Here is a 67,490-nt window from a genome sequence, read left to right on the forward strand (position 1 = left end):
CATAAAAATAAATCTGACAAAACCATTGAGATGTTTGATTGTACTTCTAGGAAACCCAAACAAAGCTACGATGAAATACTACTTTGGGGCGCCTGGGTGGGTGTCAGTTAAGTGTCCGACTTCAGCTCAGGTCATATCTCACAGTCCGTGGGTTCCAGCCCCAGGTCGGGCTCTGTGCTGACAGCTCAGGGCCTGAAACCTGCTTCGGATCCTGTGTCTCCCTCTCTCCTCTGCCCCTCCCCCACTCACATTCTGTCTTGCTCTATCAAAAAAAAATAAATAAATGTAAAAAAATAAAAATAAAAAAATACTATTTTACGCCTACCAGATCTGCAAAATCAAGCATCAGGTGCAGGACCCTAGGCCCCTCCTTTGGTGGTGGGAGGCAATTTGGTATGACCTGTTGAGAGATCACACAGGCATTTAGAGACCTACGAAAAGCCCTTTGACCTAGCACTCCTGCACTAAAGAATTTAGCCTACAAAAACATTCCTACTTGGGTACAAAGACTTTTGTATAAGGATAATCGGTCTAGCATTGCTTATTACAAAAAGCCTAGAAAGAACCTAAATTTCTACCCAATTATAGGACTAACACAATATGGTGCTTCAATGCAAACAAACGACCTAGATCTCTACGTCAGAACACAAACAGTGCTCTCCAAGCTATGCTGAGTAACAGGATCCCATGTACAGTGGGCAGAGTTTTGTATAAATACACTGGATGTACAAACATAGATTTTCTGTGTTAACATATAAGAAACTGCCCCAGGAAAGGGGAGCCAGGTCTTGGAGGTCAGGGGCCGGAAGGATGCCAAGTTTTCACCCAACACTGTTACAAACTCCAAATTTTTTACTCTGTGTATCTGAAAACATTTTTGTTCCAATTCTAAGCAAATTGCTTTCAACTTGATGCATTTGTGGATCCCGGACTCTCAGGGAGTTTGCATTCTGATGGGATCAAAAGACAACATGCTCTGTGACAAGTGCAGCACCTCGGGGTGGGGGTGGGGGTGGGGGAAGCACGAGGGGACGGATGCACTTTGGGGAAGAAATACTGTAGCAAGAAACATTAGCCATGCTGGGGTCATCCGCACGAAGCCGGGACGCAGTGAGGGCATATCAGTCACAAAGACCAACCCGAGCAAAGGCCCTGTGGTGGGAAGGGCGGAGGAGAGCTGGGCCCCGAGACTACTCCAGCGAGTACACATCTCACGTCCAGTTTTGCTTGTAGGCGTCCCTTCTTATCACAAATGACACTAGACTCCCAGCAAGAGGGCCGGGCCTGGGCTCCACCGGCAGGGTGGGCCCCGAGAGTAGCCTGAAGGGGGTGGGGGGGACCCCTCGCGCCGTCGGCGGCCGGTCACCCCGCCACGGTGGCAGCAGCCTGCGCGCTCTGAGCACCCCGAGCCCCGAGTCCCACAGGCGCGCGGCCCCGCTCGGCGTCCATTCCGCTGGCCCCGGACACGCCCGCTCCGCGCGTGGGGAAGACGAGGCCCGCAGGAGGACGCGGGAGCCGGGCGGGCTGCCGGGGTCCGAGCCGCCGCCACTTACCACCGACGCCGCCACCTCCTCCGGGATCCGGCCGCCGCCGCCGCCGCCGCCGCCGCCGAGCGCGCGAAAGCCGCCTCTTCCGTTTCCGCCCTAGCCACACCCCTCTCGGCGTCGCCCCGCCCCTGGACCGAAGTACCTCCCCCCCCCCCCCCCCCCCTTAAAGGGGCCGCGAAACCCACGAAGCCCCGGACTAAGGCAATGTGGAAGCAGCTCTGGGTCCTGGCCTCGCCACCGCCTGGTGCCGCAACACACGCTGAGCTGCCAGGAATGACAGGCCTTCCCGCTCTAGGGTGGCGCAGAGGGCACTCCAGGAGCTGGTGGTGAGTGGGCCTCTAGCTGAGGTCCAGGGAGACCCTGGCTCAGCCCTGCATTCAATGACACCCCAGGAGGACATAGCTCGGATGGCCCCAGCCCTAGCCCCGTTTCCTGGAGAGCCCCTACTGGGGCTCTCTGTGGGGGTCCGGGAACGGGGAATGGGGGGGGGGGGTTATAGGGGACACCTAGGATGGGCGGGACAATTAGGGCAGCCCTGAGGTTGCACTGTATCTCCCAGACCTCAACATCCTCTTCTACTACATGGGAACGGGTGACCTTACCGGGGCCCCAGAACAGGCTGACCTCACACCCACTGTTGCCACCCCTGGTATGCTGGGAGCCCACCACCCTCCCAGGAGGCGCACCGGAGAAGGCAGGCACGGGTCCCGGGTTCAAATGCTGCCTTACCCCTCCATCACCACCCAAGCAACCAGGAGCCTCAAGGGGTGCCTCGGCTGGGCCTCAAAGCCCAACCCCTCTTCCACAGTGGCAGTGGCTTGACCTCTGCATTTGTGCCGAAATGTCCTGGAAGTTTAGGGGCGAAGCCCAGCTCCCTCTTCCAACTCGCTGGGCCCTGGGAGAGCGCGCACGAACCACGGAAGGGAGAGGAATCCTAAAATTTTAAATCTTTAATTTGTGTTCACGTTTTTCCTTCTTTTTGCTTCCAAAAGGAAAGGAGAGCGTAGCTCCGCGCCTGTACATCGTCCACGGCCCCTGGGCTGGGGCAGGTCCCGGCCCCCTAACCCTCCAGCTGCCTCGGAGGACCGGGGTGCCCGAGGGTTCACATGCAGCCCCTGGGCCGGGGCGGGGGCAAGGTCCAGGCGCCGCCTTATTGCTGAAGTCCCGGTGCGGCTCCCGGCTAGGCTAGGCGGCTCCCGGCTAGGCTAGGCGGCTCCCGGCTAGGCTAGGCGCGCTGGCTGGGCAGCTCCTGGGAGATGAAGCGGCGCAGGCGCTCCAAGTACTGGCTGTAGAGCTCGATGTCGTTGTGCCCGGCGCCCTCCACCCACAGCGGCTCCACGGCCTTGGGGCAGCGCTCATAGAGCGCCAGCCCGTGGGAGAAGTCGATTACTTCGTCCTCCGTGCCATGGATGATGAGCACCGGTGACGTGATCTTGGACACCTTCTCGATGCTGTAGGGCAGGGCGCGTCAAGTCTGGGAGCAGCGCCCGCCCCGCCGAAGCCCCGCCCCCGGGCTCCCGCCCCGCCCCCCCACCCTCCCCGCTCTCACTTGGGGAACGCATCGAAGCAGTAGGTCTTCTTGGTGTCGGGGAAGGCAACGCGCATGCCTGAGGTGAGCGGCGAGTGCAGCACCACTGCAGCGCACTCGTAGCGAGAGGCCAGGTCCACGGTGGGCACCGTGCCGATGCTCTGCCCGTACAGGACGATGCTGTCCGGGCTGATGCCGTACCTGGCAGTGGGGCAGGGTCAGCCGCGGCCAGCAGCAGCCTGGGCGAGTGAGCTGCATGCGCGCGCACACCCCCACCCCCCCACCACCTGCCCTCCTGGGGCAGTCCCCCCTCCAACCTTCCTGCACAGCCTCCAAGCAGTAGGGTTGGGCCCAGTGACAAGCCCCCTACCCCCACCCCTGTCCCCATTAATGAACAAGTCTGCTCAGTAGGAAAGTAGGGCCTGGGTAGGTGTACAGACAGGTGGCCCTAACCCTGCCTCACCAACAGTACCAATTTGGACCACACATGCCGAGTGCCCTTGGTGAGGGCCCCAAGGCCACGCCTGGGCTCCTGGGGGCAGGGCAGGCCCTGAGGCCGCTCCTGCTCTCCACCCTCCAACACCTACCCCCCCACAAACACACTTGCCCAGGGACACACCCAGTTCCCAGTAGCACATAGGGAACAGGTCCCTCCTGGCATTCCTCGCCCATCCCTTAGCCACGGGAAATCATGGCAGTCGTGTCCCCTGACTTATCGGCCCGTTTGCAGCCCCTTGGTTGCAGCCCCTTGGTGTCGGCACGTCCACCTTATCACAACACCGGCAGAGCAAGAAGAGTGTCTCCTGCAGGCTGGTGGGCACCACCTCCTTCTCGGGGCACCTTCCCTACAGCGTGGCCGGGTCCCGAGCCTCCTCAGCACCAGCTCCCACGTCCAGGCCCCAGCCTCTTCCCCCACCCTGCCACCACCCCCAAGAGTCTCACCCTCCACCCCCAGCACAGCTGATCCAGCCCCAAGACAACTCCACAGCCTGCAAATGCCCGTTCCCATCTGCCTGGGGACCCACTAGCCACCCTCCCCAGGCACGAGGCCTCCACAGACCTGGACCCCGACATACCAAGGGGACACCCCTCTGGTACATCTCACCTGTGCAGCCCACCCAGGCAGCAAGAGTCCACCTCCCTGTCCACCCAGGGGCCATCCACACCTGTCTCTGTCCCGGCGGCCTTCCAGGTTAACAATCGCCTGGCCCTGAGCTTCAGGAATGCCACGTGGCCTTCTGCCTGCCACCCCGCCGCTCCTCCTCAGCCTGCTCCCCGGACACGGAAGCTACCACTGCACTGAGCACCAGCCGGTCCAGCCCTAACACTCGGACACACGAGAGGCAGACGGAGAAGCAAATCTTCCCCAGGCCTCCCCAGCCCCTGGTCACCAGTGGGGCCCAAGCTTCCTGCCCTCCTACTGATTCTCTCTTTGCGGGATCAGGTCTCTGGAGGACAGTGCTGGCCGCAGGACAGATGGGCTGGATGGACAGAGCTCAGATCCCTCACACCACAGTGCAGTGTGGTTCTGCCAGCCACCAGCAGCCAGCAGGAGCAGCACAAGGGATTGAGGACCAACACCGCCAGCAGGAGCAGCACAAGGGACTGAGGACCAGCACCACCAGCAGAAGCAGCACAAGGGACTGAGGACCAGCACCAGCAGCAGGAGCAGCACAAGGGACTGAGGACCAGTACCGCCAGCAGGAGCAGCACAAGGGACTGAGGACCAGCACCACCAGCAGGAGCAGCACAAGGGACTGAGGACCAACACCGCCAGCAGGAGCAGCACAAGGGACTGAGGACCAGCACCAGCAGCAGGAGCAGCACAAGGGACTGAGGACCAGCACCACCAGCAGGAGCAGCACAAGGGACTGAGGACCAGTACCGCCAGCAGGAGCAGCACAAGGGACTGAGGACCAGCACCACCAGCAGGAGCAGCACAAGGGACTGAGGACCAACACCGCCAGCAGGAGCAGCACAAGGGACTGAGGACCAGCACCAGCAGCAGGAGCAGCACAAGGGACTGAGGACCAGCACCAGCAGCAGGAGCAGCACAAGGGACTTAGGACCAACACCACCAGCAGGAACAGCACAAGGGACCGAGGACCAGCACCACCAGCAGGAGCAGCACAAGGGACTGAGGACCAACACCGCCAGCAGGAGCAGCACAAGGGACTGAGGACCAGCACCAGCAGCAGGAACAGCACAAGGGACCGAGGACCAGCACCAGCAGCAGGAGCAGCACAAGGGACTGAGGACCAACACCGCCAGCAGGAGCAGCACAAGGGACCGAGGACCAGCACCAGCAGCAGGAGCAGCACAAGGGACTGAGGACCAGCACCGGCAGCAGGAGCAGCACAAGGGACTGAGGACCAGCACCGCCAGCAGGAGCAGCACAAGGGACTGAGGAAGCCGAGGACAGCACGTACCTGCACCACGCTGCCCACGCTTGGTCCCCAGTGCCAGGGCTGTGCCAGGGGACCCCACTCCTGGGGCCTGCAGCAGGAACTGCCTGGTGCATCACTTGGGCAACCAGGGTCCCCACCTCCCCAGGCCAAGCTGACTTTGGTCCCTGCAGGAATGGGGGGGGGGGAGGGGGAGTGGCAGGTCGGGTAGGCAGGGCTGAGATGGGGCAGCCCCAAGAAGGCAGCGGACAGGGCCCCGTGTCTGGGAGGGCCAGAGTCAGGGTGGCCTCCTTCCAGAGGAATCTCTGGGCTCAGAGACCAAGCAAATGAGCTTCAGTGAGAGAGGAAGGGGGCTGTCTGGGATCTAAATAAACAGGATTGGGGGGGGGGGGTCCAGGGAAGGGGGCTTGGCCGAGGCCCTGGTGGCCCTCAGTCAAGCACAGAGGTATGTGCCTCTGCTTGCTAGCCTCCCACCGGCCCCCGGATGCTGTGCCGGACACCAAACTGCCTGACAGAACCTTCTGGAACTCTTCAGAACCCTCTAGGCCCAGAGGAGCCCTGCCCCGAGGAGGAGGCCATCGTCAGTGGCCATGCATGCCTCACGGGTCAGCCCTGAGAACCATGACAGAGCAGCCCTACGCCTCCCTGAACCCCAAATGCTCCCTGGCCCCAGGACTCTGAGTATTTTCTCAGAGCCCACACAGCCCACCTCCTGGGCCCAGGTCCTCTATCCACCCCGTGCAGGCAGAGCCCCCACTCCCCTAGGTACAGCCCATCTATACCCCTGCCGGACAAGGGGTTCCCGGGAGGGGAGGGCAGATCTGAAGACTGCCCGCCCCACCTCCCCGCACACCAGCATGCCTGTCGCCTCACCAAGGGGACACACGTCAGACCTCACCCTGCTGCCCAGTGTGGCCGCTGATGGCCCTCTCCTGAGGACCACCCCCCAGGGCCTCCCCAGGGAGGCCGGCCTGAGGCCCTGAGTGCTCACCCGCTACGCCCAACACACAGCTCACCTGGTGCGCAGCGCCTGCCAGGCGGCGTCGATGTCGGCGTACAGGTTCTTCTCGGAGGGCTTGCCCGAGCTCACCCCGTAGCCCGAGTAGTCGTAGGAGAAGATGTTGCAGTTGATGCGCGAGCCCAGGCCGATGTAGAAGCTGCTCATCTGGCCCAGGTCCACCGCGTTGCCGTGCGAGAAGAGAACCGTGTACCTGGGGGGTCGGGGCGGGGCGGGGGGGGAGGTCAGAGGGCAAGGGAGGCTCCCAGCCGCCCCGTGGACGAGAGCACTAATGCGGGAGAGAGGCCGCCTCTGCCACAAAGTGGCCTGGCTCCTCTGGCCATGAGGGCTTCCCCTCCGTGAAAGGGGACTGCTGGCCATGGCCTCAGCACAGGGTGGACCCACAGCTCAGCAAGTCAGCGACTGCTGCACCTCTATTGCCTGGGGACAGCAGCTCTCTCCTCTGGAATCACTCCTTTTAGAGGGACTCTGACAGCCCAAGGATGGCAGGCACGTGTGCCCGCTGCCTGGAACCTTCCAGAGAATGAGACAGCGGCCGCTCCTCTCGACAGCTGGCCCCCACCCTTGCCCCCACAAACGAACGAACCAGATCAATCCCTGTTCACACCATCTCTTCCCCTCCTACAGAACATGACCCCAAAACTCATTTCCGCCCTGCAGTGCTGCTGGCCATCAGGACCTGCCCCAGGTCACCCCGACAGGCTGGATCCTGGCCAACGCACTCCTACAGTCTTCTTCCTCCAGCACCCCTGGGCCCCAGCCTAGCTAAAAGGTAAAAGCTTGCCCTTTGAGCTCAGATCTGGACTCAGACCCCGCCCGGTCTAAAGGCAGAGACACCTGAAGGGCCCCACCTCTTTCCCGCTGTCATACTCAAGGAAGAGCCATGCCTCCGGGCTTCAAGGACACTAAACGAGGAGGCAGAGTTGGCCTGAGCCACCTGCCAGGCCTCAAGTGCCCTGGCCCTGAAGCAGATGCCAAGTCCTCACTGAGCACCAAGCACCCAGGAGCCCTTCCCTGGGCAGGTGAGCACGGAGACCCTGAAGCAGGCGGCTCCTTGTCAGGCAGGTGCGACAAGGCCACCCAGGACCCCCCCCCCCCACACCAGCCCCAGGGTACTCCTCCGTGACGGGGCTGTAAGGGCCCAGGCAGTCCCACGTGGCCCTGCTCTTGGTGGATACCATTTGCCACCCCTTTGGCAACAAGAATCCCCAGGGCACCTGCGCCGCCTGACGGGCTTTCGCCCCGGCTCCGGCCCGCGGGGAACGGCCTCCGGCAGGACACCAGGGGCCCGAGGACGGGACACATTCTGCTTCTGCACCGGGAACCTCTCGGGCCTCCCTCCGGGCACTGTCCGGACCCCGTGCCGTCCTCCCGTGACGCTCACCTGGCGCCGGGCGCACAGCGCACGTACATGCAGGAGACGCGGTTGCCCCGGCTGCTCTTGGTCAGGAAGACCTCGATGGTGTCCAGCTCGCGCTGGCTGTACTGGAAATCAGCACGCTCCATCAGGTGGAGCTTCCAGCGCCCCGGGCTGCCGGCGGAGGCCCGCAGGGTCCCCGAGGGGGCGGCCCCAGCTCCACCGGGCCCCGGCTCGGGCTCGGGCACCAGCGAGTAGGTAGGCTCCGGCGGCAGGAAGGCGAGCTTGGCAGCAATGCGGCCGGGGCAGGGCGGGCAGCAGAAAAGGCAGCAGAGCTCGCTCACTGACAGGCCGTTCATGGCGGGCGCCGGGCCCCAGGGCGGGCCTCGCTTGGCAGAGGAGGGGTGGGGGTGCTCTGAGACGTGGGCAGGGCGGAGGGCAGCCCCCAGCCACTGCCCCAGACGAGAGCCCCCTTAGGAGGCTGCAGCCCAGCCCCATCGTGGTCCAAGCCGAGCCCTCGGGAGCCTTGCAGCCTTGCGTCTCCACGTCCTGCAGAGGGAAACCCTGGGGGGGGGGGGGGGAGGAAGCGAGAAACGGGGTTCCCTCGGGGTTCCGCTGGGACATGGTGACCCGATCTTGTCTGTACCGAGCCTCTCGGCCTTCCCCGCAGCCCAGTCCACCCTCTCCCACTCAAACTGGTCCACTCTCGGCCCCATGGGCCTGGGGGCCCAGCTGGTCATCCACAGGGACCACGTACCCCCCATATGCCCTTTGTGGGACCCAAAGCTAACCGGACCACCACCTGCTGCACCCTTTCCCAGCATGCAGTCACCAACTCTTGCCAGGTAAGCCCCCCCAGTCGGCCCAGCCTCGGCCAGCAGGCTGTACTGGGCAATGAGACCCCTGGCTCACACCAGCTCTCCCCCACACAGCCCCTGCTCTGGGCGCAGAGAGACCCCGGTGCTCTCCCTACGCCTCTGTTCACACAGCCGGCCCAGACTCCCCCACCCCCCCAGCCCATCTCCAGGCCATCCTTCAAGGATTCATCTGCCACCAACCCCAGGTGACACACCGCAGCCAAGGCAAGGACAGACTGCCAACTGAAGGGACTCGGACCCAAGAGCATGCTCACAGGGGCCGGGCCTCGAGGGGCAGGACTGCAACGTCCAGAGACAGTGGAGCCCAGGCAGAGGAAATACAAGAAACAAAGGCTCTGGTAACAAAAGCAGGATACATCTAGAGGCTGGGAAGGCCTACTGAGCTCAGACAATGGCTGGGCCCTGTGCTGGGGCCAGGCTGCGGGGGAGGGGGGCACTGGAGCCCGAATGGCTTCCTTCTCCAGCTCAACGGAGGGCTCTGTGACCTTGGGCAAGGCTCCTTCCTTCCCTGGGCCTCAGTTTCCTCACCTACTGGGGAAGACAACACTGCCTCCCACGGGGACTTAGCGAGAAGTAGGTGGTGGACGGGGGGGCGTGGCTCAGAGGCGGCACAGTAAGTCACAGACTACAGCCAAATCACTAACAGTCCCACGGGGAGTTGCCAACAGAGACTAAGAAATACAAAGCCTTGAGAAAATAACCATTTACTAGGCTTTTCCTTACAGACTGGAACGCTCACAACTCACTTTCAGCAGCACAGCACCTTGGCACACGCAGTTTTGGGGCCGTGGCATTTGAAAACCACCGGGCCGGGGACACACAGATTCAGAGCGGACCAGAGCAGGCTGAGGCCCAGAGACACACGTGCTCCCTCTGGGCCTGTGATCTGGTGCCAAGGTCAGGAGAGAGCCACAGCCACAGCCTGAGTTTGCCCAGAGTCTGGGCACACAGGAGGGAGTGGGAGGGCCCAGGTGGGGATACCAGGAGGGGACACCAGGCAGCTTCCAGGGTCCCTGAACTCGCAGGCGGGACGCACACTTTACGTGCAAGCATCCTTTGGAGGAGAGTCTATCGTACCTGTTCCCAGGTAAGAGTTTGTCCCCAGGACACCTGCCAACTCCTGGGGACACTTTGGGTTGTGACAAGTGGGGAAGGGTGTTCCCATTCCTGAGTGGGTGGGGGCCAGAGATGCTGATGGATGCTCTCCAGAGCACAGGATGTCCTCCCCCATTACCCCAAGGGAGTTATCCGTCCCCAAGTGTCAACCGGTCAACCAAGCCCAGGCGGCTTCAATGTCTTCTCAGATCCAGGGCCAAACAGCAACACTGCCCTGGTGCTGGGGAAGCTTAGAGGGTCTGGAGTTGGGGCAGCACAGCAAAGACTGCTTTTGAGAGAAGGCCTGGCTGAGAGTCCGTGGGCAGGCAGGAGCCCCCCGCAACCCGGGAAATGAAGGGGCACACCAAGGTGGAGAAGCCCCACTGCCCAAGCCAGAGACACAGCATGGCATCCTTCGCTCCCCCTCTGCCGGGGCCTGATGGGTCTCCATCCAACCAACGCCCGGTCCACGCAGCCACCACCTTGCACCTGGACGGCTGTGCGGTCCTGTTCATTGCCCGCCCGCACTCTCCCCCAGCAGCCACAGAATCCCTCTCCCGGCACAAACCTGAGATAAGAAAGCACACCTTTTCTCTGGACGCCCTCTGGCCTCCTGCCACTTCCAGGTGGAAACTGAAGCCTTGCCACAGCCTGCCAGGGCCCACCTCTGCGGCCTCACTCCCCTTCGATCTCCCCAGACAAGCCAGAGCCCAGGCAGTTGCCCAGCCAGGGACCCCCTCCCCCGATCTCCACTGGCCAGCCCTTGCCCCCTGTCCTGCCCACCCTTCAGATCAACCTTCTAGCGCCCCTGGAGAGGCCTTCCAAACCATGGGGAGATGCCACAAGCTCTCCTGGTTCCAGTCTGTCCCCACAGCACCTGCCACAGCTTGTATTTACCTGTCTGACCACCCCCGACAGCAATCAAAGAGAAACCCCACGAGGGCAGGACAGCTATCTGTTCTTATCCAGTGAACCCTGGCTGAACAAGAGAGCAAGTGACAAGAGGTAAAGAGAAAAGAGGGAAGCTACAGTCTGCCGGCTTTGACAGGGAAGGAGGACAGTCTTTTCTTAGGCCATGAACCCCTGGGGCCTCCCGTGCGACATTTATGAGTGTCCCTAGGCATGCCCTGGGAGCGGGGCAATTCGGTCCACGAGCGCGGACTGGGCACTCTGCCGCCAGGCCCCGTAAGGGCTGCTGGTGTTCTGAGCACCAACGAGGAAACAAACAACCGCGATACTCGAGGATGACCTAAATACGCTCGGCCTGGCGGCACCTCACCCAGCCAGTCAGGGTGGGAAAGCTGCCTGGAGTAAGGTGCAGTCTGAGAGGTGCACAGAAAGTGACCGAGTGGCAAGGAACAGCGCACTGCAAAACCCCAGAAGTGACGGCGAGTTCCAGGAACTGCAGATCTCCCTGTCGAGCGGACGCTGGGAGGAAGAGGTGAGCAGAGGGGTCCCAGAGGGAGCCAGGGCTGGGTCAGGCTGGGTCAGGCCGCGCCCGTGAGCCCTGCTGCAGAGTTTGGACTTCATCCTGGAGGAAACGGGGAGCCCTGGAGTCCTGGGCGGAGCATGGACGGGCACCACGGGTTAGGGGCTGCGGTACGTCCCCAGGCTGCAACCTGGAGATCAAACTGGAGCGAAGACCGGGAAGCCTACCCCGGTGTCCCAGGCGGCCAGAGGACGCCCGCGAAGGGGTACAGGCGTCCGGGAGACGTTTAGGAAGGAGGACTCCGCTAAGGGATGCTGCGGCGGGCCCGGGTGTCGGGCTGGGGCGGGAAACTAGGTAGAGTCCGCGACTCGGACGGCCCCGGCCCGGAGGCGGGGGCCGCGTCACCAGAGGGGTGGGCGCTCACCCCACATCCGAGACCTCAAAGGACCGGGGGACAGGGCTCTGCCGGGGTCGCCACGTTGGCCCGCGGTCCCGGTCCCCGGTCGGCGGGTCCTACAGCCGGCACCGCGGCCTCCCCAGCAGTGAGGGGTCTCGGGGGCGTCCCACCCGGCTGTCCCGGCCTCGCGGGCAGGCCCAGCTCCCCAAACGGCCGCGGGCGGCACCGAGGTCTCCCCCGCGCCGCCGCGCTCGCCCCTGTTCGGCACTCACCGCCGCGGCCCGCGCCCCCCGGCCCCGGGGCCGCGCTCCATGGCTCCCGGCCGCCGCCCGTGCGTCCGTCGGTCCCTCGGCACCCCGGCCCGGCCTCCTGCGCCGCCGCCGCCGCCGCACCCCCACAGGCGGAAATGAGCCTCGATCCCGCCACCGCCCCGGAAGTGACGCAAGGTACGCGCGGGGGCCGAGGGGCTGCGGACAGGCGCTGGCGCTGCAGGCGTCGGGGGACCGGGGGGCGGGCTTGGAGGCGGGGGCGAGCGTGGAGTAGGCGGGGCCTAGTTATGGTTGGTGGATGTGGGCTTGGGGGCGGGCCTGGCTCGCTGGTGGGGCGGGGCATGGTGGGGTGGGCGGGTTCGGCTGCCGTAGGCGGGCGTGGCAGGGCGCGCGGGGCGGAGTTAAGGGTTGCAGCCCAGGTTTTCCGCAGAGACACGGCCATTCATTCGTTCTTTCACTCATTCCGGGGCCAGGAGTAGAGTGAGGCGAGTGAGGCACTCGCTTCGGAACGAAATTTACAGAGGCGCCAGAAAACTCTGTAATCAAGATAAAAATAGTAATGGACTATCAAAAAATAAAATTTTACTAGAGCCAGGGCCCTGACAGGGTGAGGACGGCGAGGCAAGGTCATGCTAGTGCAGGGTCTGGTCCTACCTTTTTAAAAATCTTAATATTTTGTCCATCGTGGATTATTTTGCATTCGTTTCAGCTTTTTATTTTTTTATTTTTATACTGTTTTAAGTGTATTTATTTATTTTGAAAGAGAGAGAGAGTGAGCACAAGCAGGGGAGGGACACACAGAGAGAGAGAGAATCCCAAGCAGGCTCTGCACTGTCAGCACGGAGCCCGACTAGGGGCCTGAACCCACGAACCGTGAGATCGTGACCCGAGCCCAAGTCGTTCGCTCAACCGACTGAGCCACCCAGGTGCCCCTAGTTTCAGCTTTTAAAATATTGGATTAAAATACTATGTGGGTGGCAGTCAGTTAAGCATCTGACTTCAGTTCAGGTCATGATCTCACGGTTTGTGGGTTCTTTGAGCCCCGTGTCAGGCTCAGTGCTGACAGCTCAGAGCCTGGAACCTGCTTCGGATTCTGTGTCTCCCTCCCTCCCTGCCCTTCCCCGCTCACACTCTCTCCCTTTCTGTCCAAAAATAAATAAATGTTTAAAATTTTTTTAAAAATACTATGAACCTTGGGGTGCCTGGCTGCCTCAGTGAGCGGGGTATTTGACTCTCAATCTCAGGGTCTTGAGTTCAAGCCCCACGTTGCGCATCAAGCCTACTCTAAAGAAAGAAATGCACAAGCTTTGAGTCTTCTTAGCTGAGCTTTTTCTTTGTGTCCCTTAAACTTTGTGCCTTCAGGGAGTGCTTCCTGCCCCGGCCCTAGTCCAGTCTCAGCTCCCGCTGCAGGGAGGGAGCAGAACATTAAACAAGGAAGGAACAGAAGCTGAATAAGGATGAGAGTTGGGAGCCAAATGGGGAACGTGGCGGAAGTTTACTGATGAGCCTCTGTTGAGAGGGTGATCAGGCCCAGCCTTCAGAAGAGGTGACAGGGACAGAGGCAGAGTCTGCAGAAGCCAACAGAGCCCAGCCTGGAGGCAGGATTGTGAATTAGCTGGACAGCCCTGCCCTTCCAGGCCTCCACTCTGCCCCCTCTGCCTGCATGCAGGGCTCTTCCAGCTCAAAAATGCTCCCACCGCAAGCCCCAGCTCCCTCTTCTCCCCAGGGACTCTAATCTTCAGTTTTGTTTACAGAGATAAGCCTGCAGCTCTGGGCTTCCCAGCCAGCCCTCCCCCAGGGCCCCAGATCTCCGGACAGGGGCCAGAAGAGGACCTGGGCTCGGGGGTCCAGGCTGCCCAGGGTGGCTTCCTGTGATTTCCTCTGGCCACCTTCCCCAGCTGTGTGTCAGGGGGCTGTCCAGAGGGGCCCCACAGTGCCCCTGCCCAGCTGCCTCCGTCAAGCTCAAGTTCCTCTGAACTCCAAAGGTCACAACTATGCCAGGTTCCTTGATGTCCTCGTGACTTCTCCGAGCAGGAAGAGGCTTGTCCACAGCCTCCTTCTCCAGCCCTCCTGCCTCTCCTGCCCCTCTCCCTGTGGGCTGCACCAATATGCCTCAAGGGGAATGCTGGCGGTTACCAGTGAAAAGGGGGGAGGGCCCAGGAGGTGGGGATGAGGCTCCATTCCCACCCAGATGAGATCTGCTGAGCTCGGTGAGCTTCCCCAACTGACCAGAGCAAACTCTGCAAAGACACAAGCACTGCTGTAAACCTCCCAATGTTTCAGGACAGTCACCTCCATTTTCCTCCCTTCCCAAGGGTCCTGGGTGGTCCAGACGCCAGCCCATTTTTTCCTACCCCTTCAGCCCCAGCCATGCTGGCCTTCCCAAGTTTGTTCCTGCCTCAGGGCCTTTGCACCAGCAGCACCTACTGCTTGCGGTGCCCTGTCCCCAGATAGCCCCGCGGCCAACATCTTCTCATTTCAGGCCTCAGGCCTCGCTCACACATCACCTCCTCAGAGAGCCCACCCTGACCACCCCCAGCCAGAGTCCTTACCACATGCACCGCCATCCCGTGGCCTCATTTATTTCCATCATAGAACTTACCATTTGTGATCTTTTATTTACATTTATTTATTTTAAGAGAGAAAGAGAGAGAGTCAGAGAGAGAGAATCCCAAGCAGGCTTTGTACTGTCAGCACAGAGCCCAATGTGAGGCTCAATCCCACGAACAGTGGGCTCATGACCTGAGCCGGACCCACAACTGACTGAGCCACCCAGGCACCCCGATCTCTGGTCATTCTGGGGGGTTGTTTCCTTGATTATCCCGTCTTCCCCACATGCCATGAGCTCCTTAGGGCAGCGACCCAGGCTCTCGTTCACCATGTCCCCAACTGTCCCCCATGATGTCTGACAAATGTGTGGATGCATGACACTTGGGATGAGGATAATCCGACAGCTTTTGTGAGCATCTGAGCGGTACCCAGCATAGATCTCAAGCGGTCTTGACCCTGGACTTCTCCTCTACTGACCTGAGACACAGCCTGGGTCACAGGAGTCAATGGTCTTAAAAATGCTCCCACCCTGGAGCCCTGAATTCCAACCAAGTGCCATCCAATAAGGACCGTATTAGCCCCATGTGGCTATTTAAATTTAAATGAATTGATTAAAAGTAGGGGTGCCTGGGTGGCTCAGTCGGTTGAGCCTCGGACTTCAGCTCAGGTCATGATCTCACGGTCTGTGAGTTCGAGCCCGTGTCGGGCTCTGTGCTGACAGCTCGGAGCCTGGAGCCTGCTTCTGATTCTGTGTCTCCCTCTCTCTGCCCCTTTCCCGCTCATGCTCTGTCTCTCTCTGTCTCTCAAAGATGAATAAGCGTTAAAAAAAAAAAAGTTTTAATGAATTGATTAGAAGTAAATAAAATTTGGGCTGCCTGGGTGGCTCAGTTGGTTAAGCCTCTGACTCTTGATTTTGGCTCAGGTCATGATCTTGTGGTTCCTGGGATCGAGCCCTGCATTGGGCTCTGGCAGTCTGCTTGGGATTCTCTGTCTCCCTCTCTCTCTGCCCCTCCCCTGCTCACGTGCCTGAGTGCACACACTCTCTTTCTCTGTCTCTCAAAAATAAAAAATAAACACTAAAAAAGTAAATAAAATTTAAAATTCAGTTCTTCAGTTGCAAGGACCCATTTCAAGTGTTCAAGAGCCACAGGGCAGCTGGTAGCTCCCAGATGATACAGATAGAGAATGTGTCCATCGCCCAGAAAGTTCAAGAAGCATCGACCTAGCCAGTGAGCTCCAAGAGGAAAGGTATCTGTGTCTGTTTTGTTCCTGGTTGTATTTCCAGTGCCTGAGTCAGGCTTTAACATTCAGTAAGTGCTCAATAAATGCTGATGGAAGGAGAGAAGGGAGGGTGGGAGGGGAGGAAAAGAATTCTCCTTCTCAGGATCTAAGCAAATAACACAGAAAGAGGGCGGCTAATTCTGCCCATAGCTGTCCATCCCTGCATTAGTTACAACGGTGAAGCACATAACAACATCCTCAAAACGTAGCAGGCGACAGAATAAAAAAAATCGTGGTCTACTCTTGATTTCAAAATTTAAAAAAACAGGGGGCGCCTGGGTGGCGCAGTCGGTTAAGCGTCCGACTTCAGCCAGGTCACGATCTCGAGGTCCGTGAGTTCGAGCCCCGCGTCGGGCTCTGGGCTGATGGCTTGGAGCCTGGAGCCTGTTTCCGATTCTGTGTCTCCCTCTCTCTCTGCCCCTCCCCCGTTCATGCTCTGTCTCTCTCTGTCCCAAAAATAAATAAACGTTGAAAAAAAAAATTAAAAAAAAAAAAAACTCTTAAACACGCATAGTAGCCTTCAGCCAACCCTGCACGGGTGGTCACTTCTGCCTTGGCCCAGCCGCCACCTTCTCGGGCAACCCCCAGGCTGGTCCACCGCTTGGGGACTCCCATCCCCTCCTGATGAACATGCGTGTTGTTTCTGGTGTGGCATTTCACACTCGTGGGCGGGGACCAGCCGGGAAGATCCCTGGAGGCAGAGGATTCCAGGGAGAAGGTCGAAGGTCCGGGAAATGAAGAACCCACAGGTCCCCCTCTGAGAAAAACACGCCGCCATGAGAACGGCCAGCAGTGCAGGGAGATGAGATTTCTGGTGGCCGTTTTATGTTCTTTGCACTTTGGTGTGGCTTTTGAGTTTGTTTGGGTCTTGCTTGGCAGAGGATAGGTTTGACTGTTATGATCAGGCGGAGGCTGAAATAAAATGAAATGGCTTAAAGAAGACTGGCCGTTAAAAAAATTAGAGTTGGGGGGGCGCCTGGGTGGCTCAGTCGGTTGAGCACCCGACTGCGGCTCAGGTCATGATCTCACAGCTCGCGAGTTCGAGCCCCGCGTCGGGCTCTGTGCTGACAGCTCGGAGCCTGGGGCCTGCTTCCGATTCTGTGTCTCCCTCTCCCTCTGCCCCTAACCCACTCACATTCTGTCTCTGTCTCTCTCAAAAATAAATAAACATTAAAAAAATTTTTTAAAAATTAATGTTGGGGCCCCCGGGTGGCTCAGTTGGTTAAGTGTCTGACTTCAGCTCAGGTCACGATCTCGCGGTTTGTGAGTTCAAGTCCCGTGTCAGGCTCTGCGCTGACAGCTTGCTCGGGGCCTGGAGGCTGCCCTTGGAGGCTACTTCTCTCTGCCCCTCCCCTGCTCACACTCTCTCTGTCTCTCTCAAAAATGAATAAACATTACAATTTTTTTTTAAATTAATGTTTAGACTTCTTGGCATCTGCCCAAGAGTGAGAGCAGGGACTTGAACTGGGGAACACACCTGCCACAAAAGTTAGGACGTCCTGCCACCTGCCACCACGTGGAGGGACCCGGAGGACACTGTGTGCAGTGACAGGAGCCAGACAGAGAAGGACACGTCCCGCGTGACCCCACGCACAGGGGGTCCCCAGAGGAGTCCCGTCCACAGAGACAGAAAGCGGATGGTGGGAGCCAGGGGTGGGGCAGGGGGCGGGGAGTCCGTGCTTCATGGGGACAGGGTCTCGGTCTGGGGAGATGGAAAGTTCTGGAGATGGATGGTGGGGGCGGCTGCACCACAGTGTGAGTGCACCTGATGCTGCTGAGCTGTGTGCTTGGAAAGGGTTCAGATGGTGAATTTGATGTTATGTGTATTTAACCACAATAAAGTAGATAAATACAAGTTTATGGAGCCACGAGGTGTGGGGAGAGCCCCAGATGTTCAGGGCGGCACCAGCTTCGGGGGGCTGGGACCTGTGCAGTCGCCCAGAGCCTCAGGCTCCGAAGGGTCCCACTCGTGGTTTATTGCTCTGTGGCTGCTGTCTTGAAATCCCTACTGATTTTTGAGCAAAAAAATTGCATTTTGAAATTTTCAAAATTTTCATTTTGGACTGCGATCTGCAAATTACGTGGCCGCTGCAAATTTGTGGAATGGACAGGGAAGCCCAAATTCCGGGTCTGGGGCCCTAGAAACACCCCAACTTGCAAGTCTGTCTTTACCCGACCCTGAGAGGACAGAACGAGCGAGACTCAGTCAGGAAGTGGGCTCCTGACAGGGGTGAGGAAGGAAGTGGGGGGTGACTTAAAATAGCACCACTCACCCAGCTGCCTAGGGGTGGGGTGGGGAGGGGGGGCTACACAGGAGGGGGCACCGGGAGGCCAGGGACTTCCCAGGAAGCCTCTCCCGGAAATCCAGCCCTCTCCTTCTCTCAAGTTGGCCAGACTCCTCACCCCTGCCCCACCCATGCCTCCTGTCCCTCCTGGGCCTCCTGTCCCTCCTGCCGCCCCTCCTGTCCTCTGTCCCTCCTGTCTGTCCCACTGCAGGAGTAGGGCTTGGAAGCAGAGAAGGAGGTGCTGGGAGGAGCCCCTGGGAGCTTGTATTAGTCAGGGTTCTCCAGAGAAACAGAACCACAGGACATATAAGAATATGAGAATGCAGCGGGCGCCTGGGTGGCTCAGTTGGTTAAACGTCCAACTTCAGCTCAGGTCATGGTCTCATGGCTCGTGGGTTTGAGCCGCGTCGGGCTCTGTCCTGACAGCTCAGAGTCTGGAGCCTGTTTCAGATTCTGTGTCTCCCTCTCTCTCTGCCCCTCCCCCGTTCTTGTTCACATTCTCTCTCTCTCAAAAAAAAAAAAAAAAAAAACATGAGAACGGCTCTACGGACAGGGACTTACTATGAGGAATTGGACCGTGCAGTTATGGAGGCTGGAAGTCCCATGATCTGTCATCCACAGGCTGGGGACCCGGGAGGGGCTGGTGGTGTGGGTCCCAGGCCGGGGCTCAGCCCCAGTGCCCAGGCAGAAGACACAAATTCTCCCTCCCTTCACATTCTTTCGAGTTCAGGTCCGTGACCGACTGGAGGATGCCCACTCAGGAGGGGGTGGTGCCTCTGCTCTGCTGAGGCCACCAACACGCGTCATAATCTCATCCAGAAACATCCTCGTAGACACACCTGGAAATAACATTTAGACAATGAAGATATGCCTTAGAAAGTAGCGTGCATGTATCTCACCTGCATAGCTTAGTCAAAGTACACACGCACAGGCCGAGCTAGGCAGGCAGCACGAAGGGGTGGGGTTGCCGGGGCCTGGGGAGGGTGGGCACGGGTGGGGCACAGGGCAATTTTAGGGAGTGAAACAACTCTCTGGTGCGGACGTGTCTATAACACGGGTGGGGGAGCTGGTCACACCCCCTGTCTCCTAGAGCTGGGGGGTCTGAGATCAGGGTGTCTGCCGTTTTCTCCTGAGGTCGCTCTCCTCGGTGTATGGATGCTGTCTTCTCCCAGTGTCCCCACCAGGGTCGTCCCTCTGTGTGCCTCTGTGTCCCCGTCTCCTCTTGTTATGAGAACACCGGTCACACTGGATCAGGGCCGCCCTTGTGACCTCGTTTTAATGTAATCACCTCTTTAAAGATTCCATGTTTAAACAGTCACATTCTGAGCTCTTGGCAGGTTCAAGGTATAAATGGGGGGTGGGGCGCAGTTAGGTCCATAACAGGTGCTTATCTATCCAGGAGTTGATTTGTGTGGTCAGAGAATATGCATGAATACAGCTTTAACGGAAACTGCCGAAGGGTTTTGCAAAGTGCCGGCACTCTCTGGCTCTCTTGGCTTCTCCTCAGTGAACCTCTGAGTTCACCAAACTCCAACCTGCAGGATCTTGTCCCTGCTTTGACTATGCTGAGCCAGGCTCCGCCTCAGGACCTTTGCACTGGCTGTTCCCCATGCATGGAATGCTCTCCCACAGAAAACATTGCATTGTTTGGGGCTCTGGGAAGGTGTCACCTCCATAGAGATGTCTTCCCTGACCACTTCATGTACCTTAGCCTTTCAGTCCCTGTGAAGGCCACACCTGCCTCCAGCCCTCCGCAGAATACTCACCCCAACGGCACGACCTCTCCCTTCTTTTGTCCTCCTTGACTGTCATCTGTCCCCTTCCATTGCTCAGGAGCTCTGCTGGGCAAGGATCAAGTCTGTTTTCCAGAGCCCTGTGTCTAGAGCCCAGGAAAGGAGCTGGTGCATAGTAGGTGTTCAATAATCATTGTCACCTCCACATCTTGAGTCATCAGGGAAATGCAAACCCAAAGCATACTGAGATGATTCTTCACACCTGCTAGGACAGCTACCTTCAAAAAAGACAGGCCATCGGGGTGCCTGGGTGGCTCAGTCGGTTGGGCGTCCGACTTCGGCTCAGGTCATGATCTCGCGGTTCGTGAGTTCAAGCCCTGCATCGGGATCTGTGCTGACGGCTCAGAGCCTGGAGCCTGCTTCGGATTCTGTGTCTCCCTCTCTCTCTGACCCTCCCCCGTTCATGCTCTGTCTCTGTCTCAAAAATAAATAAACGTTAAAAAAACAAAAAAAAAAGACAGGCCGTAACAAGTGCTGGTGAGGGTATGGACACGTCAGAACACTCGCACACAGACAGGTGGAGGCACGAAACAGTGTAGCCGCTGCGGAAAACAGGCCGGCCGCTCCTCCGAGGGTTAAACACGGAGTTGCCATCTGATCCAGCGAATGAAAGCACATGTCCGCACACAAACTTGTGCACACGTGTTCCCAGAAGCACTACTTGCAATGGCCAAGAAGTGGACGCAGCCCAAATGTTCACCCTTTGATGAACGGAATGTGGTCCAGCGCGTTGGAATAGTATGCAGCTGTAAAATGGAGTGGCATGCTGGCACACAGAGGGGGTGAGCCCTGAGAACATCGCACTCAGTGAAAGGAGACACAAAGGGACAGATGCTGTGTGTCCCACTCACACGAAATGTCCAGAAGGAGCAAATCCGTAGAGTCAGGGGAATTGGTGGGTGCCAGGGGTCTGGTGTGGAGGGTGACTGCTGATGCAGTCTTTTCGGAGAGATGAAAATGTTCTGAAATACATTATGGTCACGGATGCACAGCTCTGCGAATGTACTAAAAATCACTGAACTGTACACACTTTAAATTTTTTTTAACGTTTATTTATTTTTGAGATAGAGAGAGACAGAGCATGAACGGGGGAGGAGCAGAGAGAGAGAGAGGGAGACACAGAATCCGAAACGGGCTCCAGGCTCGGAGCCGTCAGCACAGAGCCCGACGCGGGGCTCGAACTCACGGACCGCGAGATCGTGACCTGAGCTGAAGTCGGACGCTCAACCGACTGAGCCCCCCAGGCGCCCCTGAACTGTACACTTTAAATGGGTGAATTTTTTGGTAAGTTTTTATTTATTTAAGTAATCTCTACACCCAGCATGGGGCAGGAGCTCACCACCGAGATCAAGAGCCGCACGCTCCACTGACAGAGAAGCCCGGGGCCCCTAAATGGGTGAATTGTATGGTATGTGAATTCTATCTTATACAGATGTTGCAGAAATTGATAATTGTGTCTAATTACTTAATTTTTTAAGTTTATTTATACATTCTGGGAGAGAGAGAGAGAGAGAGAGAGAGAGAGCAAGCGAGCAGGGAAGAGGCAGAGAGAGGGCAAGAGAGCGAATCCAAAGCAGGACACAGGGCTCAAGCCCACCAACCGTGAGACCATGACCTGATCCAATATGAAGAGTCACGTGCTTAACTGACTGGGTCACCCAGGTGCCTCTAATTACTCAGTTTTTGAATATAAGGCCAGAGGAGCCAGGTCCCCTCCCTCTCCATCCCCTGAAGGTCAGTAATGACTCTGACCCCAGCATCAGAGTTCCCCAAATGTGGATCCACTGAACTCACTTGCCTATGACCCTTTCTGTAGAGCTGGGACCTGGGTCAAGAGAGCAAGAAGCTCAAGTTGGGCCCCAAATTTACAAGACGCAAAAACAAAAACAAAACAGTCATGGAGGTAAATACTATTTTTTTTTTTTTGAGACAGAGAGAGACAGAGCATGAACGGGGGAGGGGCAGAGAGAGAGGGAGACACAGAATCGGAAGCAGGCTCCAGGCTCTGAGCCATCAGCCCAGAGACCGACGCGGGGCTCGAACTCCCGGACCGCGAGATCGTGACCTGAGCTGAAGTCGGCCGCTTAACCGACTGAGCCACCCAGGCGCCCCTGTAAATACTATTTTATTGGAATATATTTAAAAACCAAAGGTAATGCAAAAACAACAACAACAACACCCCACAGTGTTGAAGATAACATTAAAAAAAAATTTTTTACATTTATCATTCATTTTTGAGAGACAGGCTCTGAGCTGTCAGCACAGAGTCCGACGCGGGGCTCGAACCCCAAAAGGACAAGATCACGACCTGAGCGGAAATCGGAGGCAGAGATAACATGTTAAATAAAAGCGGGTAGCAGGGACCGAGTTGCTTCTTCTGAGAAAGGAAAAGTGGTGGCGGCTGAGGACCCGCAGACTCACCTCCAGGCAGGCCCGTCCGGCGGTGGGCGGGGTGCTCTGCAAGCCCCGCCCCCACCATAGCCGCAGCCCCGCCCCTGTCCCCACCCAGCCGGCGCCGAGCCAGGGCTTGCCTGCAGGCGCAGATCCCGAGCAGCGCCCTGGAGGCCCCGCCCCAGCCCGTCCATCACTCGCCGCTACACGCCTCTCGGCCAATAGGACCTGGCTACGCTGCCTGATGGCCAATAGAAATTGCTCTTCCAGGGCGGGGGCGGGATGTGGCGCAAGTCCCTCCCCGTAGCTTCGGGGCCACGCGGGCTCCACGTTGGGACGTAGAGGACCGAGCTGTGGGGGGGTACAGGGGCAAGGGGATTCTTCCAACCTCTGACGCGGGGCACTGCCTTCTCCTGAGGAAGGGCCCCTATTGCCCCAAGTAGATATCGCCAAGTCGGAGAAGAGCCTCCGTTTTACGGGGCGGGGTCTGCCGCCGAATAGACCCTCCCGCCCCCCACCCCAGACCCGGGGTTTGGGTCTCTCCTTGGCCTGGCTTGTCCCTGTCTTTGCAACAGCCGAAGGCGAATGGGTGCTGTCATCATTCCAAATTACAGGTGGGGAAACTGAGGCTCGGAGCCCCAGGACCCTAGTCCAGGGTCCCTCACCATGGTTAGTACATCGTGGGCTCTGGGGCAGGATTTCTTAACTTTGGCACTATTGGCACTTGGGGTGGATGATTCTTGCTTATGTGGGATTCAGCAGCATCCCTGGCTCCCACCCACTCTATGCCAAGAACACCCCTAGTCGTGAGGACCACGGACATCTCCAGACATTGCAAACGTGGGGGAGCAAAGTTATTGATTCTCGGGGCCTGGTTCTCAAAGTCAAGAGCACTGGAACCCCCCGGGGGGGGGGGGCAACCCAGAATTCTGATTCGGCGGGTCTGGGTCAGGGCCCAAGAGGCTGCATTTCTAAAGGAGTTCAGGTTGTACCTGGTGTCGCTGAGAGGCCCGCTACCAACAAGCCACCCCTGCTTCGCTGAGTGACCTGGAGGAGGCAAGGCCCCTCAGATGGGGGGGGGGGGGAGGGGGGGCGAGGCTGTGGGTGCGGATGCTTTAGGGAGCCCTCAAATAACTGCACAGCTTATCAGGATTGAGGCCAGGGATGCAGACATGCTGCCTTTAGTAGGTGAGTGAGACGGTGCCCACGCGATTCTTAGCGGTTGGGGAGGCTACACGGGGCTCTTAAGGGGATGTGTGAGCGATCCCGTCTGTCTTGTTTTGTTTCTTTTCAAAACTATTTATTTATTTTTGGGAGAACACAAGCGGAAGAGGAGCAGAGAGAGGGGGACAGGGGATCTGAAGTGGGCTCTGAGCTGACAGCACGGACCCCCCCAATGTGGGGCTTGAACTCACAAACCGAGAGATCATGATCTGAGCTGAAGTCAGACATTCAACCGACTGAGCCACCCAGATGCCTCTACTTTTTAAAATTTTTTTAAAGATGGATTAATGATTTTGAGGCCTTTTAAAAAAGTTTAGTTATTTATTTTGAGACAGAGAGCAAACAAAAGGGCAGAGAGAGAGAGAGAGAGAGAGGGAGGGAGAGAAAGAATCCCAAGCAGGCCCCAAGCTGTCAGCACAGAGCCCAATGTTGGGCTCAATCTCACCAACTGTGAGATCATGACCTGAGCCGAAACCAAGAGTTGGATGCTAACCAACTGAATCACCAGGTGCTTCTGTTTTCTCTTTATTTATTTTATTTATTTTTATTTTTTTATTTAAAAAAAAATTTTTTTTCAACGTTCATTTATTTTTGGGACAGAGAGAGACAGAGCATGAACGGGGGAGGGGCAGAGAGAGAGAGAGGGAGACACAGAATCGGAAACAGGCTCCAGGCTCTGAGCCATCAGCCCAGAGCCCGACGCGGGGCTCGAACTCCCGGACTGCGAGATCATGACCTGGCTGAAGTCGGCCGCTTAACCGACTGCGCCACCCAGGCGCCCCTCTTTATTTATTTTTAATATTAAAAAAAATTTATTTTGGGGGTACCTGGGTGGCTCAGTCGGTTAAGTGTCTTGACTTCTGCTCAGGTCATGGTCTCACGGTGCATGAGCTCGAGCCCCGCGTCGGGCCCCAAGCTGACAGTTCACAGCCTGCTTGGGATCCTCTCCCTCTCTCTCTGCCCCTCCTCCAATCATGCTCTCTCTCTCTCTCTTTCTCCCTCAAAAATAAACATTAAAATTTTTTCTAAAAAAATGTAAAATAAAAATTTAAAGTAAAAATGTATTTATTTAAAATAATTTTAGTTGATTCATCTTAAATACATAATTTTAATTAATTAATTAATTTTATTAATTTAATTGATGAATTTATTTTTGAGAGCCCCCCTCTTGGGCTCAGCGCTACCCTTAGCATGCAGACTCTGTGCTGACTTTTGTGAGAAGGATTTGGGCGGGCGGGGAGAGGTCTCCTTTGGTTTTTCCCACTCAGACTGGAGTTTTTTGTGTTGATGCAGGGATGCGTTTTACAGGCCACGTGTCTGCAACAGCCTGACCGCAGTATCCCCTGAGGGAGGGGGCCTCGCACCGCAGACAGGTGGTTTGGGCGAGAGGATTTCAGAGAAGCTGCCCATTCCTGTCCTGGAAGGCGCTGGAGGTGGCACGGAGACAGGACGTAGGAAGGCAAAGATGACTTCTTTTTACCCTGTATGTCTTTCTTTGTTTTGCCTTTGGAGGTGAATTTCACATAAGATAAAGTTAGCTGTTGGGGCGCCTGGGTGGCACAGTCGGTTAAGCGTCCGACTTCAGCTCAGGTCACGATCTCGCGGTCCGGGAGTTCGAGCCCCGCGTCGGGCTCTGGGCTGACGGCTCGGAGCCTGGAGCCTGCTTCCGATGCTGTGTCTCCCTCTCTCTCTGCCCCTCCCCTGTTCATGCTCTGTCTCTCTCTGTCTCAAAAATAAATAAAACGTTAAAAAAAAAAATTTAAAATAAAAAAAAGTTAGCTGTTTTAGAGGGTCCCGTTCAGTGGTGCAGAGAGCACATGCATGCACACTGTTGCACACGCATCAACTCTTATCCTGTCATAGAACATTTTTATGTATTTATTTATGTATTTAATGTTTATTGATGGGGGGGGTGCAGTGACAGAGGGAGACACAGAATCCGAAGCAGGCTCCAGGCTCTGAGCTGTCAGCACAGAGCTTGATGCGGGGCTCGAACTCACGGACCGCGAGATCATGACCTGAGCTGAACTCGGTTGCTTAACCGACTGAGCGCCCCATAAATTGTTTTAAATAATAAAAAAATAGGCAGAAAAATACATTGAGGAGTTTCATTTGGTACATGCAGAAAATCTAGTCTTTGCTTTTAATATGCCTATCAAACACCATGAAAATTTTTTTAAAAATCAGCAAAAGGGGCTCTACATGAGTCTGAGGGACACCTCCAGGGGTGGAGAGATCTGTGTAACAAAAAACATGGAGCACCTGCGTGGCTCAGTCAGTTAAGCTTCTGACTTCAACTCAGGCCGTGAGCTCACCATTCATAGATTCTAGAGCCCCGTGTCAGGCTCTGTGCTGACAGTCAGAGCCTGGAGCGTGCTTCTGATTCTGTGTCTCCCTCTCTCTCTGCTCACACTCTTGTTTGTCTCTCTCTCAAAAATGAATAAACGTTAAAAAAAAAAAAAAAAGCCCGAACACTAAAGGACATATTAATCTGAGTTTTTATTTGTAAGAGAAAAAGGAAAGTGACCAGCTGTGAGCAGCATTGTTTCCTGGGATGTTGTTTTCACCAGGAATAAACGCGGACATCACGATGCTTTGCAAACTAAGAAAAACACCTGTGGATTGATTCTCAGGGCCCCGCAGGGTTGAGGGACATGGTGGCAGCTAGGGTTCTGCCCTGCAGCCACCCCCTCCGTGGATAGACATCTGACAGATGGGGGGGGGGGGGCGGTCCTTGGTTCTTGCAGGAAGTAAGCATACAGAAAATGGAATTCCAATACTCCCCCCTCCCCCGCCCAGGGTGCTTTTAGAGTTGTATTTTTCTTTTTACTCAGCAACGGGGTTAAACCAGGGTCGTCCAACCTCTGCTCTGTGGACATTTGGGGTTGCTTGTGTTGCGGGCGTCCTGTGCACCGCAGGGTGTGGAGGGACATCCCTGGCCTCCTGGGTTTGATGCCATTTGATGGTAAGCGCACCCCCAGTTGTAACAACCACAAATGTCCCCAGACATTGGCCAATGTCGCATTGCCCCTGGTTGAGAACCGCTGGGTTAAATCTGTTTAACTAGAATGAATAAGTGGAGTTGCTCGTAAGTTAGGACGTTTTGCCTAAAAGAGTCAAGAGGTCCCCTTCATCTACTGTACAGATGGGAAAACTGAGGCCAAGCATCGCCCAGTCCTAGACCCTTATGGGAACCTGACCCATCCATCTGGGTCTCTGGGGACAGCCCTTTTAGGAGCCACGTGGCAGCAGCAACCTGGGCTGGGGGAGCGTCACAGCGGGGGTCGTGTGCCCCTCTGCCTCAGTCCCCCTACTCTGACTCCCTAAACGGCAGCCAAGGTTTTCTTTTTCTGGCCGCCCGCAGGAGGTCTTGAACCCTCAACTCCGCGCTCACCCGCACTCGAGAGAAGGGCGGCGCTCGGCGGCCGGCGCGCAGCCTTGTGGGGATTGTAGTCCGGACCCCGCCCCAGTCCCGCGCCGACCCCGCCCCTGGAACTACGCTCCCGTCGTGCCGCGCGGCGCAGGCGGAGGCGGGGCAGCGGTCGGTTGCTAAGACTTGTGAGGCGCAGTGCTCGCGTGCGGTTCTTCAGGTAAGCGCGCGGACCCGGGGGTTCGGTTCTCGCGGCCCCGGCTCCCACGGGCGGCGAGCCGGGGCTGTCAAGGAGAGCCTCGGCTGGCGTGGGGGCGCCGGCCGCGCGGGGCGCGAGGAGGCAGTCGGGGGCATCCGCTCGTGTGCGCGTGCGCGCGTGCGCGCGGGGCGCCCGGGCCGCGGGCCGCCGCTCCCCGCGCCCGTCGACCTTTTGCGCGTGCGCGCGCCCCTGCGGCCGGGGGTGGAGGCCCCGTACAGCCAGCTGCCCCTCTCCTCCCATCGCCTTCCCCTTCCCCTTCCCTTTCCCCTTCCCTTTCCCCTTCCCTTTCCCCTTCCCCTTCCCCTTCCCCTTCCCCTTCCCCTTCCCCTTCCCCTGTGCGCGTGCTTGGGGTCATCGCGGCCAGCCCTCTGCCTCCGGTCCTCCCTTTCACTAGCTTCCCGCCAGCTGCTGGCGTCTTAAACGTTGGTAAACGTGGCAAACATTAAACTTTCCTGATACTGCAAGAGTGGGTTTTCGAGGCCTTCTCGTACCCTGGCTCCGCGGATAAGGGGTCTCCTACCACACCCCACATGCCCAGTGTTCGCGAACTGTCACACACAGAGGGGCCGTTTGCAGGGTGGCCAGGTTGGGCAGGTGAAGCGCAGGACGCGCCGGGAGGTTACAATTCCGTGTACACGACCAGCGATGTCCATGTTCGCGTCAAGCCCCAGAGCTTGCAAGGGACCCCACCGCGCTCGCAAATTCTGCGCATGTCCAGAATTTGAATTTAGCGGCCCCACTCCAATGGGGAGTTTGTTAGGGATGCAGGTGGCAGCCAAGCCCTGGAAACTGTATTGGAATCCAGCAGCTACCGCCCTGTGGGCGTGTGTGAGGCTCTGGCCGTCTGTTCCTTCTGCTCAGGACTCCCCACCCTGCTTCCCCTGCCTTCCGGGTCCAGCTGGGGTCACCGCCTCCGAGGAGCCCTCCTGGACTGCCCACCACAGGGCACTAGCCCTCGGAGATTCTGCCAAGGACTCCCCACCCTGCCTCACCTGCCTTCTGGGTCCAGCTGGGGTCACTGCCTCCGAGGAGCCGTCCTAGACTGCCCACCACAGGGCACTGCGCCCCCTGGGAGCTGTACCCTGGGACAGCGTGGAGCTCATGTGGCTTTTCTCAGCCTTGGGAGGTGGGGATGGGTTCCCATTTCTCAGAGGGGGCACTGAGGGTGGGGTCTAGGGCAGGTGCCCAAGGTCTCACAGGCAGGGAACAGCTGGGCTGGGTGTGGACTTCTAGGACAGGGCAGGACACACACCCAGGTCCAGGTTCTGGCCTGCCTTCGTCACCCAGGGACAAGATGAGGCCTCAAGCCTATGCTTTCCTGGGTGTATAAATGCCATTTTCTGTCTCCCTCCCAGAGCCAGCTGCCCCGTATCTTCGGGGGGTCCCGGAGCACCCGTGCTTCCAGTGGGGAGGTGCCTAAGCTGCCAAGGGTGCTTGAGGTTAGGGTCCCGTCTCCCTGGTCCAGCACACCCTGTGGGGGCCGCCGATGCTGTTAGTGCTCCCGGCCCCCGGACTTCTGCACCAGAGGCAGAGGCGCTGCAACCAGAAATGAAAACAGGCGGTTCTGAGCCCGCCGCGGCTGTCCTTGGAGATGCCAGGGTGGGGACTGAGCTGGGCGAGACCAGCAGAGTGTGTGGGGGGTAGAGGCAGCCAGGTGCCTGGAGCTGGGGACTCATCTGGGGCTTTGGGGACAGAGGAGGAGCCCAGGTCCAGCAGCCGACCCCATCCTGCTCCACATCCCTGGGTGTGTTTATACAGAACACACGTGCGTGGAGACTGCTTGCAGCCGTGCTGGCACTCCCCCCCAGGACGTTGGGGTTGGGGGTTCAGGCGGGTCACTGTTTCCTGAAACCGCTTCTTTCTTTTTCTTTCATTTTTTTTTTATTTCTTAAAGTTTATTTAGTTTGAGAGAGCGGGATGGGGGCAGAGAGAGAATCCCAAGCAGGCTCCACACTGTCAGTGCAGAGCCCAACATGGGACTCGAACTCACGAACCGTGAGATCTTGACCTGAGCTGAAGTCAGCGCTTAACCGTCTGAGCCACCAGGTGCCCTGAAGCTGCTTCCTTCTTATCTGTGGGAGAGGCTCAGGACCCCTGCCCTACACAGGGGCTCCGAAGGCAGAGGCGGTGAGCTGGCCCGCCTGGCCAGAGCCTGGTCAGATCGCGACTCTGCCTGCCTGTGGCCCCAGGCAAGGCCTTGCACCCCACAGAGCCTTGTCTTTGTCCTGTGGAACGGGGACAGTTCCAGGAGCTCCCTCCTGTGTCACTGGGAGGACACGTGGCGGGGACCGCACCAGTGGTTGGGCCTCGCGTGGAGTCTGCTGACCTCGCGCCTGCCCCGTGTCCTTCCCCCTCCCCACTTCTCTAGCAGGCTTACTGCTTTGCGGCTCACCCGTTTAAAGCGTCCGGCTCTGGGGTTTTCAGTACCTCCGCAGGGGTGCCAAATCTCCATGCCCCCCACAGAGGAAGCCTCGTCCCCATCACCAGTCACTCCTCCATCCCCTCCCTGGCTCCCGCGAGCCCCCTTCCCGTCCGTGGACGAGCCCGTTCCGGACGTTTCACACACGTGGACTCACACCCCGTGTGGCCTCTCGTGTCGGGTTCCCTCCCTGAGCGTCGTGTGTTTGGGGTCCGTCCGCGGGGCGGCGGGGGTGGGCGTCTTGCTCCTGCTCGCGGCCGAGGGACGTGAACCTTTCGCGGTGGACGCGTGTATCCGTCCGTTCATCCATTGAAGGGCGCTTGTGCTGTATCCGCCGTCTGGCTGCTGTGAACACACGTGTGCGGGGTTCTTTGTGGACGTGTGTTCTCGGCTCTCGTGGGCACACGCCTGGGCGTGGAGGGGACCGGTCACTGGCTCACACGGTGACTGTGCTGCGAGTTTTCCCCCTTCTGCCTCAGAGCTGGCGCCCCCGCCGGCGGCGTCCCCCTGACAGCCCCCTGTTGCCTGTGTTACTCAGCGGCTGTGCTCCTGGAGGACAGGTGAGACGGTGTGTTTTGCCGTGGAGACAGTGGGAGCCTCGTGACCGGTGCGGGCCGTGGGGTCCTGAGCGTGGTGTGTGCCGGGAGCAGATTCAGGGTCGGTGCCGCGGGCCCTGCCGGGCACAGCACTGGGAGCGCACGCGGGGCCCCTCTCCGCTCTCTGCCTCTCGTGGCTGCCGCGGGCCCCCCCGATTCTGTGCGTTTGTCAAATTTGTATCATGAGCCTAGGACGGACCGCGGTGGGTGAGGGTGCCCTGTGCCCTCCAGCGGGCCCGACTGATGAATAAGTGGGGTTCTGGGCGGCTCAGGCGCATCAGAGAGGGTGAAAGCCCACAGCTGTAAGATGATCCCAGCACTTTCCTGTCCACGGGGAAGGGGCAGGGGGCTGGTCCACCCCAGGACTCCAGAGGACGGTGTGTTCCGGGCACACGGTGGCACCTTTGATGCCTCTGAATCTCGTCGACGGGACCAGTGGTTTAGCTCCGATGTAACCCGAGGCGGTGCTGACCGACGGGGTTATGACGCGGGGTACGCACGAAACGCTAAGCGTTTTAGAAGCCGTGTTTCCAAAAAAATGCGCAAAGAAACAGGTGAAATTCACTGTAAGGATGCGTTCGCTTAACCTGAAACACGGAACGTGAGCACCTGAGCACGTAGTCAGCGTGAAGACGCTTCACGAGACCGCTCACGTTCACCCGTGGCACCTCGCACAGGGAGAAAAGGATGCCAGTGATGGCCTAAGCTGTGCAGACCAAGAGTTGGTAGGATCTGAGGGCGAGCGCGGCCGGCCGGTGGTGCGCGTCGCGTGGGCGGAGCTCCCGGACTTCGGATTCCGCACGCTGGGACCTGGGACGGACTCCTGCGGCTGAGGGATGATGCTCTGCCCCGATCTCTGTCTCCCACAGTCGGAGCCCCGCCGAGGATGGACCCCGCCCCGGGCCTCGCGGAGCAGCGTGGGGATGAGGAGGCCGCGAGCCCCCAGCCAGCGCCTGTGCCGTGGCAAGCCCTCCCGGTCCTGTCCGAGCAGCAGTCCCAGGACGTGGAGCTGGTGCTGGCCTACGCCGCGCCCGTCCTCGACAAGCGTCAGACCTCGCGCCTCCTCAAGGAGGTGTCGGCCGTGCACCCGCTGCCCGCCCAGCCTCACCTCAAGAGGGTGCGGCCCAGCCGCGATGCCAGCCGCCCGCACGCACTGGAGATACTGCTGTGCCTGGCGGGGCCGGCCCCGGGTGCACGATCGCTGGCCGAGCTCCTCCCGCGGCCGGCCGTGGACCCTCGCGGCCTGGGGCAGCCCTTCCTGGTGCCCGTGCCCGCCCGGCCGCCCCTGACCAGAGGCCAGTTCGAGGAGGCGCGCACCCACTGGCCCACGTCCTTCCACGAGGACAGGCAGGTGGCCCGTGCCCTAGCCGGACGGCTCTTCTCGGTGCAGGAGCAGGCGGCGATGCAGGGCCACATGGAGCGGGCCGTGTGGGCAGCGCAGCAGGCGGCCGCCAGGGGCCTGAGGGCCGTGGGGGCGGTGGTGGTGGACCCGTCCTCAGGCCGCGTGCTGGCCACGGGCCATGACTGCAGCAGCGCGGCCAACCCCCTGCTGCATGCCACCATGGTGTGCATCGACCTGGTGGCCCGGGGCCAGGGGCGCGGCGCCTACGACCTCCGCCCCTACCCTGCCTGCTCCTTCGCCCCGGCCGTCGTCGTCCCCCAGGGCGTCCGCGCGGGCTCTGTGCGCAAGCTGGAGGAGGACGGGGACGCGCGCGGGGACAGCCTGCCCTACGTGTGCACCGGCTATGATCTCTACGTCACCCGCGAGCCCTGTGCCATGTGCGCCATGGCCCTGGTACACTCCCGCGTGCAGCGCGTCTTCTACGGGGCGCCGTCGCCCGACGGTGCGCTGGGCACCCGCTTCCGCATCCACGCCCGGCCGGACCTCAACCACCGCTTCCAGGTGTTCCGTGGTGTTCTGGAAGCCCAGTGCCGCCGGCTGCACCCCTTCGTGTAGGCGGCCGCGCCCGCCGGACCCCGGGCCCCGGGCCGGGCTCTCCCCTGGCATCTCAGCCTCCCGGCAGACTCCACCGGCGGTCCCTGCGTCCCTCCTCGTCCCGGCCGTGGTCCTGCCGGTCAGTTGTAGGGACGTTCGCGTCCCTCAGCCCGGAGCCAGACCCTGTGCTGTCTCCACCGGTGTGTGGGGACGCATCTGTGCCCAACCGAGCTCTTCCCTGGGCTTGAGCCTAGCGGGGGTCCGGCCCGGGCCGGGGAGCTGGGCACTCGGACTTCCTTCCTCCAGCTGCCCTTTGCCCCCAGCCCGAGGGTCCACTGGGACGGTGTCCCCTGTGTGTCAGGTGTCACAGAGCGGCTCTACATGTGAAAATAAACACCCCCAAACCAGGTCGGTGTCTGTTGACAGAGGCATGGGGCCGTGGTGGCCGAGGGTACTTGGGTCGGAGTGACCGCTTCCTCCAGGGTGTGGGGTTTGTACACGGGAAGGGGAGCTTCTGAGCCCAGTGGGGCAAGAGCGTGGCCCTGGGAGTGGGGCCTCTGCCTGTGTGCTTCGTCTGGAAGGGCGTGGCCGGCCAGCGTGTGTTTACGCTAGGGTGTAGCCTGCCGGCCTGACTCACCCCACCGAAAGGCTCCTCCCGTCAGCCCGTCTCCTGACCTTCACAGATGGCCAGAGGGGGTGAGCCGGGGGTCTGCCGCAGAGCAGGTAGTGCTAGGCGCGACATGCGTCCCTTCAGCAGCCGTGCGTGTTTGGATCACCAGGCCAGCTTCGCTCTGAGCCCGCCGTGGAGCCCGGGGTATTTGCTCCCAGCCCGTCCTAGCCCCTGGGGCCAGGGCAGGGGGTCTGCCCTCGAGCTAGTGCAGTGGATGGGTGGTGTGGGCGGGAGGGTCCCGGGGGCGTGGACCCTGGAGACTCCGCGTCCCTGGAACCTTCTCACCTGGGCTGTGCGTGAGAAAGACGTCTGTGGGTTCCCGTCCCCCTGCCCGCCCCCAGGTCCGGTTCCCTTGCCCACGCCGGGCTCACCTGTGCCGGGAGGCCCTGGTGGGTGCTGGGCAAGGCCGCTCCGTGGCTCATTTCCTGGAGATGGCGGTGCCCACCCGCAGAGCCCTCGGGGACCGGCGTGTTCTCATCGGGGGTGTGTGTTAGTGGCAGCCTGGTACGTGGGGCCACTGTGTGACACCAGCTCACGTGGCTGCACGTAGAAGGGCCGCTGGGGTGCCACGCGCTTGGCTCGGGTCGTGACGCGATCCTCAGCTCTGCAAGGCTTGCAGGGGCGACAACTGCAGGCCAGAGAGGTTGTGTGACCGCGTGTCACGTAGCAGTGAGCGCGAACCCAGTTCTCAGTGTCTCACAAGTCGGGCTTTGTGGCCCTGAGGAGGTGCTCAGAGCCAGTCGTGGATAAAGCGGAAGCCTGGGGGGTGGGGAGGGCATGGGGTAGGTTGGGGGGGGGGGGTCCCAGGAACATTTTGGCTCTGGCCGGCATGTGACCTGGCAACAGGCTGACCCCTCTCCTGCCAGCTGCCGACGGGGCTCTGGAGGGAGGTGGTGCAGGGGACTGGCCTCTGGGACCAGACCTTCCCTGGGGTGGCCTGGAGGTGAGGACTCCACCCGTGGGTGCTGCTGGGCACACAGCTGGTGTGGGGGTCCCCCAGTGGCCTTGGGGACCCCCTAACTGCGGCTGTCTCCCCTCCAGGTGGCTGTAGGCTTCGGCCCCGCCAGTTGTCACAGCGGAAATGTCTGGTAAGTCTCGCCCGGAGGCCCATCCAGCTTGTCTGTTCCTCTGGGAAGCGTCCCCTGGTGGCCGGATGGACCGTAATGCCCCCCACCGTAGGGAGGGGCGCACACCTCACTCCCCTCCTCCCACGACGGGTGTCGGGGCTGCCTCCTAGCCTGGAGCCAGATTAGAGGGAGAGGCTGGTCTCCATAGGAGTAGCTGGCCCGGCCAGGCCTTCTGCCTTGGGGCCCGTTTGGCGGTTGACATCAGTGTAGGCGTGAGGTTGGTACATCTGGGTTCATCCCTACGTGCGTAAGATGACACCCTCACTCCCTCGTGGGTTTGCCTGCCCCCTCCCGCTCAGGAGGAGGGGTGGGGCACGTGAGGTGGGGCCCTGAAGCCACGGCCAGGCGCCACAGGGACATGCCTTCCACGCACGGTCACCCTGCCCCGGCAGCTGCCCCCGCGCTCAGGTGTAGGGCGGCTGGGGCCCTAGGTGCCTGGGGTCAGCTGGTGGTGCTGCTGCTGGGATTGGAACTCAGGCCCCCGAGTCCCAAATCTGCACACAGCGTTCCCCTGGGGCTTTTCATCTGCCAATAAGACAGGGTTTCAAGGGACGTGTGATTCGCCTGGTGGTTTTCTATCTCCCCCTCAGCACAGGGTGTGCTGGCCACCTGGCCGCTGGAGGCGTCACCCCGTCCTTGCTGTGGGCAGCGGGGGGAGGGGTCACACGTCAGGGGAGGGGAGAGCAGCGGGGCAGGGGCCAGGTGAGGTCCTTGCTGGGGCCTTGGGCAGGAACCGTGAAGGGTTGTGACCTGTGACCATGGCACGGAGGCTGTGCCGGGGAGGCCCTTCCCCGTGTCTCACCACACAGGCACAGAGCCAGCAAGCTCGGGGTGGGGTCGAGCCCCGCCGGGCTCAGGCTTGGCATGCTCCACGGCTTCCTGTGTCCCTTGGTAGATGCCTGGGGCTTCTGTGTGGCCAGTATGGTATGGTCTGCCTCTACCTGTCTTCCCTTCCGGCCCCTGGTCTCCCCGCTGCCTCTAGAGCACCTGGCACTCACCCCGGGGCCTTTGCATGGGCCAGAACCACCGGCCTCTCCTCTTCGCTTTCTGGAGTCTTGGTTCCAATTCTGCCTTTTCGAGTGAGGCCTACCCTGACCCCCTTCTTAAATCACAGCTAACCAGCACCCAGCACACATCCCTGGTGGCCTGCACGTGACATCTCCTATATGCCACAGTGTCGTCCATCCATTGCGATTACTGCCCGGCTCCCTCTGGCTAGGAGGGCAGCACCTCGAGGGCAGGAGTCCTCTCTGTTTTGTTCGTGGTCTGGCCCCCCGAGGTAGTTGGGAGTCGTGTCCTGCCACACAGTGGTATGATGTCATTGACACCTTGATCTCAGACTTCTGGGCTCTGGGACTAGAAGAGAGCAAATCCCTATAGCTGACACCTCCCGGTTTGTGGTCATTTCTTAGAGCTTCCCCAGGAAGCTCATACGTTCAGGATACCAGAACCTTCCTTCGAGGCAGCTGTCACCAGCATTTGTGTTCTGTCACTGAGTCTGCGTGTCTTCTGTGGCTGCTTTGAGGAATCACCACAACGTAGTGATTTAAACCACGATTATGGGCTCCGAAGTCCTAACACCCGGGCGTGGGCAGGGCCGGTTCCCCCGGGGCCCCAGGGAGCCCCGTGTCCCCCTTTTCCGGCTGCCAGAGGTGCCGCATCCTGGGCCCGCGGCCCCTCCTCATCCTCACGGCCAGCAGCACGAGGTCTGCCCGGCTGTCTGGCCACCCTCTCGTGAGGACGCCGGGCCCCCAGAGTACCCAGGGTCACCCCCGCCTCCTGGGCCTGGACAAGGTCCCCTCTGCCACGTGAGGTGACCTGTCCACGGGTTCTGAGGACCAGGACAGGGACGTGTGTGGGCCTGTCACTGGGTCCCTTAGCCTGGTTTTGTTTTGCGGTGGTTTCTGTCTCTGCAGAAAAGGAGAATAATTTCCCGCCGCTGCCCAAGTTCATCCCTCTGAAGCCCTGCTTCTACCAGAACTTCTCCGACGAGATACCCATCGAGCACCAGCTCCTGGTGAAGAAGATATACCAGCTGTGGCTGTGTGAGCGGCTGGGGTGGGGCGGGGCGGGCATAGGGCACCTCCGGGCCACAGTTTGCCCCCTCCCGGGCGGTGAGAGCCCAAGAGTTCTGGGATAAATCCCTTTTTCCAACAAAATGATGTCCCTTGAGCTGTTCTCTGGCCCCCCTGGTGCCCACGCTGAGCAGAGCCGCAGCCCTGCTCTCCCGGCGGGTGGGAGAGGCCCGGCCCGGAGCCCTCCGCCCAGGCTCACCCTCCTCGCCTCTCCCCCCTGCCCCCGCCCAGTCTACTGTGCCACCTTGGGGGTCAACCTCGTCGCCTGCCTGGCCTGGTGGATCGGTGGCGGCTCGGGAGCCAACTTCGGCCTGGCCCTGGTCTGGCTACTGCTCTTCTCCCCCTGCGGCTACGTGTGCTGGTTCCGGCCTGCGTACAAGGCCTTTCGGTGAGTAGGGGTGCGGGGCGGCCTCGGAGCGTCTGCTGCTCGGAGCGGGGCGAGCCAGGACGCCTGACCGCGTGTGCTCAGGTCCGTGCTCACTCTTGGGACCTGCACCTGCTCTGTGCCTGGTGCCTGGGTCCCTTCTCCTGTCCGGTTGGGGGGGGACAGGTTATGTCCACGGTCTGCGGGCTACAGCCAACCACGACCCGTTGTCTTTTAATAACTTCGTCAGGAGACGCTTCGTGTATCAGTGTTTCCAGTATCTTTACGGGGTTGTGGATCCATCACCTCTTTCCAGTTCCAGAACGTTCCATCCCTGTTCCACCCCCTCTCCTCCCCCAGCCCCCAGCCCCCACGAGCCCCCCTCCTGTCCGTGGATGAGCCTGTTCTGGACATTTCACACATGTGGACTCACACCCCGTGTGGCCTGTCATGTCTGGGTCTGTCAGCGGGGCAGCGGGCGTGGGCACCTCACTCCTGCTTGCGGCCCGAGGGACGTGCGTGTGTGCAGTGGACACGTGTGCCTGTGTCTGGCTGCTCATACGTTTGCGAACACTTGGGTCATTGGCACCTCTTGGCTCCTGTGGATGTTCGCCCCCAGTGGGCCCCACGACTCAGGAGCGTGCCGCGTTTGCCCCTAGGTGGTCCCCGAGACCCGGGCTGACCCGGGGAGGCAGCCAGTCCCCTCACTGGCCGTGCACGCGCGCAGTGATGGCCGTCCTCTCCCTCCTCTCCCTCCGCAGGGCCGACAGCTCCTTCAACTTCATGGCGTTCTTCTTCATCTTCGGAGCCCAGTTCGTCCTGACCGTTATCCAGGCGATCGGCCTCTCAGGATGGGGCGCGTGGTGAGCCGGGCCCCCAGGCTGTGGCGCAGGGGTGTGACGTGTGTGTGCTCAGCGGTGCCCCGGCCATCGTGAGCGCCCGCACTGGGGGGTGGGGTGGGGCTGGGTGTTGTTGCCCTCCGGGTTCTGCCCAGGACGCGCTCGCGGGGCACCGGGGCCACTGGGAAGTGCGGTCAGTGGCATGTCCTGGGAGGAGCGGCTCGGGGCACAGCCGGAGAGAGGGCCGGCCTTCAGTTTGCCTGGACGGGTTCGTACCTGGTCTCGTGGCTGCCGGAACAAATCACGGCAAGCGTGGTGACTCGGAGGGAAGCAGGTTTATCTCACAGCTCTGGGCTCTGGGATCTGACACGGGCCTCACGGCCAGGTGCGGGCAGGGCTGGAATCCCCCCCGCCCGGGGCCCCAGCGAGCCCCGTCTCCTCCCTTTCCTGACTCCCGGAGGTGCCGCATCCTCGGCCCACGGGCTCTCCTCATCCTCATGGCCAGCAGCTCGGGTCGCCTGGCTCTGCCTTGCTCTCGTGGGGTCTCGTGAGGATGCTGGGCCCCCTGGGCACCCAGGGTCACCCCCGCCTCGGGGGCCTTGACAAGGTCCCCTCTGCTGCATGAGGGGACAAGTCCCAGGATGAGGATGTGGGCACCCCCGGGTCACGTCTGCGGCACCGAGCGTCCTGTGGGCGACAGCCACGGCTGCGTGTGTGTGGCTCTGCTTGGTCAGTGCCGTGACATCACGCGCCTCTGTGTTCATGTGTGTCTTGCTTGGCCTCTCGGTCGAAATCTCGGTACCGGGAGCTCGTCCCCTGAGGGCGGGTGTCACACGCCGAGACCCTCGCCGTGTCTCCAGCTCTCAGCTGGGGACACCCTGCTGCCATCCTCCTGGCTTTCACTCCTGTCACTCTTTCCTCTGTGCCCTGGAAGAGCCACGAAGCTCTGTCCTGGTCACCGCATGTCGAACGTGTGCTGTCTTGTTGCTCGAGGCCCCGGGTGGGTGCTGGTGGCTTCCTGGACCTGCTCCTCAGCTCCCTCCCGTGTCTTCTGCCCCCTTTATAGAGGCTCGAAGTCCCCTCTCGCCTGGGACCGTTTCCAAGATACACCCTCCCTCTGGGTCTTTGCACCTGTCGGGCAGATGAGCTCTCTCTGATGCCCTCTCAGATCTCGGTCTACAGGGCCAGTGAGGGGCTGGCTTCGGACTCCAGGGGCGGGGCTGTGCCGGGAGGACACCCAGGGCTCCCCAAGGCCACGGTTTATACAGAGAAAGGATGGGAAGTAATTTGAACTCAGGGCAAGGGATGGAGGGCAGGGGCGGGGACATCCGGCCAAGCTTCTAGAATCCTCTCCCAGGGTGTCCCCCAGGAGGCGCTTAATTCCCCCAAAACAACATGTGGCCGTGTGGGAGGTGTGGTCTCCAGGGGGCGTAGAGACCCAGCGCCCAGGTTCTCACCGGGGGTCGGTCAGCAGGCCCCTCTGCCGGGCTCGGGCGGAGACCCCAGACCCCAGGAGGGGAGCGGGTCCTCGGCGCAAACCTCGTGTCTGCACAGACAGCTCCGGGACACGAGCCCCCCGCCGGCGAGGGTGGCGGGAGCCCCGGAGTCCGGGTCCAGATGCTGCCGAGGGCCGGCCTCGCGAGCCGGCCTCGGGGGCGAGAGGTGTCAGGCCCGTGTGGGCTCTTTTCTGCCCGGTGCCACCCCCACGCCGTTCTCCACACTGGGCTGGCATGGTGGCCACCTTCCTTGGGGGTTGGCTTGCAGAAAGGAGACTTCAGGAGCGTCCCTGCCCTCTTTGAGTGCAGGCCAAACAGAGCAGGGGACGGTGACCAACCAGCTGGTGAGCCTGGGCAGAGAGCTGCTCTGGAAAATTAGGGGGAGGCGGGGGGAGGGGGACGCTGCAAGCCCATCCGCTCTCCTGAAGCTCGTCACCGCTCCCATTCTGATTCTGTCGCAAGGCTAAGCCTGGGGCCAGCACAAGCAGAGCAGGGCCTCTGGGCCCTTTCATTTCCCCAAGTGTATGGGGCACCCCGCCCCACCCCCCCGCTCTGGCTTCTTTGACTGTCACACAGGTGGACTGCCTGGTGCTGGCACACCCCCGGCCCCCCCGCTGGCCCCTTGGCCTCCTCAGGGCACAGAGCAGGGGGTTGGGACCGAAGGTGCGCTTCACCAAACCGCACTCCCCCTGAAAGCCCGGCCAGGGTCTCCCCGTCCTCCTGGTCCCCGGTGGCCGGGTGGACCGCGGCTGTGGCCCCGGGCCAGTCCCCGCTCGTGACCTTCCACGTGGGACACGGAGCAGCCGCTGGGCGCTTCCCGGAGACGGTCCAGCGCGTCCTCAGAGGGTGCTCTCGGGGTGCCGGCCACGCTGCGCAGCCAGCTCTGTATCCTGCGGGTCTGTTGCCCCCTCACGCTCCACACGTGGGTCATCTCCTCCGCAGACGCTTCCCCGCAAACTCATGAAGGAGAAGAACTTTCAGGACGTACGAGTGTCCTACGCAGTGTCCCTACATACGAGACCGTGATGCTGCCTCACGCCTCACAGACCGACCTAAAGTCCTTCGTGCCGTCCGCTCGCTGAGATCCTGTCTTTTTTAAACAGGCTGGCTCAGTCCGTGGAGCGTGCAATCCTTGATCTCGGGGTTGTGAGTTCAAAACCCACATTGGGTGGGCACTTGGGTGGCTTGGTTCATGAGTTCAACTTTATTTAGTAATTTTTTTAATTAAAAAAACTTTTCTTAATGTTTATTTTTGAGAGGGAGAGAGCGTGAGCAGGGGAAGGGGAGAGAGAGAGGGAGACACAGAATCCGAAGCAGGCTCCGGGCTCCGAGCTGTCAGCACAGAGCCCGACGCGGGGCTCAAACTCACAAACCACGAGATCATGACCTAGGCCGAAGTCGGACGCTTAACTGACTGAGCCACCCAAGTGTCCCAATTTTATTTGTAAAGTAATCTTTATGGCCACCGTGGGTCCTGAACTCACAAACCTGAGATCAGGACTCACCCGCTTCACCGACTGAGCCTCCCAGGCGCCCCTTGAACAGGGCATTTTACGTCAGGCTACTTGGAGGTTTACAGAAAGGCGCGGAGACAGGACAGCGCGTGGCCGTGTGCCAGCAAGGGTGTCTGATACACCTTTGGTACGACCCCAGGTGTGCGCGGCTGCAGTGCCGGTGCCCGGACGTGGGCCGCGTTTGGATTTCCGCCGCGTCCCCACGGCTCCCCCCCGGCTCAGGATTCCACGTGGCATTGAATTACATTCTGCTTTAGCCGTCCGTCCGGGTCAGACCCAGATGAGGCGCGCACGTCTCCATGAGTCGTTTTCTGTCTTCGCTCTTCCCAGTCTTTTTCTGATTGATTCATCGAAGAAACAGGCTTGCTTGTCCTGTAGTTTCCCAGAGTTCAGTTTTTAGAATAATGGCTTTGGTGAGGTACGTGTCACAGACCAGAAATTCACTCTTTTAAGGTGAACAATTCAGTGGTTTAGAGTACGTTCACAGGTGGTGCAGCCATCCCCTCTGTTTAGTGCCAGAATGTTCTATTGCCCCAAAAACAACTCGCCCCCGTTGGCCGTCATCCCCACCCGCTGCCCCGGCCCCCACAAGCCCCCTCCCTGTCCCCGGATGAGCCTTTTCTGGACCTTTCACACAAGTGGACTCACACGCCATGTGGCGTCTCGTGCCTCGTTCCCTCCCTGAGTGTCGTGTGTTCAGAGTCGGCCCGTGGGGCGGCGGGGGTGGGCGCCTGGCTCCTGCTCGCGGCCGAGGGATGTGCGCATGCGCGGTAGACACGGTCATCTGTGCGTGTGTGCGGTGGACGCTGTGGTTCCGTCCACAGCTCACGGGCTCTGGGTGTCTCTGGGCATTGCCGTTAGTAGTGCTGCTGTGACACAGGTCTCAGTGTCTCGGGTGTGCGCCGGGCAGCCAGGTTGCTTGGTGACGCGGCAGCTGAGTTGACCTTCTGGGGAGCTGCCAGGCTCCCCAGGCCTTGTGTCCGCACCGCTCTTTTACGTGCATGTTGTCCTCTCCGTGGTTCCAGCCCCGCGATCTCCTGAGACTCTCTGGGGGAGCACCCAGCACCCCCTCATCTCCCTGAGCCCTGCCCCCTCCATCTTCCCTGCTCCCCAGCCCTGATGCCGTGGTGTCTCCCCGACAAGGATGGCATGCGGCAGGTTCCGTCGCTCATACAATTGGTCCTGACGGAGGCCAGTTTGTCACCTGCTGTCCTTAGAACCTGGGTACTGTCATCCTGGGTAATAAAGGAGGTTATTCTCATTGCTGGGAGGCTGGGGCAGGCTCCCAGTCCTACGTTCAGCCCTTGGGTGCCTTCGCCCTCCCCAGAGACCACGATCCTCAGGCTGGGGCCCCCGCCCACCGGCCCCACTTTCCAGATCCCCAGATCTGGTGGAAGGATGTTCGTCCCCAAGGTGACACCCCCAGCAGAGCCAGCGTTCCTCCCCTCCTAGGAGCGCCTGGTGCCCACCTGGCCCTGCAGCTGCCTAGCTGTGCTCACACCCACTATGGGCTCCCACCTACCTCTCCCTCGGCCTAAACACCCAGCTGAGTCTCCCCTCCCAGTGGCTTTTCTTTTTTTAGTTTTTTTTTAAGTTTTTTATTTCAAAAATTTTTCTAATTTTATTTTGGGGAGGTGCAGAGGGAGAGAGAGGATCTCTAGCAGGTTCCACGCCCAGCACAGAGCTCCACGTGGGGCTTTGATCTCATGACCCTGGGATCACGACCCGAGCCCAGACCAAGAGGCGGACGCTTGGCCGACCGAGCCCTCCGGGTGCCCCCAGTAGTTTTTCCACCTCCCCCAGGCTGAGTGGGAACAGGCAGCAGGCCTGTCCCCACCGCCAGGGTCATTCTCGGCCCCGGCACCCAGCACAGAATGGGCCTGTGGGCCAGGGGTCCTCTGCCCCCACTTCACACACTTGGGTGAGGAGGACACACAGCTTCCCTTTCGGTGGGAGTGTGGCATCGTCCCTAAACATGCTTGCGGGAAAGCCCACGTGCTGCTGAGCGCTGTGGTCCTCGTGCTGTTCCGGAAGGCGCGAGCAAATACGGGCAGCCCCTGGAGACGTGGGGCTCCACCACATGTGTGCTGGGCAGCCACCTCTCTGGGTGTGACGCTCCCACAGTGCGGGAGTGGCCACAGGAGCCTGTGCAGGGGGGGACCTGGCTGGACTCTCAGTGGATGTGGCCACACGACAGGCTCTGGAACAGGGATGCCAGGGGAACAGCGACGAGACCTGAATAAAGCACATGGTTCCAGTAATAGTAATGAACTGGTGATAATTTCCTAGCCTTTAGGTTCCTTGAACCTTGAACCGTGCGTCTTTGTTACCTGTTTAGAAAAATGAAATCTCAAGGGGCACCTGGATGGCTCAGTGGGTTAAGCGTCTGACTCCTGATCTCACCTCAGGTTTTGATCTCAGGGTCATGAGTTCAGGCCCTGCGTTGGGCGTGGAGCCTACTTTAAAAAAAAATCAGTAAAATGATAAAATCTCGACAATAGTTATCTTCTGTCTCTCCCCCCAGAGGCGGGCGTGGGTGTTCTTTCCACTTTGCACATGTGCCATGGACAGAACGGGTCTCGTAGAGTCTTGCTGTCCTGACTCATCTGCAGCTTTCTTTTCCGCTCTGGTTTTGTTAACGTCTCCTCAGCATTCTGTCGTGTGGCTGTGTTTCCGGCTGGTGAACATTTGGGTTACTCCTGGCTTTCATTATAAGTCATTGCCGTGGCGTGAATTCTCAGAGGAGGAGAGCCGGGGTGCAGGAAATGAGCTCTTAGGGCTTTTTGTAGGCCACTCCCACTGCTCCCGCAAAGGGACACGCTCCCACCGGTGCAGTGCTCCTCTCGGCCCCTCACACACACCACACGTTCCCGCGTTCTAGCTCGCATTCCCCACTGCTGGGTTTGAGCATCATTTCATGTGTGCATTGGCCCCTGCGAGCCCTTGCACAAATTGCCCATTTCTCTGCCATTCGTTTTTGTTGTTGTTGATTTGTTGGAGCTGTTTACATATGAAGGATGCTGGGCCCTTGTTTGGTGGACGTGCTGGCACCCATGCTACTCTCTTGCCCCTTGCAGTGGTTGGCTGGCGGCAGTCGGGTTCTTCCAGACCAATGTCGGGGCCGCCGTGGTCATGCTGCTTCCGGCCATCATGTTCTCCATGTCAGCTGCCATGATGGCCATCGCGATCATAAAGGTGAGTCCTCTGGGCCCGGGACTTCCAGCATCTTCCCGTGCATCCGGTCGCCGGATCGCCCGGGCCCCAGGGGCCCGTATCCTTCTCGTTCCAGGACGTGACCTATTGTCCATGACGAGCTGATCTCTGCTAAGGCAGGCTCTGGGTAACCGCAGAGTGTGGGCTGATAATGACCGCGCCTGCCTTTGGGGCCCACCCACTAGTGTCCCCGCACTTTCGTGTCCCAGGGTGTACACCACGCTGCCCGATGTGGCCGCCACCGGAAGTGTGTTGCCATTTACGGTTAAAGTCATACGAGGTAAAGTTAAGTAAAGCTAAACACAGAGCGGGGGGATCCGCTGCGCCCACCCACCGCATCTCAGATACTTGCCTGCCGTGTGGGGCTGGGGCGCCGTCTCTGTGCCGGAAAGTTCCCGTGGGCGGTGCCGCCCCGGGTGTGTGGAGGCCGTAGCGGGAACGCGCACCGAGCGGTGCTGGGGAAGCCGGCCGCACCTGGCCGGCGGCCTCGAGCCCTCCTGGAGGTGGTGGTCACAGGCCGGGGTGCGGGGACGTGTGTGGAGTCCCCATGGGAAAGAGGAGCGGTGCGGGCTCTAGCGCTGCGCCCCCAGCACGCGCAGAGTGTCGTGAGCGTTTGGCCCCGCGCCTCTAGCTGTCTGAGTGGGGCTCCTGGCCTACGTAGGCTTTCTCCCGGGTGCATCTGGCTGGGCGGACAGAAGGATCCTGCCACTCCCCCCACCCCGTTTGCACCCCAGATGCCTTCAGCCGTGTGGACAGTCTGAGGGCAGGGAGGGGCCGGCAGAAAACACGCGCGAATGAGCCTCCAGGCGGTTCCACCACGAGGTTCCTACAGGAACCGACTTTCCAACCAGGGACTTCCGAGCAGCAAACCTCACAGAGTAGAAAGCAAATGCAAATTGAAAAGGGCTCTTGGGCCAGAAGGAAAGGCTGCCTGGACGGAAGGAGAGCCTGTGCTTCCAAAACAAAGAGATGCCCCAGGGGCGGGGCATGTCGGGAGGACCCCCAGGGCTCAGCAGTCTCCCCAAGGCCTAGGTTGGTACAGAGAAAGGATGAGAAGCAAAATGACCTAAGGGCGGAGGCTTGTGGGGTGGGGGTGGGGGTGGGGACACCAGGCTAAGCTTCCAGAATCCTCTCCCAGGTGTCCCCCCAAGACGGCATGTGACCACGTGTGAGGTGTGGTCTCCAGGGGGTACGAAGGGACCCAGCGCCCAGGTTCTCACCGGGGGTCGGTCAGCAGGCCCCTCTGCCGGGCTCGGGCGGAGACCCCAGACCCCAGGAGGGGAGCAGGTCCTCGGCGCAAACCTCGTGTCTGCACAGACAGCTCCGGGACACGAGCCCCCTGCCGGCGAGGGTGGCGGGAGCCCCGGAGTCCGGGTCCAGATGTCCCTGAGGGCCGGCCTCGCGAGCTGGCCTCGGGGGCGGGAGGTGTCAGGCCCGTGTGGGCTCTGTCTTGCACACCCCCCACTGCCTCCAAGAAAAGAAACATATTTAGTAATAGTTGTGTGGAAGAAGAAAGGCAAATCCCAGTGAGAAACGAGGAAAGTGCTCAGCATCACTAAGCATCAAGAGCGTTGAGTTAAAATGCCAGTTTTCGCTTACTGACTTTTCCAGGACTTCTAGAGTTTCTCGTACTGCCCCGCATTCCCAGAGGTGCAGTGGGGGGGGGGGGGGGGGCCTGTCAGCACAGGCCTGCTGGGCCTGGGGAGTTAGTCCTTTCTGGGGGTCTCTGCCTGGAAGCCACCGGTCACGTGCAGGGATGGCTGTTAGCATCACAAGGGGCCTGAGGGTGGGTGTCGGGAGGTGGGGGGGGGTCCACAGAGAGAAGCTGGGAGGGACGGCCTCAGCTTCCATGCGTTTCCTGAAGTCTCCACAAGGATCGTTCTGGTATTTTATAGTCCGCTTAGGAAAAGCACAGCCTTAAGCACGAGGTCTCTCTTGGTCGCGTGCACTTCAGTTTGGCTTCTCTTCTCTGCCCCCCACCCCCACCTTCTGTCCCTGCAGGTGCACAGGATCTACCGGGGGGCCGGTGGAAGTTTCCAGAAGGCACAGACAGAGTGGAATGCGGGCACCTGGCGGAACCCACCGTCTCGGGAGGCTCAGTACAACAACTTCTCGGGGAATAGTCTGCCCGAGTACCCCACCGTGCCCAGCTACCCGGCTGCTGGCAGCCAGTGGCCTTAGAGGGGCCGACCAGCCCTGCTGCCCGCCCCCGCCGCCCACCTCCCCCGCCCCCGGCCAGAGCATGGGGCCCACTCGTGTTCATCTCACCTTCAGGCGTGGAGGTCCAGCCTCTGCTGCCCAGCAGGAGGACGCCTCCCTGGCTGCGAGTCCTGTCTGGTTACCGAAACGCCCACGCCCCCTCCTGTCGAGGTCTCAGAGGGCCGACCACAGGCCTCCCCACGGACAAGGCAGCAGCAGGCCGCCCACCCGCCCTTCCTGCAGAGCTGACGGCCCCGTGTCCGCCCGCTCGCCCTCTGCCTTCTCACCTCGTTCCTGACGGGCTTGCCGTGTGGCCGAGTCGCCCATGTCCTCGTCCTTCTAAGTCTCTGTTCACCTGCAGCCAGAGGGCTTTTGTGGACCAGCCTCCGGGGTCGTCCAGAGGCTCGTTAGCTGGGCTTCCCTGTCTGCCTGCCCCATGCGCTCCGTGCTGGGGCCATTGGCCAGCCTGGCTCCAGCCTTCCTGCCCACAGTGGCTCTCCTCCTGGGGACTTGCAGCAGACCTCTGTCGAGACCTGAAACCGGGGGCAGAATCCTTCTGGGGGAGGATGGGGGGCCGTTGGCCTCTCCCCTCCGTGTACAAGCCGAGGAAAGCAGCAGCGCCTGGCAGAGGGCGGGTGGCCCGCACGCTCACCGCCTGCCCCCGGCTGCTCGGAGCCTGTGGCCTCACAGCCCTGTGCTCGAGCTGCAGGAAGCGGGGGATGGAGTTTCTCAGGAGAACGGCTTTTCGGAAGGAAAGAAGACAGGACAAACCTGTGCCTTAGTGAGGAACCGGAACAAGACTCCACTTTTCTCCCCTCCGATTGTTCTAGCTCCTTCTGAGACGGAGCAGCCGAATGAATGTCCCATGGGGATCTCCGCAGCACCCTTGTGAACAGATGGTCCAAAGGAGTAGTGGCCTCTTCGCCCTTGCTGGCCAGGCTTCCCGGGCGCCCCGAGTGCTGCCCCTCTCCTCCCAGCTGGCTGCCTCGGGGTAGGATGGGGACCCTCTCCGTCCCACACTGCCGCACCGGGTCGCCGGCCTCTCCAGAAGCCCTAGGACGGCCAGCCTTGTTCTCCACACACGCTTGCTTGCTTGCTTTGGCTACTCGTGCCGAACACCACGTGGTGTCCAAAGGTGGCCGCGGTCCCTGAGAAAGCGCCCGGGTCGGGGTGCCCGAAGGTCAAGGCCTCCTGCGTGGAAAACCCAAGCCTTGGGTCTCCCGGGGATCCCTTGACTAAGTCCCCAATTCAGCCTCCGTGAGAGGCACGCATTGCACTAACCGTGGGGCCGAGTCCCTCCCGATGGCCGGCTCGCCAGGCGGTAGCCCGTCCTGGAGGACCGTGCGTGCAAACGTGCGGATTCGCCCCTGCACAGCCCGTGCCCCTGCGGCGCTGGGCACCTTTGTCACGTCACGGCGGGTTTTGTTACGGGGGAGGATCCTGGGAGTAAATACTGTAGTCCTGCCTGCACGGCAGAGCCTCTGCGGGGCCGTTTGTGGCTGGCGCGGCGTTGCCCTACCCGGCGCACGGCCCCGGTGGCCTGTCGCCCCTGCGCCCTGCCCCGCACAGGCACCCCCTCAGCCCTGCCCATCGACCTCCACGGTGTGCTTCCCTCCTGTCCTCCTTTTCAATCAACTTGGTTTTATACGCTTAGCTGGTTTTTTGGTTTTGTTTTTAATTATTACTTTCTAATTTTGAGAGAGAGTGTGGCGGGGGGGGGGGGGGATCCCAAGCAGCCTCCACACTCAGCTCCCCGCCCGATTCCACGACCCTGGGATCATGACCTGAGCCGAAATCGCCAAGAGTCAGATACGCGTAACCGACTGAGCCCCCCAGCTGCTTGACTTCTAATTTGAAAAAGGGAGTTTGCAGAAAATGAGAAACCAGCGTCACTTGGCATGAAGGAAAAGTAATGGTGGAAGTGTCCGGAATAAAAACAGGAAGATCTCACGGAAAACCACCTGGAGGGGCCTCCCCAGGGCTCAGCGAGGCAGCCTGTCGGCAGAGTGGACATCCCACGTGGACACAGGAGGGAGGGCGGAGCCCTGTTCCGCAGGACGCTTTGCCACCACAGGAAGGAAACAAGACCTACAGACAGAAACCAGACAAAGCAAAGCCCCAGGCAAGCAGCGTGGGTTGTGTCGTGTCCTCCCCCCAGATCCGTATGTCGAAGTCCTGACCCTCAGACCTCAGAAGGGGACCTTATTTGGGAATAGGGTTGTTGCAGGTATAGTTAGTTGGGGTGAGGTCACGCTGGAGTAGGGTGGGCCCTAAAGCAATGACTGGCGTCCTTCTAAAAAGGGGACGTTGGGACTCGCTAGCAGGGAGAAGCCCCGCGAAGATGGGGCCGAGATGGGGTGATGCTTCTACAGGCCAAGGGACGCCAAGATTGCAGTGATCCCCGCAGCCTTGTGATGCTTCCTGGGCTATGTCCTGAGTTGTGAAGATAAATGTTTCGGCTGCAGCAGGAAGGCGCCCCGCAGATATTAGGGAAACGAAACCATGAAGAGATGGGGTGCGCTGTGCTGGGGGGACGCGCCTATGGACGTGGGACACGGGTTGTGTGGATGTGCCTTGACTGCAGGTGTCCCTGGGCTGGGTGGGAGATGGTGTTGGTGACAGGAGGAGGAGGAGGGGACGGCCTAGGAGATGGACGCCCAGGCCCGGAGGAAGGAGTGCACGTGTCCTCGGCCCCCAGGTGACCTGTAAGGACAGAGGATGGGGGGGGGGGGGGGGGCGTTGAGAGTGGGACAGTTTGCCTGGGTGGCTGCTGCAGGAGATCATGAACTGGGGGCTTAAGCCACAGGCGTCTATCCTCCCGCCTTCTGGAGGGCAGAGCCTGCAATCCAGGCGAGGCAGGCGGAAAGGCCCTGGCGGGGATGATGGGGCGGTGTGGGGGCTCAGCGTTCTCAAATCCTGGGGGCCGGACCATCCCAGATCAAGGTCTCCGTGGGGCTGTGTTCCCTCTGCAAGTTCCAGGGACAGGTCCTTCCTGCCTCTCCCAGTTAAGTACTAGGACTAACCAGAATTTAAGACAAAGTTTAACATTTGTTTATGTTATTTAAAAATATGCTCATTACATTCTAAGATTAAAAAAATAACATTTTTTAGAAAAAGGGATGAGTCGTATTCTTTTCATTTTTGCAGAGAGGGCAGCTCTATTCTCCGGTCGCCGCTGCATTCACTGTGTTGTGACCTGTCTGGGCCCAACATAAAGACTGGGGGTGAAAGCTTTATGTGGGAGACAAGAGGGCAGGAGCCAGTAGGGAGGCCAGAGGTACAGGCAGTCGGGGCTCCGTCTCTCTGGGACGCTTTGGAAGGCACCGAGCCTGTCTCAGGTCGTCCGTGTTTTGGGGGTTGGAGGGCCTTGACTGTGCCCTCACTCAAGTGGAGCGTGGTGGGTGCTGGTCCGTGTGCCCGTGTGCATACCCCCCGGGGCGGGTCCCTGCCGTGTGCCCGTGTGCTTGGATCTGTGCTCTGCTACGAGTTCAGTTGAGTACCTCTCCATCTGTATGTTGGAAGTCTTAGCCCCCAGGATCCCAGAAGGTGACCTTCTTTGGAAATAGGGTCATTGAAGGAGTAATTTTTCAAGTTAAGGTGAGGCCACACTGGAGGAGGGTGGCCCTAATCCAATACGACAGGTGTCTGTAGAAAGGGGACATTGGGACACACAAGCAGGGAGAAGCCCCGTGACGATGGGGCCAATATGGGGTGATGCTTCTACAGGCCAATGAACACCAAGGTTGCAGTGATTCCCAGCGACACTGCGAGAGCCTGAGGCAGATTCTCCCTCAGCAGGAATAGCCCTGTGACACCTTGATCTTGGACAGGTATGGGAGTTGGAATTTCAACATACCTTTCTGGGGACCACAACTCAACCCAAAACAGTGGCCAACTCTGGGTCCACGTCTGTGGGAGTTTCCTGAGGCTGCCGTTTCAAAGCACCGCAAACTGGGTGGCTTGAAACAACGATTTATCCTCTTAAATGCTGGAGCCCCGAAGCCTGTGTCAGGGCTGCTGAAATCAAGGTGTTTCAGGGCTGCTCTCCCTCTGGAGGCTGCAGGGGAGGGACCGTCCTGCCTCTCCCAGCTCCGGGGGCTCCAGGCGCGCCTTGGCTTGTGGCTGCATGCCTCGGGTGTCCACTCTGTCCCTGTGTGTCTTCTAAGGACACCAGCCATTGAGTCATGGCCCACCCTGATCCAGCATGGCCTCATCTGAATTTAATTTCCTCTGCAAAGACGAAAGACCGTATTTTCAAATAAGGTCCCATTCTGAGGTTTCAGGTGGACTTGAATTTTGGAGTTGACGCTATTCAACCCTCTACCTCGTCCAGGCCTTGGCCCCCTGGGAGTGGGGTGGAGGAGCTCCTCATCTGGGATCTGTGGTGACAAATAGCACATGGCGTGTCCCATGCTCGGGTGACGAGGCCATCTTGGTTTGCTGGGACTTTCAGGGTTTTAGCACGAGAAGTTTCAGGTCCCAGGAGGCCGGGGCACACTGGGGCGCTTGTTCACCTATGGTGCATCTCAACACCGCCAGAGTCAGATGCGGGAGAAGCCACGAGAGGTCAGAAGACCACTATCCCGGGCACATTTAACATAAGCAGACAAGAGATACGTCCCGCCCCGCAATCCCAGAGGAGGAGCTGATTGGCTCCCTCTGGGCCAATCAGAGGTGGCTGGTTGGTCACATGGTACAGCCTTGCTGGGGTCCGTTCTCAGAGGATGAGAGACCTTGGGGGTGGGAAGTTATGCGCAGGAGCTTCTGCACTCTCTCCGAGAAACTCCTGGGTTTCTTCTCATTGGCTACCCCTCACTGGCTGCCTCTCACGTGCCTTCTGGCCTCGGTTTCCCCTCCAGAGCTCACAGAGAGACAGAACTGTGAGCGTGTGGCACCAGGCCTCACCTTGGGTTGAGCGTTCTCTTCCACCACGAACACTGGGACTGGGAGTGGGGGGTGCTGCCTCCCCCCAAGCGGGGGGTGGGGCACTGGAGGGAGAACAGTGGGGGCAGGTGCTACCCACCGGCGGAGGGTACCAGCGTTGCAAGTTTGAAGCCAGGGGACGGCGGGCAAGCCACTTCTCCTTTGTAAACCTGAGTTTCCACATCTCGAAAACGGGAATGTGCACGTCTGCATCCCTGCCCCACAGGGGGAAAGGCCTGGCTGCAGGGAGCGAAAATCCAATTCAATTTGACAAAAGTGACCCCCGGCACCTGCTTGTGCCTGTACGCTGTCACTGGACCCCAGGATGCAGGCCTGTTCCTGTGCTGGGGTCTCTCCAAGGACAGGGAGAGAGATGGGCCTGCCTCTTGTAAGGGTAAAGGAACAGAAGGGGTCGCTTCCTGCCCATGTCCTCCCTGAAATCCACAGCTGTTTGGGATTTATCGGGAGGCTGGGATTTTGTTTGGCTTTTCCGGATGGGGGGATGGGCAATGGAGAGAGCAGCTCACCCTTTTTACAATGTTCTTATTGTGCTGAGAGCTCCCACGGGGCTGCTTCCCACCCCAGCTTTCCAAATGGTGTCCCCATGATCAAAGCTAAAAGGAGGCAGGAACATGTGGACCACATTTGAAGTGGGTCCAAAATGAGGAAGCACAGAGGCCGTTTGCTTTTTCAGAGACTCAGCGATTAGAGAGATGTTCATTTGAGGCAGAGGGTCCTGTGCTGGCAATTCTTTCTCCATGAATTCCCATAATATACCTGAGGAGGCTATGGATAGTCCTAACTTACAGATGAGGATGCGGAGAACCAGAGAGGGTGGGTGATCGGTGCATTGTCACACAGCCTTTTACTGGCACAACCCCAGACTTGCCCTCACTTTCCGTGATCTTTCAGCTGCATAGCCACGCAGCTTTTTACAGGGGCGAGGCTGGAGCTCAGGGCTAAGGCTAGGCTGAAATTCCTCTGGAGAAGCGGCCACCATGCTTCCTGACCCCCTGGGAAGTGAGCGCAGAGAGCAGATTTTCCTAAGGAATGAGAGGAGAGGAGAGATGGGGCCAGGAAGTCCGAGGAGACAAACCCCTGAGTGCTCCAGAATCTGGAAGGACTGTGAACTCTGTTCATGCATTCCGTCATTCCTTTGCCACACGCCGTGATCACACACAGACTGAGTGCCTGCTGCTGGGTGCACAGACATAGTGAGCAGAGCAGATGTGGTCCCTGGCCTGGCTGGTGGACAACGTAGATTTCTTTCTGCCTTTTTCTCTTTCCTTTCTTTCTTCCTTTCTTTCCTAGTAATCCATTGAGCACTGTATTTAGGAGGAGGCTGATTTTAAACAAATCTACTTCTACTTCTTTATGGAAAAGGGTCAGGATGTGGTGACAAAGGACAACTCAGGAATGTGGCATGAGCTCCCTGGAGGTGGAGACAGGGCAAGGGGGCTGGAGAAAGGTGTGGCAGGATAAGCCCTAACGTGGCGGGGGTCCAGGGGTGCAAAAGCACCTGGCTCCGGGGTCCCAAACAGGCCAGGTCCAGCCTTTCGCTGCCAACAAAATCCAAAGGCAGAGAACCCGAGTGGTGGTAAAATGGGAAATTTCTTTCTTTCAGTGAGGCCAACGCCGGGAAGAAAGCAGACTAGCGTCTCAAGACCCCCTCCCAAATGACGAAAATACTTCCAGGTTTATATAAGGAAACTGTGGGACAAAGTCAGTGGGTATGAGCGTGTGGCCAGTGATGTCGAGCACATCGCTGTCCCGGGGTCCATCACGAGTGGGGTCTTGCTGGCTCAGGGCAGTCCCTCTTGCTTGTTGGGGTAAATTTTGGTTCCCATCAGGGGATGGTTCCCCTGCAGGCTCTTTTGTCTGAGTTAAGAGATAAGCTGGAAAGAAGTTCATCAATTAGAAAGTACCGACTGAGGTGGAACGGAGGTGGCTGAAGTCCTGGGTTACCAACGCCAGCCTCTGCGAGCGCTTGGCTTGCCCCCCACCCCCACCCCGCCCCGCCCCGCCCGCTCATGGCACCCGGCCGCTGGCCCTTCCGGCTGGACTCTTCCCAGCCGGTTTCCTCTGCATCCCATCTGGCCGCCACCAGCAGGACGGCACTCTTCCACCTGATCACATCTTTTTTCCAGAGTACTGGGCCCTGCCCCACGCTGCCCACAAGACCTCGTGAAGGGCCCTGCCCATTATTCACTGCCCGGACCCCCCGGGAAAGCCGCGCCCGGGGGTCCTGGCCGGCAGCCACCTTGGGAGCCCAGGGCAAGCCCTGCAGGCCGCGCCAGATCAGGTGGACCTGCCCCCGCCCCTCGAGTTTCCGCTGCCGCGGCGCGCGGCCGGCGGCGGCCCGGGGAGCGCTCCCCCGCCCCGCCTTGACCGGCCCTCAGCTGCGCATCGCGGGCGCCGCCCCACCGAGTCCCGGTCACTCCCGGCCCGTCCCCGCGCCGGCCACGCCCCGCGCCACCGCCCGGCCGTGACGTCAGGTGGCGAGACCGTGACGTCACAGAAGCGCGGCGGGGCGGCCGGCCACGCGTCGCCATGGCGACGGCAGGCGGGCCCGGGCGAGCGGCGGGAGCCCCGCCCCCGGGAGGGTGGACGCTGCCCGGCTCCTTCCCCGCGCGCCCGCGCGCTCTCCCCTGCCCCCACCCGAGCCGCGGGGCGCGCGCCTCCGGGAAACCCCCCGCGGGCAGCGGTCTGGCAGCCCCGGAGCGGCCGCAAAGCGCGGCGGCCGTCGTGCGGCGGCGCCCGCGGCCTCGAAGCCCCGCCCCGCGCTGAGCCGTCGCGCGCCCCGGGCCGGACGGCGGCTGCGCAGTGGCTGCGGACCCTCCCCCGACGCCGGGGCGTAAGCGCGGGCCGCGGGCGACGCTGCGAGACCGGGGCGAGCCGGGCGCCCGCGCGGCGGGGACGGCCCGCGCCAACATGCGGAGGCCGGCGGCGGCGGCGGCGGAAGCGGCGGCGGCGGCGGCGCGGGAGCGGGGGCCCGAGCGGGCGCTGGAGCCGGAGCCGCGGCACGAGCGGGGCCCGGAGCGGGGGCCCGCGCCGCGCTGCTGAGGGAGCCCGGGCCGCCTGCTGCCCGGCCGGCCACGGCCACGGCCACGGCGGAGGCCCCGAGGTAAGGACGCGCGCGCCCTCGCCGCTGCCACGGCCACGCGCCCGGGCCGCCGCGCCCCACCGCGTGGACCCCTCACTCCAGACCCTGTTCACCCCCGCCCCCGGGGCCCGTACTCCAACCCCACGTCCCCCGCAGCCCGGGGACTCCCGCGTTCTACCCGTCGCCTCCTCGCTCCAGACCTTGCCCCTTTCCCCGGGCTCAGGCCTTACTCATTCCGGCTGGCGCCTACCTTGCAGATCTCACGGTCCTCCCCGACCCCCTGACTCCAGAGCCCGCTGTTCTCCACGGACCCCTCACTCCAGACTCTGCTGTCCTCCACGGACCCCTCACTCCAGACCCTCGTGCCCACTCCCGGTGTGCCCTGACTCCAGACCCTGCTCTCCTCCACTGTCTCCTGACTCCAGACCCCACTGCCCACTCCCCAGGTCTCCCACCCTCCATCTTTCACCCTGGACCCCTGCCCCAGCGCACCCACCCGTTCCTGGCTTTGTGGTGTTGAAGGCCCTGAGGGAAGAGCAGGGGCTGGGGGGTGGGGAGCCCTGGGGTGGGGAAGGGGCGTGCAGCCCGAGACCCGCAGCAGGAGGGGTCTCGTCCAGGGTGACCTGTTGCAGGGCACTGCTTGGGAACTGCTGCCTCGGTGTGGCTGTGCCCTCCCCCTTCCGCCCTTGCCACCGGTTTTGTTTTCCGGAAACACTTCGGATCAGGGAGGGGGTGAGGTGTCTATGCGCCCGGGGCGGTGGCCACGCTGATCTCCCTGCCCCCTTCTGCCCCAACTTTCTGGGGAAGCTTTCATGTTAGGGGCTGTCGTCCTAGGCAGGCTTGGGGGTCTTGGCCTCTGGATGGCATTGTTTGTGGGCAGTGGCCCTGGAGGGCTCCAGCACTTTGTTCCCAGTCTCCCCACAGAGGACCCTGGCCTCCGGGGGTGTCCGCACATCATGCATCTGCTGGGGCTCCATCTGCGTGGGTCCTCTGTCCCTACCCTGAAGGACATGGCCAGGCTCAGGCCCCTGTAGCTCGTGGGTGTGAGAGATGAGTGGGAGCACAAAGGCTCCAGTGTAGGGGGGTGATGTCCGCAGGGACCTGATCTGGTCGCCGAAGGAGGTGGTGTCTGTGACGAGAACAAATTGGGAGCCGGACCCGCAGGTTTGAAAGGGGGAAGTTAGCGGTTTCCCTGGTAGTTTGTTTTTGTTTTTCGCTCGTGTCTCCAAATCGTGCCCCCGGAAAGGGACCCCCAGGCTCTGCAAGTAGATGGGCAGGGTGATGGCTGGGGACTGACTGCAGCACCTCTGGGAGTGCATAGCGGGTGCGCACACCTGAGATGATCTGCACCCTCCTCCCTCCCAGAATGGTGTCAGGAGCCCTGATAATTGGAAGGGGCTGGGGGGCCCCCGCTGTGTGTGCTGCATTTGGCTGATGGAAGCGTGACCTGCGTGGGGCCGTGGGGAGGGAGGTGTGAGAGGAGCTGGCTGGACACACCCGCCCCGCCCCAGCGGTGGGCAGAACCCCAGGGGCTCCGGGCTCGCAGTAGTCATGGGGCACAGGGCTTGCTTTTTCTGCCTCAGGGTGGCAGTCGGACCTTCTGGGGTAAAGGGGCTTGTGGCGGATCTTGACTACTTCTCATTTCTCTCGAGCGGATTGGGGGTGAGCGTCTCATTGCCTGGTCCTGGGCGTGTCCCTGCTCGGGGAGGACAGAGCCCCCGTGAAGACAGACTTCTTTGAACTCCTGGTTCCGGTTCCAGCTGGCTTTCCTCCTTTTCCTCTTAATTACATAGTAATTATCTGTGGGTGAGAGAGGAAGTAGGTGAGGTGTGTTTTTTTTTTCTTAAGTTGAAAGCCTTCCCGTCTACTCATCCCCGCTCTGGGGAAGCCGGCATGCTAGTCAGTGGACATTCCAGACACCTACGGGGTCACCTGTGTCCATGGGGATTTCCTGGTGGGTCTGAGTAAATGCTTGGGACAGGTCTGGGGGCCCCCGCTGACCCGGTTCCCTCAGGGCTGTACTTGTGGAGGGTGGCATTTCTCCTGGGATGCCCAGTAACCTCTTGTCCCGTGATTGCCTTTGGTGCCCATCCCCCGGCCCCCACGGAGCTGTCCCAGGCCACCTCACGAGCAGCCAGGGTCCCTTGTCCTGGTTGTGGTGGGTTCTTGGTACAATCATTCCAGGTGGGCCCTGAAAACCCAGGCCTGAGCAGCTGGGGCTCCGTCTCCTCCTGTGAGGAGTTAGAAGTCCATCAAGGCCCTGGGTCAGGTGATGGGCAGAGGGCTGGGGATGGAGCAGGAGAGACGGGGTCCTGGGGGCCGCCAGCCTTCAGGCCTCTGGTGGCATTGGGCAGGCCAGTGTGGGCGTGCTGGTTGGGGTTGGGGGCCGCGTCAGCCCGTCGCACCTGATGGATGCCTTGGGGTCTTGGGCTACGCGGCGGGACACGCCAGGGCGTGCTCTGACGACTGGTCGGCAATGTTGACGTGTGGCACGCTCCGTGAACCTTTGGGGAAGGGGCCACCCGAACCAAGTCTTGGTTGGCGTGGGAGGACCCCACCTAGGGCGGTTTCGAGTCTGCTCCCTTCCCCTTTGGGGGTTTGGGGAGCCCGTGCCGGGCCGAGCCCTGAGAGACCCTCTGAGTGTGGAAGACAGCGTGCACGCCTGTGCTCCCCGGTGCCCGCGGGACCGGCCCACGCAGGAGTGGGTGTGGCGGGAGCCTGCTTGTAAGCACTCCCCCGCCCTCACTCTCCCCGTGGATGGTGGCCTGCCTTTACGTCTCTCTCCTGCCCGGCTTCTACAGAAGCCTCCGGTGCAGGCCGTGCTCGTGCAGGACCCTAGTGGCGTGGGGGTCCACACGCAGGGCCGGAGGCGCTGTCACAGGGTGGGGATGACAGCACATCTTTTCCTTGCTCAGAAACCCCGTGTCTTCCTGCTCCCAAGAACAGACCGTGGCTCTGGGCCCGGCTGTCACGCCGCTCCTGTCCAGGCCTTGTTTGGGGTCCCCTTCTCTAGAAGGCCTCCCACGTGCTCTGTTCAGCCTCGGGGGGGCAGCCGGAGGTCCCCTGTGGGAGCCTTCCCCCTTGGGACAGGTCCTTTCCCTTCTGGGAGCTCGGCCACAGCCATAGTCGAATGCTGGGTTATCCCTGTGAGTTCCTGGTGGCGCGAGAAGACAGTCAAGTCAACTAGCAGGCCGGAGCTGGGGTGCAAGGTCGGCTCTCAGGTTACACCTCCCGAGGTTCTCGAGAGCCGCAGTGACCCGGAGGAGTGAGTCCCTCAGCGGAGAGGGTGGCCGTGGGGACCAGCGTGGACAGAGTGCGTGCAGGGGAGGGTGGGGAAGGGACGCCTCACTACCTTGGGCGGACACCCAGGGGCCATCGCTCCCCCCCCGCCCCCCCCCCCGCCGCCGAGGGGGTGCTTCTCGCACTCGGGCAGCTCCCCCCAGAAGCGCCACTCCAGGAGCGTTCTTGGCGGGTGGGCCAGGTGCCTGCCATTTCCGCGCTGTTCAGAGCCTCCTCCCAGACCCTGAGTGGTTCCTGGGGGGGTCCCGGGGCCGGCAGTTGCTGTCTCAGAGGTGGAAAGGGACGTGACGTGTTGTCACCTGCCTTCCTGTTGGGCTGTGATACCTTAGAGTCCGAAGACAGTCGTGTACCCTCCTGGAGCTGACAGCTCATCTGGCCTTGGGTCTGGAGAGACCGCGTAGCTCTTCCCTCTGCGGACATGGCCTCCACGGGCAAGCGTTCGCAGCGCTGCCCCAGAGGCTGTGCCTGTCATCGGGGGTCTCTGCTTGCTGTGGTCCCAGGACCGGGCTGCTGGGCACTGAGTAGGCGGGGTGGCTGACCCAGCGGGGAGTGGGCCCAGTGGAACTTTTCTGCCAGCCTGTGGTCGTAGGGGCTCTAGACAGCACCCCTCGGTCGAGTGACGCCTCTAGCGGCTTCCCGGCAGAGGGACTGAGGACGTTTTAGTCTCTCCAGGTTCACCTGGGTGCCCCAGGGATTAGAAATCCCAGACAGAGATTTCCAGAAAGTCTGGGGGCTGCGGGGGTGGGGGAGACAGGGATGTGGTTTGTCTGGACGCACGCACCTGAGGGCTCTCTCACTGGTTCTAGAAGTGCTTAGGGGCTGTGCTGGGGGGGGGGGGGCAGATGTCTTTACGGTGTGTTTACTGTGCCACCTGTGCGTCTGTGCTGGCTGTCAGGACTCACCCCCAGCCGACCCAGGAAGAGCCAACGTACTGGGGGCGGGGGCGCAGGGTTGTGCCTCGGCCGTTACACCAGCAGGGAGGGTGGTCGGGGGGCTCGTGGCTCTGCTCGCTCACGGCCCGCCCTCTTAGTCCGCTGGCCCCCGCTCTGGGCCGCCTTCTCTTTCCTTCAACTGCACCGAAGGGTCTGTTGGAAATTTCTGCTGAGGACACTTTCTAGACTCGGCTCTCTTCCTCTCGGCGCTGCTGACATTGGGCTTGGATCGCTCTCTGAGGACGTCCTGGGCGCTGTGGGGGCTGAGCGGCGTCCCAGGCCCCACCCACGCGATGCCAGGAGCCCTCCAGTCGTGACGGCCACAGATGTCCCAGGTGTCGCCCACTGTTCCTGGGGGCAGGATTGTCCCGGGTGAGAGCCCCGCCCTAGAGATTTCCTGCCAACCTGCAGCTGTTGCCGTGAGCTGGAGCCCGTGTCTCGGGGCCTCGGGGCCTCCCAGGGTCTCGGGGCCTCCCAGGGTCTCTGGGCTTCCCTGGGTCTCGGGGCCTCCTTGGGGGTGTGGCCGGGCCTCCTTGGCTCTCGGTCCCAGTCCCCCCAGTCCCGGACCTATAAACTACGGCCCTCCCTCGCCCCCCGGAGCAGGAAGGCTCAGGAAGCAGGTGGGGAGAAGGCGATGGGGGCAGGTCATTCCAGCAGCCATTGGGGAGGTGGCCTGTGCTGCCTTGTGGCTCCCTGGTGGCCAGGGTCGCCCCACGCCCGCCCCGCAGGGGGCAGCTGTGCCTCCCTGCCACTCTGCTGTGTCCTGCTCCTTCCTGGTTTCCTCGCTGGCTGCCTGGCTGCAGGGGGAGGACTCGTACCTGCTGCCCAGGGAGGGGAGGGGAGGGGGGGGTCTGCCTTCTGTTCTGGGTGGAGGGCCCCGCAGCCAGGTGGGCCGGGGAGCTGGTCAGGAGATGTCCTTGGTTGGTGGAGAGCAGAGAGCCACAGTGGATGCTGCACTGTCTCCTTCCAAACCTGAGGGCCCTGCTCGGCTGGTCCCCACCCACCTCATGGCTTTTGCCCTGGCCCCCTGCTCCCCGGTGGAGTCCCCCGGTGGGAATGGGACTCAGGCCACACGGCTAGTTGACAGGACACCGGTGGCCTTGGCGAAAACACAGTAGGTGAAACTCACTTTATCTTGTTTTGCTCAACATATTTAGGGTCACCTAAGCGTGTCCTTGCTGTTAGAGGTTGTTGAGACGGTTTGGTGTTTTCTTCCCGTTTGGGTGTGTATTTTATAGTCTCGGTTCGTCACCCCTTGGAAGCTAAATTTTCTTTGGAAATGCTGGATCTTAAGAAGGACACAGGACTGAGTAGAAAATTAGCGCCCTTGCAACCAGGAGGCTCTCGGGAGGTCTGTCAGTCGGCCGTGTCTAGGGACCTCGGTTTCAGCCAGCCAGATGTTGCCGGGGATAAGCGTGTCCCCCACACTGCGAGGGGCGTAGCCATACCGAAAGGCATCTGTTGCTCAGCTGGAGTCGGTGTTCACTGCGCGCCTTACGTTCTTATCCGCTCTACCTGGCTGCTGATGCCAGGGCCGCTTTGGGCTGGGGCGGGTGGCTGACTGGCCTGTGAAGTGAGGAGCGGAACCTTCACGGTCTCACGGTGGCCCCCAGGCCACACTCCGGCCGCTCCGGCCACCCGCATCAGCATCTCGGATGGAATCCGCGTTTTCAGCAGTCCTGCGAGTGAATTTTGGTGCGGTCTCCTGGGTGTTGGGGACTGTTCCGTCTCGGGGCCGATCTAGGGGCTGCCACACTGGGGCCAGAGGCAAGGGCTGGGCAGCTGTGGGGTTTCTTTGGGTCTTGAACCGGTCCCCACTGCTGCATGGGGAGGGCAGCGTCCCGTGTGCCTTAGGTCGGCCAGCTCCTGGTGAGCCCTGCGCAGGTAAGTGCGGGTCCTGCCGTCGCCCCGAGCCCCTCACTGGGCCTGGCGCGCCTTCAGCTGTGCCGAGTGAGCTCTGTGTCCTCCCCGTGGGCTGCGCCTGTGGGGGCAGGGGGCTCGCCCAGGGCCACGGAGAGGGGCTGGGCGCGCAGCTTGGGGTCACCGAGCCAGCCCTCCCACCTCTCCTGCGTCATACACTTCCTGTGGCCCCACGGGCCCTGAGCGGGAGGCGTGGCCCCGGCTGTGGGCTTTCTGCGCGGATCTCCCCAGTCGCTGTGCCTTTTTCACCAGCTTTATTGACACATCACACTCTCCACTTGGTTTTAGTCGAGACGAATTCACAAAACCGGACAAATTCACTGGAATGTGCACCTTGGTAGGTTTGGTTTTTTTGTTTGTTTGTTTTTGAAGCTTATTTCAGAGAGACAGCGCTTGTGCGTGCATGGGGGAGGGGCAGAGAGAATCCCAAGCGGGCTCTGCACCGTCAGCACGGAGCCCGACTGGGGGCTTGAACTCAGTGAGCCTGTGAGATTGTGACCTGAGCCGAAATCAAGTCAGAAGCTTAACTGACTGAGCCACCCAGGCCCCACTTTGGTGGTTTTTAATACAGTCACAGGGTTGTGCAACCGTCATCTCTGTTCAAATCCCGAGCGTCCCATTACCCCAAAAGAAGCCCCATCCCCATCAGCCACCCCCCCCAGCCCCCTGAGCCCCCGGTCCCCACGAGCCCCCTTCCCGTCCGTGGATGAGTCTGTCTGGACGTTTCACACCCGTGGGCTCACACCCCACGGGGCCTCTCGTGTCGGGTTCCCTCCCTGAGCGTCGTGTGTTCGGGTCCGTCCGCGGGGCGGCGGGGGTGGGCGCCCCGCTCCTGCTGTAGCCGAGGGACGTGCGCGTGCACGGTGGACGCGTGTGTATCCATTCACCCGTCTGTGGACGTGTGGGCTGTGTCCGCCTTTCGGCTGCTGTGGACACGGTTTCGTGTGGACGTGTGTTTTCGGTTCTCTTGGGTGGACACTGAAGAGCAGTGTTGCTGGGTCGCTTGGTGGCTCCGTGTTTAACTTTTTGAGGAACCGGTGGCCGTTTTCCACAGTGGCCACTCGTGTCTCCTTCCTGGGTCAGGGTCCGATCCCTTTCCGGGCACGTCTGCCTCCTCTGGGCACCCTGACCGGTTTCTCTGCAGGCCCGCCTCCCCGCTGCCCGGCACTTTCTAGAAAGCCGGGCTCCCGAGCCTCATGCGGCAGGTCTCCCGGCTCCCGAGGCCGTGGGCTCCCCTCATCCACCCCCCTCTGAGCGGTGAGTCCAGTGTCTTCGAGGTACACGTGGGCCTTGTGAGGACACAGAGTCAGCGCCCTGGTTTTGGTGGTTTTAAGTGGCGGACACGCTGTGCGCGCACGTGGGTAAGCACGTGCTGACCCTACAGGGGAACATGAAAGGACGTTGGGAGAAGCCCCTCGGAGCCTGGCAGGTGGGCACCATTGGCACTTCAGCACGACCCTGTGGGCATCTGAAACACAGGAGCGTGCTCAACCGTGGGACCTGCCAGGCGGTGCCCGCCCTGAACGGCCGGCACGGCTCTGACTGTCGGGGGGACAGAAACCCCTGGAAGGCCCCGTGGAGGCTCAGGTGTGGGCTGAGTGGGGGGCACATGGGACACGCGCTAGACTCCTTCCGGGGGGGGCTGCTGCCTCCGTGTCGCCTGCGTTGACGAAGCTGTCGGCCCTTCCGGCCCTGGCGAGAGTCACTGGGGTCCCTGGTCCGCTGCCGTGCCTGGTTCTGGGGGACGCGTGTGGGTCGAGGGGTGGTCCTTACCCTGAGGGAGTCCCTCCCGCAGGTAGCCCAGTGCAGCCCCAGTAGAACCAGAGAGACAGGGCAGTGCCCTCTCTGTGCTTTCTGGGTGGTTTGCAGGGGCCTTGGGGGCCCTCCAGGGCCCACACCATGGCCTCCGGCCTTTGCACGCCCGGAGGCTTCGCGTGTGCTGTACCCCGAGCTCACCCCTGAGGGTGGCCAGGCCTGGGGCAGAAGGGAAGAGGCTAAGCTCCGCCTGGCTCCCCTTCCTTTCCCCCCCCTTCCCCCTCCTCCCCCCTCCCCCTCCTCTTTCCCACTCCACACCCACTCCCCCCTCCCCTGCTCCCCCCTCCTCCCCCACTGTTGTGCATTGTTTTCATGGTGGAGTATGCACTCACCTGGAGGGAGAAAGCGGATCCCTGCGTGGGAAAGGCGGACGCGGGAGTCCTGGCGTTTCTCCCCACACCCCAACTTGTGAGGGGCCCCTGAGCCTGAGAGGCCACCTCTGGGACCTCTGCCCACACACAGGGACATGCTTTGTGGGGCTGGCACCATCGCTGCTTCCTTTCTGTGCGGAGGCCACTGAACCTGCAGAGCGGTGGGCGGTCCCTTGTCCCCCTGCGGGCCTGTGGCAGTGCAGACGCCTCCTCCACCCCCTTGGAGGATGTCCCCTACGAAGCACGGTTCTGCTGACTTCACGGTCTTTATTCCCGCGCTCTTGTGGCTCCTGAACGCCACTGCTGTTCTCAGTCTCCGACAGCCTGACCGGTGGCGATGGTCTCCGTCACCGATGAGCCTTGAACAACACGGGCGTTGGGGGCGCCGGCCTCTGACGGCCGAAAATCCACGTGGAACGCCTGAGTCCTCCAACGCCGTTGACCGGAAGCCTCGCCCGCGACTAAACCGTCACCGACACGGGTCTGTGTGTGCCTTACGGCAGAGCGAGCTAGAGGGAGTGAGCGCCCCGGGAAGGCGGAGGAGGAGGAAGTGCTCCACGGGGCGCACCGATGGAAAAGTCCGGAGTGCGTGGGTGCCAGCCCGCGCTTCCCGAGGCCGGTGCACGTGGCCCGCCGTCGTGGGGCCGTTTGTGTTTCTTCTGGGGCTTTGCCTGTTCTCTCTTTTGCGTCCTGTCGTTTCTGGATAGTGTGCCGTCACCGTGAAGGTAGTGACCGCCCCTCCCTGCATCTGTGTCTTCTCTTCGCGGGGACGCTGGTCTGAGGAGAGGGCCTACCCTGATTTGCAAATAGGGTCACGTTTCTGGGGGTCAGGACGTGACTTCTTGGGGACACAAGCCCGCCCACCCCGAGGACTGCTGTGCTGCTGGCGTCGTGGTCGCAGTCACGCTGGGCCGGTGGGCCTGCCAGGTGAGCGGCGCCCTGGGGACCATCACGTGCGGTGGGACGCGCCTGCCCCCTCGACAGGCAGTAGCTCCGTGAAAAGGTGCGGGTGGGGGTTTGTGGGCACAGGCGGGTGCTTGCTGATGATGGCTGGTTCCAGACGTGCGCCCTCCAGGACAGTGTGCGCCAGCCCCGGGCAGCTGCCGAGCCCTGGCACACGTCCGGCACGACCGAGCGTGTTTCCGGTGACGTGACGGTGACTCCTTGCTGGACGGCTCCGTGTGGACTGTGTGCGGGGCGTTGTGGGGGGGGGGGGGAGGGTCAGTGCTGCCTGAGCAGCAGGACCCAGCCGGACGCTCGTGCCATTAGTGGCCCAGTGTCTCACGCGAGCCATCCGGTGGAGGGCCTGCACCCGGACCAGCCACGCGGGCATCCCTGCCATCACCCCGGACCCCTCCCGTTTGCCTTCAGCCCTTCGTTACGGAAATGTTCGGACGCAACTGGGTGCAGAGAGAGGCCCCACGGTCACCAGCCTCCCAGATATCATTTCCTGCCGCTGGAAATAGAGCAGGAGTGCCGGCAGGTGACCCTGGGCCTCGCCATGGCCCCACCGTCTGGAGGAGGGCTGCTGACAATTCTTTGCTCGGTCCTGGTGGCTGCAGTCTAGGCTGTGGGGCTTGTGGTCGGGACCTTGCCTCTCTTTTGTAATCTGAATAATTCTGGGAGAATTCTAGCGTGTCCAGAGGTCACAAGAAAAGTACAATGCTCTGGACGCCCCTACTCTTCACGGCCCAGCAGCCTGTCACCTGGGCAGGAACCCTGTGCCCCCTCAGTGCACCTGCGGGCTTACGCTCACCCTGGACGTCGGCCTTTCCCTCCTGGTCACTGAGAAGTGACCTCAGGCCACCCTCTTGGCACACGTAGCCTGTGTCTGTGGTTCCCACGGATGACGGTTCTCCCGCTTTCACCCCGCCGGTTAGCTGGCAGCCCCCGCCGTGGGGGTCGGGGTGGGGTGTGCACTCTCCTCCCCGGTTTATTTGGGGTTGGGGTCCTTCATTGTAACTCCACTGTGACGACCCGTTTCTGCTTAACTTGCGTCAACACTGGCCTCGTCACGGGGGGCCGGTTGGGCTGGCGCCTGTGCCTGCCATTTTGGGGCCGCTTCCTTCCTCTTTGTCATAACGTGACCTCGCGGGTGACCTTGGACTTCTCGGCTGCTGCTACAAGGTCGGCCGTGTCTCCGGGGTCCAGGTCGCTCCTGGGGAGTGGCACCCACAAGGGGAACTCGGGGCTCCTGGGGCACTGTGACCCCGAGCCCAGGTGACTCTTGGGGAGGGGGCCTCGCCTACACGTCAGCAAGCTCGGGAGGGATGTTCGTGCCCAGGGATGCCCGGTTGGGTCCCGAGTGAGGCGCGTGCTTCTGAGTCCGCACCCACCACCGGCTCCTACCTGTGCTTAGGCAGGAGGCTGCCTGCGTCTGCACGTGCCCCAGCTCTGGGCCGGGGCTGGTGATGTCAGCCAGGGACTGTGACATCACTGAGTGGGGCCGGTCAGAGAAGGGGGTTTTTGGAGCCTCCACCAGGGGAGCTGGCCCCTGGCCCTGACAAGATGGGGGACGCCCCCAAAACCACAGCAGGTAACTCAGCTGAGGGGGGCGCTCGCAGGACGGCACTGCCCCGGCCCGGAGCAGTCTCTCCAAAACCCGCTCGGTGTGGCCACGGCGGGCCGGCAGCTTCCAGGGGCTCTGCCTGGGCGCTGGGCAGTGGTCCCTGCGGTGGGGGCAGGACACCGTCCTGCGGTGGGGGTCCTACCCCCTGTCAGGAACCGGGGCCCACGTTGGTTGCCTTGGGACGGGGTTTATTTTCGGCCCGAGCGAGGGATGGGAGGCCCTCTCCCCCAGGACAATTATTCTTAGCTCTGGCGCTGGGCCTGGGCCGACAGCAGACACTTCCGCTCCCCTGAGGTCTCGGGTTACCCTGCCTCCCCCAGGTATGCCGGGCTGGGCCCCTGCCCGCTCCTGGGACCTGGAGCAGCATCGTTCTCACTAGGCTCTGGCCCCAGACCTGTTTCAGCGGCGCTGTGTCGTCGCTGCCCCTGCTTCCCACCCGCCAGCGCGTGATTCGCTCTTGCCATTCCCCTGCGGGCCCCACCTGGCTCTCAGAGCGTCCCGAGGGGACCCAGAATGCTCCCATGTGGCCCGTGCTGGGTGGGGTGGCCCGCCAGGGCATGCTGAGTTTGGCCACCGTCCGGAACGTTTGCAAGTCTGTGCTGCCTTCGGGGCTGTGGGGTGGTGGCCCTTCCCTCGTGAATAGGGGCCGGTGTCCTCCGGGCTGTCCGTGGAAGGGGTCGCAGTGGAGGGCTGCTCCCCCGCCTCCATGGCGCCTGCCGTCCTCTGCGGGCAGTGACCCACGTGGCGGCCGTACACCCTGTTGTAAGGAGACCCACAGGGGCAGACGTGAACCAACCCTTGGCCAGCACGCGGCTTGGGGAAGCTGCCGTTGGGGGGCGCCGGCGTTGTGTCGAGGGACCTGTGGGCTCCGGGACCGGCGGTGGGGCGGTGCGTGCATGCGCAGGCCTCCAGCGTTGCGCCCGATCGCCTGGTCTCTGTCGCCCGCTGGGCCGTCAGAGGCCCCCTTGGGACCATGAGGCCACGGGGGGCTGCAGGGAGGCACACGCAGAGGGAGCCTGTTGTGGAGTGGGGAGGCTGGTGGAGGCTGCTGCCAGACCCTGGACCCCCAGCGTCACAGGGATCTCTCAGAGGGGACCCTAGAAGCCGTCCCACAGGGGCACGCGGGCCTCCCTGGCCCACAGAGGGCGGCTCTGCGTGCCCAGGAAGGGTTTGCACCCCAGATCACGAGGCCGGGCGGAGATGGAGGGCGTGCCTGCCGATCTGGGGTGGGGACCGAGGGTGCCTCCCACCTGGAAGCGCAGGTGGGGGTCACTGCGCAGGGGGTGAGGGGGCTGCTAGGGCCACGGAGGGTCCTCCCAGGAGGGCTGCGGGCTAAGGTGCAAAAGCGGGAGGCGTCCAGAGGGGCGGCTCCTGTGTGCCTCGGGGCAGAGTGGTACAGGTACTTCCTGCCCCATGAAGCCTGTGTGCAGGGTGGGGTGGGGGGTGGAGTCCGGAGCTGAGTCTCCCTGCCCGCAGAGGGGGTCGCCGAGCCCTCCCCAGACCTTGTGCTCTGCACCGCAGCCTCTCCAGCTCCGTTCTGGTGCCCTGTCCCGGCATGAGCTCCTGTGTGCCGGGAACGGGTTGCTTCAGAAGGGCAGAGACCCTCCCATCACTCGGGAGGCGCCCAGGGTTTGAGACGCTGCGTGCCAGGCCCCAGGACAAAGACCGCACCTATCTTTATTTGCCCCGAGTGTGTGTCCCCCTGGCTTCATCTGCGTGGAGGCCGTCCCTGGCCGCCTGCTTCTGTGTGGCCCCGAGGAGGTCCCGCTCCTGGCTTCTGCCACGTTTCTTTGACGCTTCCTCTTCGGGGCGCGCCCAGGGTCCTTCAGCCCTGAGTTCTGCCGTCATCAGGACAGTGCAGATCATGAGATGAGGGCGAGTTCTGTCTCCTTGGAGTCTTTTGATTTCCCGTGGATTTTCCATCTGATTGACTCTGGCGGCCCGTGTGTGTCTGTGTCTGTCTGTCCATGGTGTCTGTGCATGTGTGTGTGTGCACATGCATACGTCCTTAATTACTTTGTGACGGAAGGTGTGTGTCTGGAAGAAAAGCAGGCGTTTGGGGGGCTGCAGACTAGAAGCGCACCCACCGCAGACCGCGGCACCGGGGCTGGAGGGCACCGTTGTGCGCGGTGTGCGGGCTTCCGGGAAGTCGTGCTGCCAGTTGGAAGTTTCCGTCTGAGCCGGCAGGTGCACTTCCCGGTGTGCACCGGGAGAAACAGAAGCTCGCGTCCACACGGGAACTTGTGCACCAGCGTCCGTCCACACACACACTTCTCAGCACCCAAAGATGGACACGACCCAGATGTCCGCTGACAGACGAACAGATACACTTGGTCCACCGCGCACGCACACGTCCCTCGGCCGCGAGCAGGAGCGAGGCGCTCACACCGGCCGCCCCGTGGACGGACCCTGAACACGTGACGCTCAGGGAGGGAAGCAGACACGAGAGGCCACATGGGGTGTGAGCCCGCGTGTGTGAAACGTCCGGAACGGGCTCATCCACGGACACGAAGGGGGGGCTCGTGGGTACTGGGGGGTGACTGCTTGATGGGGATGGGGTTTTTTATTTTGGTTGATGGAATGTTCTGGAATTGGATCACGGTGACGGTTGCATAACTGAATGTATTGAAGACCTCTGAATCGTACACTTTCGGAGGGCGAGTTGTATGGTATGTGGATCGTATCTCCGTAATGCAAATAACAATAGACTAGGGACTTCGAAGCCAAAGCAGGCAGCCTCCACCCGGCGGAGGAAAGAAGTGCTCTCTGGCTTTTCTCTTCGGATGGACCTGATGCCCCCGCCACGCACGGGGAGCAAGGCTCTGGCATGAGCTCAGGAGGGCGGCTGCAGCCGGTGGAGGACTTTGTTCTAATAGTAAACTTCAGACTAGGGTCTGTCCGTGTAGACTCACCTTCAGGTGGACAGAGGTATCCGCAGGCCTCTGGGCGCTCACGGTGGGCGGGGGACGGGTCCCATCGGCCCCAGACGTACACATTCCTTCCCGGGTGAGCCCAGCCACCGTCCGGAGACCC

At 61.0% G+C, this 67,490-nt stretch overlaps 4 protein-coding genes across 8 annotated transcripts in view; 3 read left to right on the forward strand and 1 right to left on the reverse strand.

The window, feature by feature from the left end:
• Positions 1 to 2,482: 2,482 nt before the first annotated feature.
• Positions 2,483 to 12,069, reverse strand: ABHD17A (abhydrolase domain containing 17A, depalmitoylase). The gene is made up of 5 exons (XM_047842914.1): positions 11,927 to 12,069; positions 7,883 to 8,419; positions 6,497 to 6,691; positions 3,097 to 3,276; positions 2,483 to 2,998 (listed from the first exon to the last, which is right to left on the reverse strand). The coding sequence occupies exons 2-5, from the start codon at positions 8,212 to 8,214 to the stop codon at positions 2,773 to 2,775; spliced, it is 933 nt and encodes a 310-aa protein (XP_047698870.1). The 5' UTR covers positions 8,215 to 8,419; positions 11,927 to 12,069; the 3' UTR covers positions 2,483 to 2,772.
• A 9,081-nt stretch (positions 12,070 to 21,150) lies between these two features.
• On the forward strand, positions 21,151 to 32,055 carry ADAT3 (adenosine deaminase tRNA specific 3). 3 transcript variants are annotated; one of them, XM_047832879.1, is made up of 2 exons: positions 21,151 to 21,240; positions 30,961 to 32,055. In XM_047832879.1, exons 1-2 carry the CDS (start codon positions 21,225 to 21,227, stop codon positions 32,046 to 32,048), a joined length of 1,104 nt encoding a protein of 367 aa, XP_047688835.1. In that variant the 5' UTR covers positions 21,151 to 21,224; the 3' UTR covers positions 32,049 to 32,055. The 3 variants fall into 3 exon arrangements, with proteins under 3 accessions (XP_047688835.1, XP_047688844.1, XP_047688853.1); XM_047832888.1 differs by lacking the exon at positions 21,151 to 21,240 and adding an exon at positions 26,909 to 27,037; XM_047832897.1 differs by lacking the exon at positions 21,151 to 21,240 and adding an exon at positions 27,053 to 30,816.
• SCAMP4 (secretory carrier membrane protein 4) lies at positions 26,912 to 48,640 on the forward strand. 3 transcript variants are annotated; one of them, XM_047832908.1, is made up of 7 exons: positions 26,912 to 27,037; positions 33,739 to 33,785; positions 35,741 to 35,869; positions 36,131 to 36,287; positions 37,025 to 37,126; positions 43,190 to 43,307; positions 45,327 to 48,640. In XM_047832908.1, exons 2-7 carry the CDS (start codon positions 33,779 to 33,781, stop codon positions 45,504 to 45,506), a joined length of 693 nt encoding a protein of 230 aa, XP_047688864.1. In that variant the 5' UTR covers positions 26,912 to 27,037; positions 33,739 to 33,778; the 3' UTR covers positions 45,507 to 48,640. The 3 variants fall into 3 exon arrangements, with proteins under 3 accessions (XP_047688864.1, XP_047688883.1, XP_047688874.1); XM_047832927.1 differs by lacking the exon at positions 26,912 to 27,037 and adding an exon at positions 32,098 to 32,166; XM_047832918.1 differs by lacking the exon at positions 26,912 to 27,037 and adding an exon at positions 32,443 to 32,841.
• Positions 48,641 to 53,414: 4,774 nt separating this feature from the next.
• Positions 53,415 to 67,490, forward strand: part of CSNK1G2 (casein kinase 1 gamma 2) — a 24,595-nt gene continuing 10,519 nt past the window's right edge. The window contains exon 1 of the mRNA XM_047832866.1: positions 53,415 to 53,571. The gene's annotated coding sequence lies outside the window, so the exon portion shown is untranslated. The remainder of the gene's footprint in view (positions 53,572 to 67,490) is intronic.

Source organism: Prionailurus viverrinus, chromosome A2, assembly GCF_022837055.1.
Source record: "Prionailurus viverrinus isolate Anna chromosome A2, UM_Priviv_1.0, whole genome shotgun sequence".
Lineage (NCBI taxonomy): Eukaryota > Metazoa > Chordata > Mammalia > Carnivora > Felidae > Prionailurus > Prionailurus viverrinus.

Coding starts and splice junctions, on each gene's coding strand:
- ABHD17A (XM_047842914.1), bottom strand. CDS start 8,214: ATGAACGGCCTGTCAGTGAGCGAGCTCTGCTGCCTTTTCTGCTGCCCG. Junction 6,692..7,882: donor CGCTGTGCGCCCGGCGCCAG/GTGAGCGTCACG, acceptor CCGACCCCCCAG/GTACACGGTTCTCTTCTCGC. Junction 2,999..3,096: donor TGCTTCGATGCGTTCCCCAA/GTGAGAGCGGGG, acceptor CCTGCCCTACAG/CATCGAGAAGGTGTCCAAGA.
- SCAMP4 (XM_047832908.1), top strand. Junction 36,288..37,024: donor CCTGCGTACAAGGCCTTTCG/GTGAGTAGGGGT, acceptor CTCCCTCCGCAG/GGCCGACAGCTCCTTCAACT. Junction 43,308..45,326: donor TGGCCATCGCGATCATAAAG/GTGAGTCCTCTG, acceptor CTGTCCCTGCAG/GTGCACAGGATCTACCGGGG.